Raw genomic sequence first — 60,948 nt, 5'->3', positions numbered from 1 at the left:
AGTATTGAGATAAACTTTTGTTATTGACCAAATACTTATTTTCCACCATAATTTGCAACTAAATTCATTAAATATCCTACAATGTGATTTTCTGAATTTTTTTCCCTCATTTTGTCGGTCATAGTTGAAGTGCACCTATGATGAAAATTACAGGCCTCTCTCATCTTTTTAAGTGGGAGAACTTGCACAATTGGTAGCTGACTAAATACTTTTTTGCCCCACTGTATATCTCTCTGGTCACCCCCAAAACCAATTCTTCCTTTGGCCGCCTCTCCTTCCAGTTCTCTGCTGCCAATGACTGAGCGAACTACAAAAATCTCTGAAACTGGAAACTTATCTCCCTCACTAGCTTTAAGCACCAGCTGTCAGAGCAGCTCACAGATTACTGCACCTGTACATAGCCCATCTATAATTTAGCCCAAACAACTACCTCTTCCCTATTTATTTATTTGTTTTGCTCCTTTGCACTCCATTATTTGTATTTCTACTTTGCACATTCTTCCACTGCAAATCAACCATTCCAGTGTTTTACTTGCTATATTGTATTTACTTCGCCACCATGTCATTTTTTTGCCTTTACCTCCCTTATCTCACCTCACTTGCTCACATTGTATATAGACTTTTTTTCTACTGTATTATTGACTGTATGTTTGTTTTACTCCATGTGGAACTCTGTGTTGTTGTATATGTCGAACTGCTTTGCTTTATCTTGGCCAGGTCGCAATTGTAAATGAGAACTTGTTCTCAACTTGCCTACCTGGTTAAATAAAGGTGAAATAAATAAATAAACATGGTTCTTTTGTCCAACACGTCATTGTGTTTTCATCTAAACATGGCAGTTAACAATTATCGCTCATAAGGAAGACTTTCACTCAGTCACTTAATGGAGTTTCTTTATTGTCATTACAAAGTAGATTTGATGTTAGCCCATTTAAAGTTAAACTATCTGTAAATTAAAACAAAAATTCAAACTGCTTTAACATGGTTCTCTATAAAACACGTCTCCAGACTACCTGTTGACTATCTGGACCGGTCTATTGGAAGGACCTTGATCTCAGTCCTGATCTCCAGGCCCTAAACCAATGCATTAGTAGTTGTAGGCTGGAAGGTGTAAGATGAGTTAAGCAGTATGGATGTCCTTGGTTCATTCTATGGAACCCTTGAACCCCGTAAAGCCCATCCATAGTGAACCAGTCGACCTATGGCCTTACCTTAACAGCACAACTTAGACCTTCAAACCGGCTACTGCATTTGACTATACGGCTTTAACTGAAATAAGACAGAATTAAAGCCAACATAATTATATAGTATTAGAATAACAACATGGAAGAATTGATAAACACTAGTTTTTATACTGTAGTAGTGGGGCCATTTTCTGACAGTGGCTAAATCAATGGGGTAGAGATTTGGATGGGGCGAATAGGAAAAGGGTAGCCCAACTCATTTGGGAGGTGTGGGGGGGTGACCGTTACCCTTCCAGCAGCAGTAGGGGTGGAGGAGGGCTCTGTCCTATCTAAGAGGGCTCTGTCTGGGGCCCACATGCTGTGAGAGGCTACACCAAAGACTCCAATTATCCAAAAACGACCTACTTAACCCAATTAAGTACATATGGTTAAGCACATATCCTATCAGACTTAGTGTTAAGGACCCAAACTGAAAAACCTATCAACTGTACCCGTGTGAAAAACACACAATAACTTAAAAGGTCATATCTGGGATTCTCGCTCTACAATATTGTGATGGTGACAGAAGAGAGTTCTGTCCAGCCGTTGCTAGGGAGACTTTGGGGGCATCTTTAATCCAGGAATATACCACATTATAAATACATCATTGTAAATACATCATTATAAACATGCCATTAACAAATCAATGTTTACACCGTGAAAACAAACAGAAACTCAAATGGAAACCCTTACTGTGTGGGGAGAATGTTATTTCTGTTTCTTATGACAGAGTGAGTCAGGTCCCTAGACTTTCATACAGCACAAACACAAAGGGGAATTGAGTTCTGCCTGTAAACAGAACAGGGGAGAGGTGCTGTTCTAATCATCATATTACAAGTGGTCATTGTGTAAGCTTACTCAGTGTTCCCCACTGGAACACGGGGTTTTCCTTACAAACTAAGCAGCTACAACATGAGGAGCCAAAACTAAAACACTGCCAACGTGTTGACTTGTCTGTAGTGATAACACTATTGTTTAGCAGCTGCAAACAATCATGTGCATATTGAGTCCTTTATGACTGATGGTCAGAAACAGCAGCCTGACACACTGAACAGGAATAACTGAGTAATATTGACTTTAATATTTATAGTGGTTTTATGTGTGAGTCATAAGGACATTTGAAAAAGAAACCTGTTCTGGGTACATGAGTTACACTTTTGCTCAGCAAACTAGATTTGAGCGCTCACTCATATCCTTGTGTAATAATGTCCATTCCAAATGCTCTCTTCTATAACATAACATAAAAACTAAACATTACATGAACAATTTTATTCCATTGTACGATCCTATTATTTTGTACATGCACATTACATACAAGTGAGAAACAAACATCCTGTGACATTTTATTAAAAAAATAGTATAAATATGACATGTATTGTACATTTAAAAAGTAAAAGTCCTTCACAGTTTAGGGGTATTGTAGTAGTAGTGCATTGCTGATCAGGTACCTTGGCGACCGTGCAGCTCCATCACCAGGCTCCGGATCTCCTCCCTCTTCCTCCACACCTGTTGCCGTGGAAACCAGCGCTCCAAACGCAGGGGGAGGTCAAAGTGCACCACTGGGTTCTGGAGAAAGTCAGTGAGCCAACCAGAGGTTCAGAATAAGGTGTGATGTCATACATGGGACAGGCAGTTATCATTTCAGATCAAGTGTTTTAGACAGTGTAGTGGAGACAGAAAAGTGCCCATGAAATGGACGGTTGATGTCAGCTTGTTGTTAAGCGTGGGAGGTTACAGGGGGAGGCCCGTACCTGCAGAAAGCTCTCCACGTACTGCAGGAGGTAGAGGCCACAGTCGCTGCTGTTGTTCTGTAGAGGGACTGTACAGTGGGAAGCCTTCATACTGTCTACAGTGAAGTCTCTGCGTGTTCCTCTACGCACCTCCCACTCTACATGTAGGTAACTGGAGAGGACAGACGGGAGAGATTGAAACTAGTGTACACACACATATATGAATCACACACACACACAAAACAATGCAAGCGCGACAGACACACACACAGAGAGTACTCACTCCCGCAAGAGCTTATAGATGCTCTCATGGTAAGAGATCTTCAGGGAGTCCATGATGAGAATGCAGGGTCTACAGAGAGAAGACAACCCCGTGATATTACACACACTGTTATAGATGGAGGAAGTACAGCCAATTCATTCACAGTTAATGCACTCACTTCTTAATGATGGTCTCCCTCTGACAACCATCTTGGGTACACGCCTTCAAAATTGGGATAATGTCATTTAGAATGTTGCACACATGCTCAAAACATCTGATATTTTTAGACATTTTTTATTGATTTACAAAAAAGAGGGTGATATTTACTGGTGGGTTGTGGGGCTTCAATGTAGGTTTCCCACTGGCTCCCCCTGAAGTACGTACACGCACACACACCCTTTTTAAATCAGCAGCAAATGTTTAGTTCCTTTGATTTTGTTCTGTGGTGTTATGGCCAAATGTGCATGCTCTGTTTCTCAGTGTTTCTTGGCTGGGTATGGAGGACACGCTAGACCTGAACTACAGCCACCAGGCCAACCAAATAATTCCATCTGCAGTTGGGATTCAATTACACACACGCATGAACATGCACACATAACACACATCACATCCAGGTATAAGTAGAACACCCCCTAACCGTCAGTTTTTTTTAGAGAGACCTCATTTTCAGAGGTCTTCAGTTGTTTTCAACATAAGCCCTAACATAGGGTTTTAAAGGGTAGTTAGGGACTGACATCGCAGCCTAAAAAGCCCCCTAGCTACCTTCCAACAATATTAAGGAAAAATAAAAACGATCTAACCCAACGTTAATTTGATCATTAAAGTTAAACAAAGCGTGTGAACACAACCTGGGTTGATTAGAAACACTATTACAGGACCCTGGTGAGAGAAGTGAGATTCTGCCAAGGTAAATATCACAAACACACAATGCATCGGCGCTGTCCAACGCACCTGCTCCGTTCTGCAGTTTGGGGTTGCTGGCTTCTGGAGAAGGCCCAGTTGAAGCCTGGGGCTGGCATTTCCTCTTCCCCCCGCTAGCCTCCACTCCAGCTAGGCCAGACCACTCTTCATGCTGGGCCTGCTCCAGGCCAGGGAAACAGATCACCACAAGGTACCAGTGGGCTCTGGGGAATCAGAAAAGAGAATCAGACACAATCAGACATGTGCAATGTATCATGTATGTGGCTATATGAGAAGTGTTCAATGTGTATGATAAGGGTGTTGCTGTTGTCCTGTAGAGGGACTGTACAGTGGGAAGCATTATGTACAGTAGCCCGTACAGTGTCTATTTTGTATACAGCAGTACTGTGTGTCTAAGACAATCTGGGACATTACAGTTCATGGTATCCTATCTGTGGGAGAAAGCATGGGGATACAGAGATCTGTGTTACCGCATCTACATTCTCATCTACACATATAGATTTGATCATGGAAATACAGAGCAACGGGCAGCATGTGTTGTTTCAATGTGTAACGAGAGAAACCAGTCAGTCTAGTGGAGTAAATGGCATTCACAAGACAGTATATATAGGGAACTGTTGTGTCCCCTGTCCTAGCCTGGCTGTGTCCCCTGTCCTAGCCTGGCTGTGGCCCCTGTCCTAGCCTGGCTGTGGCCCCTGTCCTAGCCTGGCTGTGGCCCCTGTCCTAGCCTGGCTGTGGCCCCTGTCCTAGCCTGGCTGTGGCCCCTGTCCTAGCCTGGCTGTGGCCCCTGTCCTAGCCTGGCTGTGTCCCCTGTCCTAGCCCGTCTGTGTCCCCTGTCCTAGCCTGGCTGTGGCCCCTGTCCTAGCCTGGCTGTGGCCCCTGTCCTAGCCTGGCTGTGGCCCCTGTCCTAGCCTGGCTGTGGCCCCTTTTTTTATGTTTTACCTTTATCTAGGCAAGTCAGTTAAGAACAAATTCTTATTTTCAATGACGGCCTAGGATTTGATTTGTACCTTGTCAGCTCGGGGGTTTGAAAATAAGTAGTCCAACGCTCTAACCACTAGGCTACCCTGCCGCCCCTGTCCTAGCCTGGCTGTGGCCCCTGTCCTAGCCTGGCTGTGATTCTCCTATATTCTCTTGTATAGGAACATACTGGAACATACCGTGTCAGAATATAAATCTGTATCTGGAGCGTAGCCCATTTTCCAGCTACACGTCAGTCACGTTGTCACTGATGCTTTTTTATTGAAAACCCATTAAGATATGTAAAATAGGTCTGCAGTTGTATATAATAATATATGCCATTTAGCAGACACTGATATCCAAAGTGACTTAGTGTCATGCCTGCAGACATTGTCCCTATGGGTGGAATTGAACCTACAGCACTTGGCATTGCAAGAGTCACGCTCCACGGACTGAGCCAGGGTTCTAAATCATTGTGCCGGGAACAGAAGACCGTGTTGACAAAGGTACAGTATGTAGACTAAAACCCTTCTACTGTGGTCCTAAAGTGAAGTGGGGAGTCGAGGGAACAGGGCAGTGCAGCACTCCATCCAGACCGTCATCATCCCACAGCCATATGAATGAAGGTACGCACATCCGGCCCCGTCTCTGTCAGGCGTGACAGAGGCTGTTTCAACACCAGCGCAGCCTTGAGACTAGTACACACCCACAGACAGACAGACAGAGACTACAGCTCAGGCCACATCCATTCATCTCCACTATGCTGGAGCCCTGCCCTGCCTGGACACTGCCTCCGCTCCAGTTTAATGTCCCTGTTTTCATGTCTCCTTGTAAGAGCCATGACAGCTACAGGGAAGGATGAAGAAAAGAGCACTGTCTTCCCCAATCAATGGAGTGTGGTGTCATGTCGTGACATGTAGTGTACAGCAGAGTAGTATAGTGTAGTATAGAGTAGTGTACAGTAGAGCAGTGTAGAGTAGTGTAGAGTAATGTAGTGTACAGCATAGTGTTGAGTAGTGTAAAGTAGCATAGTATAGGGCAGTGTAGTATAGTGTAGGGTAAAGCAGTGTAGGGCAGTGCAGTGTAGGGCAGGGTAAGGCAGTGTAGTGCAGGGTAAGACAGTGTAGTATAGTGTAGGGTAAAGCAGTGTAGGGCAGTGCAGTGTAGGGCAGGGTAGTGCAGGGTAAGGCAGTGTAGTATAGTGTAGGGTAAAGCAGTGTAGGGCAGTGCAGTGTAGGGCAGGGTAAGGCAGTGTAGTGCAGGGTAAGGCAGTGTAGTATAGTGTAGGGTAGAGTATTCTGTAGAATAGAAGTATTCTGTCGTTCTTAGTCCAAGTCTTGGCTCTACCCTCTCTGTGTGTGTGTGTGTGTGTGTGTGTGTGTGTGTGTGTGTGTGTGTGTGTGTGTGTGTGTGTGTGTGTGTGAGAGAGAGAGTGTGTGTGAGTGCATGCGTGTCTATGATTCTCACTCACTTGTGATTGACCGGCACAAACAGGTAGTCCTTGTTGAAGATGTCAACATGGCGGGTCCACGTCCTCACCCTCTGGTGTCTCCTGTCCCTGGCCCTGAGAGGAAGGAGAGGGGACACACTTCACAGCAATGCATACTACTCCTTCCATCACAATCCAGGAAGAATATCTCTTAACAATACTCTTAACAAGAGGAAAATGCTCCTTAACTTCTGTCAATACCATCATTAACATTGTTAGCATGTGACTAAGCCACCAGCCTACGTAGAGCACGCCGCCAGGAGCCTAAAGCCAAACATGAGCCCCCCGCGGGGCGCCATGTGACGCGCGGCTGAGCCGCCCACTAAGCCGTTAAAAGACGCTGAGTGCTGATCTCCTTACGGGATGGCAGCCTCCTCCTCCAGGGACGTGTCCCGGCGGGTCAGCTGCTTGTAGAAGAAGCTGCTGAAGACATGACATCTCTCTGCCAGGGGCCCCGGGGCCCGCTCCAGGAGAAGATACCTGAGGGGACAGGAAGATGCTGAGGATTTGCTGGACTGTCACATGCTGTGTGGCTGAGCTAAACTAAGGGGACATGGCTGATTTCCATATATGTTAAATGAAGCTAATGTTAGGGTTTGGTTATGATAATGGTCAGTTTTAGGTTTTGGCTGGTCAGCCTGTCAAAGGGCTGCTGGTCAGAAAAGTCCCCTTAGTCCTGCTTCATTGTACTTAGTTGTGGTTTGAACCAATCAGCATTCAGGATTAGATCCACCCGTTGTATGATCACAGGTTACACGTCTGCCAGGTGGCTAAGATGTTCACATGACAGGAGAAAAACATTGGTCCACAGGCAGATCACTAGAACTCACTTAAGGTAGAAGTCGATGATGACATCATTGAGGAACTGGCCGCTGTCCAGACAGTCTAGGTCCTCTGTTGTCACGGTGATTCCTCCTTTGGAAGGGAGTGGTGGGTACTGGATCAACCTGATGATGAAGAGATCCAATAGTTAATGTGTAAACAACAACAACTAATACTAACAGGTAGTATATTCTACATTGAAAATCATCCATAACAATAAACTGGTGAGCAGCAAGATATACTGCCCTCACCTGGTGGGCAGCAAGATATACTGCCCTCACCTGGTGAGCAGCAAGATATACTGCCCTCGTCTGGTGGGCAGCAAGATATACTGCCCTCACCTGGTGGGCAGCAAGATATACTGCCCTCACCTGGTGGGCAGCAAGATATACTGCCCTCACCTGGTGGGCAGCAAGATATACTGCCCTCGTCTGGTGGGCAGCAAGATATACTGCCCTCGTCTGGTGGGCAGCAAGATATACTGCCCTCACCTGGTGAGCAGCAAGATATACTGCCCTCACCTGGTGGGCAGCAAGATATACTGCCCTCGTCTGGTGGGCAGCAAGATATACTGCCCTCGTCTGGTGGGCAGCAAGATATACTGCCCTCACCTGGTGGGCAGCAAGATATACTGCCCTCACCTGGTGGGCAGCAGGCCCTTGAGTCTGGAGTAAGGCTCTCTGCTTCTGTGGTTCCCTCTGGTCCGACTGGGGCTCCCCTGATCGGAACAAGAACAGAACAGAAAAACATTACAGAATCACCCGCCAGAAGTCATCACCCCAGTCAAACACCTCAGACTCTACAGATTCATCTGACTGCATGGGGGATTGTCCTCCAATGTATTTTGGACAAGGGGAACAGGTGATCAAATTCAACGTTTTGGTGAGTGATGAGAATGAGGGGGATCGAGATGATAAAGTCAAGGTCTGCTCTGATGATGAACAGCAGAGAGGAAGAGGATGACGCCACTCACTGTGTGTGTGTTGGCCAGACATGCTGCAGACCTGCCAACCCTGTCCAACTTGTTAGAGTACCAATCGTGCACGGCAAATTGGAGATTCAACTCGCAGAATTTGGGTTTTCTTTCACCCCCATGCACGCTGTGTGTGAGTCTGATCGCAATTATAGAATTGTACCAAATCAAGTCTATAAAAGGTTGGAATACTTTCTTTCTTCACAGCATTACATTTACACATATGGTAAAAGTCATCTAATTAGAAAGAACACACAAAGGGCCTTTATTCTTGGAGTGTTTTAATTTTATTAAACGTAAAAGTAATAGCAAGTTATTTGTTTAGGTACAAAATGTATAAATGTCCTATCAACGATAAAACATTTGTATCTATAACGTTTTTCTTAGCACATGCGCCCAAGTTTAGTCGCTATAGTATAGGAACGCTTGTCACCTCTCAAACTGGGCCAATCACTAGGGCCAGCTCACAAGTAGTGGCTTTTTAGACACGGTTCCTAATCAACACTAAAAACAAAATCATTTTGAAAACATAAAAACAAAAACAAATGATCGCATCGACACAGACCGCAAACGGGCTACACAAAGCTTAAGTAGGCTACCGCCAAGAGAATCTGAACGCTGTTCTCTAGAAGAGGCCGCTTGCCTATTCTATTTATTTGCAGCGCATTCATCATTTCAGATTTTCGAAATGTATAACATCTCAAATCTAGTGCAAAGGCATTTTAGAAGCATTGCCTCTATAGCTAATACCGGACACTCATTCATTCTTCATCGCGCAGTCTTCTAAACTCCCGACTCCATTTAATGACAAGACGTTAATATTGATTTTTTATTATACTTTTGTAATGTTTTTTGTGACGTGGATCATAATTACATTTACATTCTATCAGGTTGCGTGATCCTCGCAATGTTACGTGGAAAATACAACTAATGGGACGCAGTATTAAATGTATATCACAATCGCACAAATGCGACCAGTTATTTTTCGTATTTGCATTTAATTTATTTCACTAGTAAATGTGTGTGAACTGCTGGCACTTTAGAGCCCACTGAATGTCCATCTTATGTTCAGCTAACGTTAGCTTGAAACAATTCGTGTTTACCTTTCCACGACACACGGAGTTGAAAAGGGATTTGTCCAAGTGTTTACCTACAGCTGACAGTCGGCAAACTCAGCATCACAACAAATAGGAGGGGCAGACACGGGGTAGCTGCGTCGAATCATCTCCATGTCCGTTGACACAAACTCTGTACATGTCTGTGTGTTGCAGTTCGAGAATCGGGATGTTAGATTTAGTCATTGGACCATTTTTATAAAAATGTTTTTTGATTTTGTAATAAAAAAAAAAAAATCAGGCCCTATTCATTTATTCGTACTTTTAACTCAGATCTTGTACCTGCATACACGGACAGAGAATTGATAGTTGGTGGCAAAATGCGTGCATGTTGCTGCTTCCACAGATGAGTTCAAGGGAAAGAGCTCATAAAGACCCCAAAGAGGTGGCCTACTTTGGTCTATGCCAGCTGGCCCCAAAAACTCTGACGTTCCTGGGCCCTCCCTGGACACACACACACCACCCATGCCGTACTCATCATCCCCACCACACACACACCTTCGCCCACCCAGATCCCTTCTTACTGCCTGTGTAATTCCTCCATCCTTCTAGGACCTGTGAGGGAGTAGAGACCAAGCTCACTTCTGCTGCTGTTTGGGTGTGATCCCAACCCCACCTAACTCCAACAAGCCATCTCCACCCCTCAGTCTCCCAATCTCTACAGCTCCATCCCTCAATCTCCCAATCCCTCCAATTTCCCCATCTCTCCCCTCACTGGACACTGCCACTTCATCAAAACTGAGTCAGGGGCCACTCACAAGGTGTGTGTGTGTGTGTGTGCGTGCGTGCGTGTGTGTGTGTGTGCGTGCTGACAGGGCCACTTCTTCTAGCTGGCGCTGCTAACTGGCCTTCATAGAACCTGCTGTTATATTGAGCACCCAGACCTCACAGTGGATTGAATAACACAGACATTATTATAACAGGTTTATCAATTTATACCTCTGAGGCTGAGCCTGCATCTTAAGGCAGAGGGATGGAGAGTTGGGGGGGGACAGGGGACGAAAGAGCACAGAGGTATATACACACTGTCAAGCATATAGACACACAGACAGACACAGTTCTGAGCTCCTGAGTGACTATACTGACCTTTGCTGTCCCCAGGCCGGGGTCTGCCAGCAGGCTCTGCCCCAGCAGGGTGAGGAGGTGGGCGTCCTGGGGACAGCTGTGTATCAGTGCCAGGCCGTCTGCCCAGGAAAGGGGGCTCTTCAGGTCGTAGGAGCGGCCCTGACGGAAGGCCTCTACATCCAGCATGGAGGCTAGCAGAGCAGCCTGCAGATCACCCAGCTGTTCTCTTAGGACCAGGAGGAGGAATGGACAGGCCTGACCTATATATCCACAATAGGAAAGAACACACACATTAACACACGGACAGATGCACACACAGAGACACACACTGTTCCACACGTTGGCAGGTGATGACTTTTTCCTCTAGAAAGTGTGGTTGAGTCATGGCGGTGTGCTGCGTTGTAATACTCAGTAACTGGCCCACATTAAGGACAACGTACCACTTCTACACTTCCTTGTCTTTCTTTAGGTTTTGGAGGCAGAATCTTGAGAAGTTTGTTTTCCTGTTGACCGTCGCAGCTTGATTGAACCTTTAACTCAATTAATCCACCTCTGGATCGGATGGAACACCAGTCCCAATTTATCCATCTCTGGATCAGACGGAACACCAGTCCCAATTTATCCACCTCTGGATCGGACGGAACACCAGTCCCAATTTATCCACCTCTGGATCGGACGGAACACCAGTCCCAATTTATCCACCTCTGGATCAGACGGAACACCAGTCCCAATTTATCCACCTCTGGATCGGACGGAACACCAGTCCCAATTTATCCACCTCTGGATCGGACGGAACACCAGTCCCAATTTATCCACCTCTGGATCGGACGGAACACCAGTCCCAATTTATCCACCTCTGGATCGGACGGAACACCAGTCCCAATTTATCCACCTCTGGATCGGACGGAACACCAGTCCCAATTTATCCACCTCTGGATCGGACGGAACACCAGTCCCAATTTATCCACCTCTGGATCGGACGGAACACCAGTCCCAATTTATCCACCTCTGGATCGGACGGAACACCAGTCCCAATTAATCCACCTCTGGATCGGACGGAACACCAGTCCCAATTAATCCACCTCTGGATCGGACGGAACACCAGTCCCAATTTATCCACCTCTGGATCGGACGGAACACCAGTCCCAATTAATCCACCTCTGGATCGGACGGAACACCAGTCCCAATTAATCCACCTCTGGATCGGACGGAACACCAGTCCCAATTAATCCACCTCTGGATCGGACGGAACACCAGTCCCAATTAATCCACCTCTGGATCGGACGGAACACCAGTCCCAATTTATCCCGCCTCTGGATCGGATGGAACACCAGTCCCAATTAATCCACCTCTGGATCGGACAGAACACCAGTCCCAATTTATCCCGCCTCATGCATCAAATTCTCTGCATCTGGTGAAAATATGTTGACCCACTATTCATATTACTATAGATGTATTTATCCTCCATTTAACCAGGGAAGTCACATTGAGATTGACATCTCTTTTTCAAGGCTGCTCTTTTAAAGATAACATGGACTCTCGAGTCTCAACTAACATTGTAATTAATTTCTCTGTCTTAATTCTCCCAGTTGATAGAGTAGTCTTACCAGGCAGTGTAACGGGGTGGAGGGCTGAGAGCTCTGTCTGTACCAGGTTGGCCTGGGCCTCAGACACCCAGAGGAAGAGCAGGGAGGGGGCCGCTCGGCCGGGACAACCCTGGAAGAGACTCCCGTCTTGGGCTAGACCCCCGTCCCACACCGCGTACCCTCTGAGCTGGGATGCCACCAGGCTCACTGACACCCCCCCCTCCTCCTCGGATGACACCCTGGAATCTGTTGGAGAAAAGGGGGGGGGGGGGGGTGTAATAATTCTGTTTTGATCATACTGGATATCTGATGACAGGGAAGTCTTTTTTGTTGGATTATTTCTATCATTTATTTAAAGGTCTTCTACAGTATTTTGGAGAAGGCAGAAAGACTGTCTAATACACTGACTATCGGGGGTTAAGAATCCAAGACCCTGGAGTTACTAGCACCATGCTCTCACTAACTGACCACCTCCTGCTCAACATAAGCGTCTTAGGACACTAGTAAGATCCACAGATGCACCCAGAGTCAAGTGGGGTGAAAAAGTGTGCAGACCAGTATGGCCTACCGTCGCCAAACGTAAATAGAACCCTAAGCTGAGCTTCTTAACCCTAACCCAGTCCAGAGAAAAACATGTACGTGTGTAGAGGTGTGTGTGTGTTCAGGTGCAAGTGTGTGTATGGGGGCACGTGTGTGTGACCCTCACAGGGTCACAGACAGTTGACCAGGGTCGTTACATGCTCACCTACAGTAAACAACAGGGTAAGCCATGGGACAATAACAAGAGTAACCGTAATGAGATTTATATAAAGGATTAAAGATGGGTTATCTAAGAGAAAGTCAGGCTGGAATTAAATCATTACACATAATTAATATTACAAACTGGGTGGGTCGAGACCTGAATGCTGATTGGCTGACAGTCGTGGCATATTTCACCATATACCACGGGTATAACAAAACATTTATTTTTACAGCTCTAATTACATTGGAACCAGTATATAATAGCAATAAGGCACCTCAGGGGTTTGTGGTATATGGCCAATATACCACGGCTAAGGGCTGTATACAGGCACTCCGCGTTGTGTCGTGTTTAAGAACAGCACTTAGCCGGGGTATACAGTTGTTTTGGCCATATACCACACCCCCTCGGGCCTTATTGCTTAAATATAGAATAGGCTGATCTGATCCTTCTACATGTATATAATACCTGTAAATCGTTAACTACAGTTGTTTTGCATCGTACTGGCCACCTACCTTTCCTTCCTGGACAATGGATTTCAGCACTACACAAGTGTGTTTGCCAGTCTGACTTCACTAGCCTGGTTCCAGATCTGATAGTGCTCTTGCCAACTCATTTGCTTATTGTCAAGCCAAACATGTTTAGCATGACAATGAGGGCCAAGGAGTTGGCACGATGGCACAAACAGACTGCCACTCATCTGCCCGCTGCCCTCCTCATCTGAATACCTTGACCTAAGTCTCATGAGGCCGCAGTCTATGACGGCAGCAGGAAGAGGGTGGCTCAGGGAGGCTATGGAGCCCATCTGATCCCCCTGGGGAGGGGAAGGACCCTGCATGTGTTGCAGTAAAGACTAAAACACACAGTGACTTCACCCTCTGAGGCTTTTTGAGAGCTTTTTATCATCTTTCCCCATCTGATCATTAGACTAGGTCATACTCCACCACACATACACACAGCTGCAATGTCAAGCTGTCAGTGATTACCTTTCAGCGGTAGAGTGATGCCATCATCTGTTACCTACAAAAAGACGAGGGAGATGAAATATATTAGCAGGAGGAAAATACTGACATGTTGTCATTACGGTATGTAATAAGAGGGAGGATGAATAAAATAGCTGATTAGAGAAGAGGTAAAGGAGGAGAAGAGATTGAAGACAGGTGGAGGGATATTATAAAGCATCCTGTTGGGTTTATATACTAAGGAGGGTAGACTGACCCCTGACCCTGATGCTCAGTCTTGACCAACCTTTAGAACCTTATTCCCCTAGACCCGTATTCCCCTAGCCCAGACCAGATGCACTTGTGTAGATCTGAAAGGATTGAATAGGTAGTCACATTGGACATGTTTAGCATGGTTGCTATGGAAACAATACCAATCATAACAGAATAATACTTTTCTGTTTAAAATGGTTGTCAATAAAAAAGACCTCGTTCAACCACAGAAGGAACGTTTCCAGACATGACAAAAGCAGCTAAATCAATAAATTAGGCAATGGGGACTTCCCTGTTGTTTTGCTGACCTCACAGTGGAAAACAACAACAGTTTGACACAGTAATCTATTGACCACAAGGCAACTGCTCCGGACTCACTACCACGGTTTAATTCACCGCGGGACTCTGTCATTAGCACCACGCTATTTCTTAATTGCTTGTTCAAGGATTTTATGGCCCTTGAATAGACTTGATGGGAGTTTGGAGAACACCTGGTGAGTTATGGTCTTGAGTTGCTTATCATGTTATTGTCCCAGTAAGAGACTGGCATGTGGGTTTTTGAGACTGCCAGTGAAGGTTGTGTTCCAAGTGTTCAAAGTAGCGACACATATTTGATCTTCTATTTTATTACAGCTCTCTCCATCCGTCCCATCAGTGTAATATGTAAGCCCTATTTTGTGAGGACTGGCCCATTAAGACGTTGGACAACACATGTCCTTTATTAAAATATAAACCAGGAACAAAAACTAGTGATGGGCCAATCACATTAAGGGGAATGCTATCTGGAAGAGAGCATGGGAAGAAAGAAAGAAGCTGGGCAAATATTGATGTGAAATCAGGACAGTGGGGAAAGAACCTGGTTGTTTCTGTCTTACATTCATAAAGGCTTCAACTGAGACACAAATTTGGAACGCACAGGTATTATGCTCAGCTAATTTTGAATGTGGAGCACAAGCACGCGCCTATGTGTACACAAAGATAGAGTGACCTACACACACACACCACTAGCCAAAGTGTCTTACCACCAGGTTTCCATTGGCCTGCGCTCGGACCACCCCAGCGTGCAGTGTAGAGAAGGACAGTTCCATGATAGGAGGCAGTGGCTGTGTGCTGCCAGGTTGGTGCTCCGATATGCTCTGTGACCCCGTGATCTTCTCTCCAGCCTGTCAATCACAACACAGAGGCACCGGCACACATTGAAATAATTCACAGCATTGCAGAAAACACCTCATATCCACCTCAACTGCTTAAATTGATTTCTTCCCAGGCATGAAACAAAGGCCCTCTTGGAAACAAATGCTTTAAATCGACCAAGATTTCCTAGAATGTTTTCAATTGGTGATGTCTTGTCTTTTAGGTGCAACAAGTTACAGTGGATGGAGTTTAAGGTGGAGGCCCTTCAGCTAGGTCCCTCCAGCTACAGTAAAAGAAGAGACACTGCACTGAGCAACACAGAAATCCTAGAACAGAGATGGGAAGCTCTATTCGAGATGCTCAACAACAGGGGTTACATCTATTCCTCTACAGCGTCCGAAACACAATAACAAACATGTTGGATCTTAACCAGAGTTACCAGCTTCTTCTAAAACATCCAATGGGGAGCCTTTCTACTACTAATTATCTCACAGCACCAGACTGGTTTCTTTTATTACTTACACATTCCCAATCCCCACTGTCTGCTAGCTAGCTAAACCTCTACATGTGTTACAGACAGGCAGTTAGCTGACAAGAGCTGGCAAACCTCACCTCAGTCGTGATACAGGCTACAATGTTGTCTTCTCCAAGTCTGACCTCTCAATCCAAGTCTGACATAGCTGGCTTCTCTGAGCACTGTCCTCTCTGAGTACTGCATATAAACATGTCCATCTTGATTTGTTTGCTTGATTTGATGCTCTCTGACTGTCAAATGCTCTAATATTATTCAAAACCAGACAATATGTTATTTGTCCAGGCAACCATGGAATTAGAACCATATCATTAGAATTCTACTCACTTAAAGTGAATAGGCCTATGCCATGTGATGACGTACCATGATCATTAGAGACACATGCCCCCCCCCCCCATCCCTCCTACCTGTTTGGGTACATGTTCCTCTGGGGTGGGTTGGCCTTGCCTGGGGCTCTGTTGTGGGGTCTTCAGCCTGGGGCACTCTTCTTCATCATCTATGTCCTCCTCATCCTCACTGGAAAGCACAACTGACACACAGAGACACTCGACTTAGTATGGTGATTATACACTGTCGTTAAACAAACAAGGGGAACTGATAATATTACAGGCCAGTGGTCTGTTGGAGCAGCTGGGTGTAAAAACATTGGGCTTAAATGATAAGCGGAAGATAGTTACACCCAGAAAATACTAGCCTTCCTTTCAAAATGAGGGAAGAGAGAGGAGAGAGAGACACACCAGTCTGTAGGTGAGGGGATTGTACTGTATATAGTAAGGTGCCTACACACACTGAGGCCGGTCCATGCCAAGGCTGGGGTTGGTGGGCCCAGGGTAATAGGCTTGCCAGGGAGTCATCTGGAGTGTGACGCTCAGCGCTGAGCTAGCCAGAACTGGAGCAACTTGTCCTGCTGTACCACCCATAACTGTTGTATATCTATGGTGCCACCTACTGGGACTGGCACCTTGAAGTGACACTGACACCGTTAGTTAGTGTGTCAATGGGGTGGCTTCACAAAGGAGCTGCTGGCACACTGACTGTGCCTGGAGTTGAGAGCAGGAGCTCCTTTCCATGCTCTACCACCGACTGAGACTGTCACTTTCAAGTCAGTGTGTTAATGAGTGTGTCAGTTGCTGGCACACTAACAGTCAGTGAAGGACTTAAGAGGATTGGAGTGGTATCTATTTGTATTCAAAATGACTACTTTGATGAATGATTAGCTAATACACTGTAGGGAGGATGAGCGATTTTTAAAGCCCCCAAGCAGTCTTGGTAATTGTATTTTTAAATCACTGTATGTCTTATAAATCACTGTCTGTTTATTTAATGAAATTAACTCCAACATATATATTTTTTAATAATTTACACTGAGTATACCAAACATCAGGAACTGAGTGCATTTCCCTGAGCCTCCTTTCACCCTTCAAACACTCAGTCTGATCGTGTGGGAGTTAAAAAGCAAATGTGGAGATATTTACATAGAAAGCCCTGATTGGCTGATAGGATGGTCTAGAGTCCATCCCCTTACCCAGATGAACAGTCATTGGTCTATTATAATCAGATCACATTGTGATGTCATGCTGTGGGCCAAAAGTTCCATCCCATCAGAACAAGCTGAAATTCAAGGCATTGTTTTCTAACATCTCTTACACAAAAAGGGCATTATCATAATTATCATAATTTCAGTGATATTAAGACAGTGTGAAAATAGCATAATCTTTTTTTAAGAATAATCACGTTTTTAAATGCACCTCCCCTTTTAATATATCACATTGATTATGATGAAGTACGCAATATTAGCCTACATCCTGTTGTTCACCAATACCTTTGGCATAAATACAGATTAGCCTACATTGTACAGGTCCTGACATAGGATCACTGACCTAGCTGGAGATGGTTGTTAGCTGCTCACACAAAGTCAATGGGTTCATTTAAAGGGGGACTAGAAGCTCCTAGTAGCAGCGGAAGGACCCAGAGTTAGAGGGGGAAGTGGAGGGGGGAAGGGGATTGGGACAGTGTGGGTCAAGTGCCAGTAGACAGACACAGGACTAATGGGCTTTATAGGGAGCTTTGGCTAGCCACAGTAATCTGGGTGACTACTTGTCTCCCCCCCCCCCCTCCTCCACATAACCCTGGTGTTGCAGCGCCTGCCTGCCTGCCTGCCTGCCTGCCTGCCTGCCTGCCTCTTCTCTCTCTCCCTGCCTGCCTCCTCTCTCTCTCTCTCTCTCTCTCCCTGCCTGCCTCCTCTCTCTCTCTCTCTCTGCCTGCCTCCTCTCTCTCTCTCTCTCTCTCTCTGCCTGCCTCCTCTCTCTCTCTCTGCCTGCCTCCTCTCTCTCTGCCTGCCTCTCTCTGCCTGCCTCCTCTCTCTCTCTCTCTCTCCCTGCCTGCCTCCTCCTCCTCTCTCTCCCTGCCTGCCTCCTCTCTCTCTCTCTCTCTCTCCCTGCCTGCCGCCTCTCTCTCTCCCTGCCTGCCTCCTCTCTCTCTCCCTGCCTGCCTCCTCTCTCTCTCCCTGCCTGCCTCCTCTCTCTCTCCCTGCCTGCCTCCTCTCTCTCTCCCTGCCTGCCTCCTCTCTCTCCTCCACCATGCAAGGTACATTAACATGGAGGGACAAAGGGGACTGAGAATAACCAAGTCTTCTCTCGTTATCACTATGGTATTTTCCTTGTCAGCACTTTGAGTGCATGTGAAGACAAACACACACACACACACACCTCAAAAAAAGTGAGCCACCCCTCTGCGGTGGAGCCAGGCATTAATCTCTCAGCACCGCTGACAGCTGATGGTTTCCCAGGCCCGCCTCTGGCTACACATCTCTGACCACAAAGAGCTTGTAAAGCTGTAACTAGGACCCATTAGGAGAAGAGAGAACAAATGCAGACCAGATGAGGATCCTCATCGGATGTTGTGTCCTCATCATTCCCCTGGTGATGCCCCAGCCCCATGTTGTCAAAAATATATTTTAATGGCAAATATTGCCTGTACCGAAAATTACAAACCCAAGCTTGAGTTTCCTCTCTCTTCCAACCGCTTCTTGGCTCCCCAGCTCCCCATGTCGTCATCATTATGAAGGCTCCTGTACTCGTTACTACCTAATCACTGTGGATTTGAAGGGCCAAGACTCCGCTAGAAAGAGGAAGCCCATAGGTCTCTGCTAGAACAGGTCCTCGCTAAGGATGCAGCTCACCACAGATCCAATCAGTGGCTATGGGCGTGGCTTAGTTGCATAGAAGTTAAGGTTAGTGTTGGTTATAGGGGTGGAACTTAGGTCCTTCCAGAGGATCCATTCTAATGCCACGGTGGTGGTGCACCATGCCAACAGAGGGAGTTTCCCTGTAAATTGCTTACAGTGTGTCAGAATGTGCTCTGGGTCGTTCGTAAATTCAGAGTGTTTCACTCTCGGGAGCGTTCAGAGTGTTTCACTCTCGGGAGCGTTCAGAGTGTTTCACTCTCGGGAGCGTTCAGAGTGTACACTGGACGCTCTGTCTGAGGAGAAAGGTTGATCCGAGCGTTCTGTAGCTGGCTAGCTACTTCCAGAGATAAATGAGAGAACACCTCACTCTGACCATTTTACTCGCTCCAGCAGAGCTGGTTAGGCTGTTTTCATGTTATCTAGAGCGTTGGTGACTAACTGTGATTCTGGCAACAATTTAGTTGTGTTTTTTTGCCAACGTTTAATGACACCGGTAATATTCAACAGGTGTTGCACATTTGTAAATTCATCCGTTTTTAATCTGCTCTAGCCAGAGTGAATTTACGAACGCACCCTTAGTCTCCCTCGCCTCCAGTCTGGTTTGCATAGCCACAAAGTCAGATTCCACAGCCACATTCTGCCTTGCAAATGACCTCATTACTTTCTTAAAGAGACACTTTGATAAAAGATATTGCTTCTTCTTCTGCAAATGTTGATCAGTACAATAAAATAATATGTTCTAACAGTTGTCAATAAAATAATATGTTCTAACAGTTGTCAATAAAATAATATTTTCTAACAGTTGCTAATAAAATAAGTCCTAAATGGAAAGGATTGCTTATCATCTGTAGCCCCATAATATCAGCTACAACAAGCTCAATGCACACAATCCTGTTGAATATTATGCATTCACCTGTATTGTGAATAGACCTAGGCTACATCTTGATTCACCCGGTTTATCAATGCAGATTTACCATTCAAATAAATTACCATTATGTTGTGTGGTACTTAGATTAGTAAAAACTAAGTCCAACTGATTGCAAAACTGTAGCTGAGTTTATCTGTCTGGATCAAGTGCCATTCTGGGAATTTGTCTAATACGCCTTCTTTCTGTTGTTGTCGTGATACTAGCCAGTCTGTTATGTAATGGCCCTGAACCCCACTAAGACATACAGCTGAAACCACTTCCTCACCTGTTCATCCATTGGTGTCGGATGATATTCTATACTGACGCCACTGGGTGAGGAGGGCCTTTTGCTTCGTTTATAATGTTGCTTCAGCGTAACAACACTCATATTACAGAGTAGTATGTGACGTCATACCGCCAGTCTATGCGTGATGTGGTATGTTCTGATCAATATGCTATGAAGGGTTCAACAGTGGGTCAACTTACTAGGTTCTGTGGAAGTGGGCTTGGGCCTCCTCAGCCTGAGATGGAGGGAGAGACACTTGGTTGGAGGCCTCCTCTCTCCGTCTGTGAGGTTAGCCCGGAGGGGAGGCCTGCTCTCTCTGTCTGTGAGGTTAGCCCGTAGGGGAGGCCTGGTCTCTCTGTCTGTGAGGTTAGCCCGGAGGGGAGGCCTGCTCTCTCTGTCTGTGAGGTTAGCCCGTAGGGGAGGCCTGCTAAAGGAAAACCGTTTCTCCTGTGTGGCCTGGGTCACTGAAGCCACAGCGGAGAGGGGGTGTCTCGGGGACCCTGTGGATGCACCTCTGGCCCATGACATCAAGGGGCGGTCGGGAGGGTCGTCACTATCTGGGCTCTGGCTTCGGTGGCCTGCGGGGACAAGGACACTTCCCCTGGGGCCCGTCCCTGGTGAACCACTAGTCTTCTTGATCTGGTTCTGCAGTGATCCTGAACTTCCCTTCCCCTCCTTCTGAAAGCATACCAGGTAGGACTATTAGTCACAGGGGTTAACCTAACAGAAAATCCCCTAGAAATTATTACAATCAACTAGAAAAATTAAAATAAATCCTAAACGAAAACGTATGAGCCTGCAAATGCACCTACACTAACCAGTTAGTTATCATATAGTTCGCTACAGTTTGTTTTCAACGGCCACACTTTACAAGACTCTATACTATAGACTCTATACTATTCTATAGACCAAGCCACCCTGGGGTGTTATCCTGTTGCAAGATATGGAGCTACCAGCTCAGCTGAATCAGGACTATCTGTATAGGGTGGAAGTTAAGCAACTTGGCTGTTCACTGTTGTCATTTCACTGTGAGGAATAGACCTAGCAACACTGCGTTAGCCAACACTAACATTGCCTGAAAAAGCTAGCCAACGCTCATCCTAGCTAGCGAACAAGTATGGTTACGACCAATAACTATGTACCAGACTAGTAAGTATAAGCAATTGTTTTCCACTAGACATATATTTATGTGAATCCTGAGGCCAGTCAACTGTATGTGTCCCAAACGGCATCCTATTAACTATAGTGCACTATCTAGGGAAGAGGGTCCCACTTGAGACACAGCTATAGTCCTACCTCTGTGTTTTGTGGAGGAGATCCATTCATCCCAGAGTCACGTCTCCTCCATGTTGAGTCTCCCGGGGAGACAGAGAGCCTGTCGTCCGTCTTTGAGGAACTGTCCACCTCTCTTTCTGGAGATGGTTCTGATGCAGAATCCTGCTCCGACTCCACTGGGCTGCATCTCTCTCCTGAGGGAATAATAAAATATATGCCGTTTAGCAGACACTTTTATCCAAAGTGACTTGAGAAACGTTTTCGTATGGGTGGCCTCAGCGGGAACCGAAACAACGAAACACAACAGTTCCATTTTGACCCTTGTTGAAGAGACAGTAGCCTGCTTGCCTACATGTATGACATGACAGCGATAGCCACAGGAGTTGGCTAAAGCACACAGCTAAATGTTGTGTCTCCTGAACGAGAAAGAGTTAAAAGAAAAGCAGTCTAAAGGCAAGAGATTGTTTACTGCAGGCATTTTTAACAAGGCCATAAAGTTAAGCATTTGTTTATCCAACCAGGAAAATGGTCAGGCTTGCCAACGCAATATAGAAGAAAAGGGAAACGCAGGGGGAGGTTTGGTTAGACACAGCAACACCTGCTAAATGTTAACCCCACTGCTCATGCTTCAAGAGGGCCACCATTGTTCCTGTTCCCAAGAAAGCTAAGGTAACTGAGCTAAACGACTATCGCCCTGTAGCAGTCACTTCCGTCATCATGAAGTGCTTTGAGAGACTAGTGAAGGATCAGATCACCTCCACCCTACCTGACACCCTAGACCCACTCCAATTTGCTTACAGCCCCAACAGGTCCACAGACGACGCAATCGCAATCACACTGCCCTAACCCATCTGGACAAGAGGGATACCTATGTAAGAATGCTGTTCATTGACTACAGCTCAGCATTTAACACCATAGTACCCTCCAAACTCGTCATTGAGCTTGAGACCCTGGGTCTCGACCCGGCCCTGTGCAAATGGGTCCTGGACTTTCTGACGGGCCGCCCCCAGGTGGTGAGGGTAGGAAACAACATCTCCACTCCGCTGATCCTCAACACTGGGGCCACACAAGGGTGCGTTCTTAGCCCTCTCCTGTACTCCCTGTTCACCCATCACTGCGTGGCCATGCACGCCTCCAACTCAATCATCAAGTTTGCAGACGACACACCAGTGGCAGGCTTGATTACCAACAACGACGAGACGGCCTACAGGGAGCAGGTGAGGGCCCTCGGAGTGTGGTGTCAGGAAAATAACCTCACACTCAACAAAACAAAGGAGATGATCGTGGACTTTAGGAAACAGCAGAGAGAGCACCCCCCTATCCACATCAACAGGACAGTAGTGGAGAAGGTGGAAAGTTTTTAAGTTCCTCGGCGTACACATCACGGACAAACTGAAATGGTCCACCCACTCAGACAGTGTGCCTCTTCAACCGCAGGAGGCTGAAGAAATTTGGCTTGTCACCAAAAACACTCAAACTTTTACAGATGCATAATCGAGAGCATCCTGTCAGGCTGTATCACCGCCTGGTACGGCAACTGCTCCGCCCACAACCGTAAGGCTCTCCAGAGGGTAGTGAGGTCTGCACAATGAATCACCGGGGGCAAACTACCTGCCCTCCAGGACAACAACCACCCGAGCCACTGCCTGTTCACCCCGCTATCATCCAGAAAGCGAGGTCAGTACATGTGCATCAAAGCTGGGACCGAGAGACTGAAAAACAGCTTCTATCTCAAGGCTATCAGACATTGAGTGACATTTGAGTGGCTGCTGCCAACATACTGACTCAAATCTCTAGCCACTTTAATAATAAAAAATTGGATGTAATAAATGTATCACTAGTCACTTTAAACACTGCCACTTTATATAATGTTTACATACTCTACATTACTCATCTCATATGTATATACTGTACTCTATACCATCTACTGCATCTTGCCATCTTTATGTAATACATGTATCACTAGTCACTTTAAACAATGCCATTTTATATAATGTTTACATAACCTACATTACTCATCTCATATGTATATACTGTACTCTATGCCATCTACTGCATCTTGCATATGCCGTTCGGCCATCGCTCATCCATATATTTATATGTACATATTCTTATTAATTCCTTTACACTTGTGTGTATAAGGTAGTTGTTGTGAAATTGTTAGATTACTTGTTAGATATTACTGCACTGTCGGAACTAGAAGCACAATCATTTCGCTACACTCACATTAACATCTGCTAACCATGTGTATGTGACCAATAACATTTTATTTGAAACTCCAACAAAACACTTAACGAGGAAAAACCTTGATTACACAAGTATGTTTGACCCTTAATTGGTTAAGACAATGTAGATATAAGCGGCCTCCAACTGCTGTGGATCTACAGCCTAGACTGAGCACCGAGATTTAAGACAAATGTTTTTAGACAAATAATACATTTTTTACAAAAATAGCATAGCATCCACAAGTGTAGATTTTCTTCATCAGGCCTCCCTAAGCTGAGCACATTGTCTCGGGATTGTTTTGGACTGTGTGAGAAAGATTGAACGGTAAGCTAGGATTCCACCCCAATGAACTCTCTGTGTATGTGTGTGTGTGTGTGTGTGTGTGTGTGTAAGACACTGACCACTGAACTCTGCGCGGCGCGTCTTGAGCAGTGGCGACACACACCCAGTCTCTTGATTCTTGTCCCGGCACAGTGTGTCTGATGCCCTTTTAGGGCGCCATCTAGTGGAGGACAACGGTACAATCAGTTCAAATGATTCCAAGTATAGATTTCTATGGTTGGTGTCACTTCTAGTTCTGACAGACTGACAGATACCAGAACAAGTGTGAACCGAACAAGCAGAATCAGACGTCAATTCACATTTAAAAAATCAAATACGTTCTAATTCCTAGACGTAAAGTTATCCGTTTTTCAGTTATCAATCTATTACATTGTAATTTTATTTTACATTTATCCATATCGACTTACAGGAGCAATTAGGGTTAAGTGCCTTGCTCAAGGGCACATTGGCAGATTTTTCACGTAGTCAGCTTTGGGATTCAAAACAGCAACCTTTCAGTTACTGGTCCAACGATCTTAACCTCTAGGCTACATGCCGCCCTGATGACATACCCATTTTTGAAGCAGGGAGGAGAGGCTGCTGGGAGTCTTTGTTCAGCTTTGTGTGTTGATGATGTCACAGGGCTTGATTGGATGTGAGGTGGCTTCTTATGAGTCAGAGACTCCGTCTGCTTCTTAGTTGTTCCGTTGACTGCTAGCTGACAGCGAGCGGGTGATCGCCGCAGTGTGCTGGGCATGTGGGTCTCTCTCCATTTGCTGTGCTCTGGGGAATTCCCTCTCTGGCTGGCAACTGGATGGTGTTCTGGGGTCTGAGCTGGTCTCTGGAAGCCTGTTGACTGGCTGGAGGTCCATTTGTCTGATTGGCCAGGTCCAAGACGCGCTTCACAGACATCCCTCAGAACTAGCCTGTTAGGAGTGCTGCAAACAAGCAAACAATGATCAAAGTCTCAGCAAAGTCTATCTAACATCTCAAGAACTACATCAATACCATATACAGTTGAAGTCAGAAGTTTACATACACTTAGGTTGGACTCATTAAAACTCATTTTTCAACCACTCCACAAATACCTCTAGATTTGGCAAGTCGGTAAGAACATCTACTTTGTCCATGACACAAGTAGTTTTTCCAACAATTGTTTACAGACAGATTGTTTAACTTATAAGTCACTGAATCATAAATCCAGTGGGTCAGAACTTGACATACATTTAGTTGACTGTGCCTTTAAACAGCTTGGAAAATTCCAGAAAATGATGTCATGGCTTTAGAAGCTTCTAATAGGCTAATTGACATAATTTGAGTCAATTGGGGGTGTACCTGTGGATGTATTTCAAGGCCTACCTTCAAACTCAGTGCCTCTTTGCTTGACATCGTGGGAAAATCAAAAGAAATCAGCCAAGACCTCAGAAATTTTTTAAAAAAAAGTGTAGACCTCCACAAGTCTGGTTCATCCTTGGGAGCAGTTACCAAACACCTGAAGGTACCACGTTCATCTGTACAAACAATAGTACGCAAGTATAAACACCACGGGACCACGCAGCTGTGACACTGCTCAGGAAGGAAGCGCGTTCTGTCTCCAAGAGATTAACGTAATTTTGTGCGAAATGTGCAAATCAATCCCAGAACAGCAGCAAAGGACCTTGTGAAGATGCTGGAGGAAACCGGTACAAAAGTATCTATATCCACAGTAAAACGAGTCCTATATCGACATAACCTGAAAGGCCGCTTAGCAAGGAAAAAACCACTGCTCCAAAACCGCCATAAAAAAAAGCCAGACTACGGTTTGCAACTGCACATGGGGACAAAGATCATACTTTTTGGAGAAATGTCCTCTGGTCTGATGAAACAAAAATAGAACTGTTTGGCCATAATGACCATCGTTATGTTAGGGGGAAAAAGGGGGAGGCTTGCAAGCTGAAGAACACCATCCCAAACGTGAAGCACGTGGGTGGCAGCATCATGTTTGGGTGTGCTTTGCTGCATGAGGGACTGGTGCACTTCACAAAATAGGTGGCATCACAAGGCAGGAAATGTATGTGGCTATATTGAAGCAACATCTCAAGTCATCAGTCAGGAAGTTAAAGCTTGGTCGCAAATGGGTCTTCCAAATAGACAATGACCCCAAGCATACTTTCAAAGTTGTGGCAAAATGGCTTAAGGACAACAAAGTCAAGGTATTGGAGTGGCCATCACAAAGCCCTGACCTCAATCCAATAGAAAAGTTGTGAGAAGAACTGAAAAAGCGTGTGCGAGCATGGAGGCCTAAAAACCGGACTCAGTTACACCAGCTCTGTCAGGAGGAATGGGACAAAATTCACCCAACTTATTGTGGGAAGCTTGTGGAAGACTACCCAAAACGTTTGACCCAAGTTAAACAATTTAAAGCAATGCTACCAAATACTTATTGAGTGTATGTAAACTTCTGACCCACTGGGAATGTAATGAAAGAAATAAAAGCTGAAGTAAATCATTATCTCTGCTATTATTCTGATATATCACATTCTTAAAATAAAGTTTTGATCCTAACTGACTTTAGACAGGGCATTTTTACTAGGATTAAATGTAAGGAATTGTAAAAACTGAGTTTAAATGTATTTGGCTATGGTGTATGTAAACTTCCCACTTCAACATTAACGGTAATATCATCTGTATAATATAACCTGCACTTTTTTTGTCATCATGATTTCCAGCTATACACACTGTACTAGACATTTTGACCAGGTACATTTAACTGGTTGATGAGCACCATCTACTGAAAACAGTAAGCACTGCAGATATCCATGACCACTGCATCCTGGCAACAAAATAACTAACAAAAACCAGGCACTGCAGATATCCATGACCACTGCATCCTGGCAACAAAATAACTAACAAAAACCAGGCACTGCAGATATCCATGACCACTGCATCCTGGCAACAAAATAACCAACAAAAACCAGGCACGAGGCGAAAGCGCAGAAAAGTGGTGGAGAGAGTGTCATGGTTGACACGTTACACTCCCAACGGGGTCAAGAGGTGAGTCAAGTAAGTCATCTAGGAGAGATAATTGACATTCTTAATCCAGCAGCACTGTCCAAATAAGCTCTGGCCCGGTGTGTCACGTCACTTGTTGATGCTGTTCATTAATCTCAGCAGCATGAACGCTATGGACCAGAGCCATGTACACAGATCATGTCTATACATACCTCTGTTTCCCTGCTCTGGGGATGTGTCCATTCAGAGAGCCAACCTGTTCAGGCCTTTTTCCATTTGAAGAGCCATTGCACCAGCTTGTCTGAAATGACACACAGTGTTGTTTCAGCATAACTATTAACCCATAGGATACATAGTACATTGGTCTACAGCTTTTAAAGTGTCTTGAGAGTGATCGGTTTAAATTAGAGAAGAGCCTTGGGTTGGGTCGCAAATGGCACCCTATTCCAGAGGAGGCAGGTAGGAGGCACTATGGGAGGATGGGCTCCTTGCAATGGCTGGAATGGAATTAATAGAACGGAGTCAAATGTGGTTTTCATATGTTTGATACCGTTCCATTAATTCCATTCCAGCCATTAAAATGAGCCCATCCTCCTATAGCTCCTCCCACCAGCCTCCTCTGCCATTGTCCCAGTTGTGCACTAGCCACCCTGTGGGTTTTGGTCAAAAGTAGTGCATTGATTATATAGGAAATAGGGTGCCATTTCAAAATCAAATAAAATGTTATTAGTCACATGCGCCGAATACAACAGGTGTAGGTAAACCTTACAGTTAGTCAAGGTAATATGTACATGTAGGTAGAGTTATTTGGGCAGGAAACTTTGGAAGGTTTCAATAGCATGACTTAAACAGTATTTTATTAGGAACAACCTAATATTGAGTTGCACCTTCTTTTGCCCTCAGAACAGCCTCAATTTGTTGAGGCATGGACTCTACAAGGTGTCAAAAGTGTTCCAGAGGGATGCTGGCTAGAGGTCAACCGATTAATCGGAATGGCTGATTAATTAGGGCCGATTTCAAGTTTTCATAACAATCGGAAATCGGTATTTTTGGACACCAATTTTGCCAATTTTTTATATTTTTTTTACACCTTTATTTATTTAAGTCAGTTAAGAACACATTCTTATTTTCAATCCCGGCCTAGGAACGGTGGGTTAACTGCCTCGTTCAGGGGCAGAACGACAGATTTTCACCTTGTTAGCTCGGAGGACGGAAGCTATACTGTTACTGGCAATACTAAAGTATTAGGCACTCCAATAGTCAAAGGTTAATGAAATACAAAAGGTATAGAGGGAAATAGTCCTATAATTCCTATAATAACTACAACCTAAAACTTCTTACCTGGGAATATGTAAGACTCATGTTAAAAGGAACCACCAGCTTTCATATGTTCTCATGTTCAGAGCAAGGAACTTAAACTTTAGTTTTCTTACATTGCACATATTGCACTTTTACTTTCTTCTCCAACACTTTGTTTTTGCATTATTATTAATTAATTTTACCCCTTTTTTCTCCCCAAATGCCTGGTATCCAAATGTTTAGTAGTTACTATCTTGTCTCATCGCTACAACTCCCGTACGGGCTCGGGAGAGACGAAGGTTGAAAGTCATGCGTCCTCCGATACACAACCCAACCAAACCGCACTGCTTCTTAACACAACGCGCATCCAACCCGGAAGCCAGCCGCACCAATGTGTTGGAGGAAACACCACGCACCTGGCAACCTTGGTTAGCGTGCACTGCGCCCGGCCCACCACAGGAGTCGCTGGTGCGCGATGAGACAAGGATATCCCTACCGGCCAAACCCTCCCTAACCCGGACGACGCTAGGCCAATTGTGCGTTGCCCCCCGGTCGCGGCCGGTTACGACAGAGCCTGGGTGTGAACCCAGAGTCTCTGGTGGCACAGCTGGCGCTGCAGTACAGCGCCCTTAACCACTGTGCCACCCGGGAGGCTGTTTTTGCATTATTTAAACCAAATTGAACATGTTTCATTATTTATTTGAGGCTAAATTGATTAAATTGATGTATTATATTAAGTTAAAATAAGTGTTCATTCAGTATTGTTGTAATTGTCATTTTTACAAATAAAAAATCTAATAACAATCGACCGATTAATCGGTATCTGCTTTTTTGGTCCTCCAATAATCGGTATCGGCATTGAAAAATCATAAATCGGTCGACCTCTAATGCTGGCCCATGTTGACTCCAATACTTTCCACAGCTGGGTCAAGTTGGCTGGATGTCCTTTGGGTGGTGGACCATTCTTGATACACACGGGAAGCGTGAAAAACCCAGCAGCGGTGCAGTTCGACACTCAAACCAGTGCGCCTGGCATCTACCACAATACCCCATTCAAAGGCACTTAAATCTTCTGTCTTGCCCATTCACCCTCCGAATGGCACACACACAATCCATGTCATAATTGTCTCAAGGCTTAAAAATCCTTCTTATCGCTTTCATCTACACTGAAGTGGATTTAACAAGTGATATTAATAAGGGATTATAGCTTTCAACTGGATTCACACGGTCAGTCTGTCATGGAAAGAGCAAGTGTTCCTAAAGTTTTGTGCACCCAGTGTATACCTTATAGCTATGCCGATCTCACTTATCACCATGAGAAAATACAAGCAAAACATTTATTCACAAATAACGAGTCACCGTGTGAAAATGCAGTTCATTGGGGCTATGTCCACTTCAAATGGAAATTATATGGGATACCTCGAATGGGCTGGAGGTATCCCGGAGACGTGAGAGAGGGGACTGCATGTGCATGTTGTCAGCTTCTGATGGCTGTTTTCTCTTGGGGATTTTGTAGGGGACTGCCATCTGAAATGAAGAATTACTGTATTATGGAGGTGCCACTTACGCTGACCTGCTTGTAGCTAACTATGTTGTAGCTCTGGTCCAGGCCATTAGTGTGCATCCGTCCACTGACGTTACTAGACCAGAGCTAGCTATTTTCCAACACCTCCTAATCAAGTTAACAACAATGCACAGGTTATGTTCAGAAAGATGTGACACAGTTAGCCAGTTATCCAGTAATATGAAAAGCCTTTGGTTAGCCAACATAGCTAGCTAAGTTAACTAACAAGCCAACTTACTTAACTGTCAAGGGTTCTGAATCAGACGGAAAGATGGCTAACGAACGAAAACAAGAAGCATTGTAAAGACGCCATTACGTTGTCATTTGCAACCAATTAAAAGTTATCATATTGGCTAGCAAGCAATGGATGACTGCTTCTACTAAAATGCTACATCAATCTAGCAGCAAGAAGCCATCAACAACAGAGGCGCCTCTAGCGTTAACAGGAAATTGTTGAAAGCCTGTTTGCACTCTTAAAGCGCAGAACAAGTCTGGTCGGTTTATTACTAGACCTGGAATTGGTGTGTCATGTGTAGGCAAAGGCAATTAAGCCACAAAATCATTATTTATGGATCCGCTCTGGTGTTTATGAAGTTTATGAATTGCAAATGTGTACAATGCACAATCAAATACAGTAGTAGTGGGACGGCGTAATGCTACGGTTGCGCAGTGCAAGACTTCCGTATCTAGCTATCTACTGTAAATAACGTTACAACAAATATCTTTCTATCACATTTAGTAACTACTACACAATTTAGCACCTAGAATGTGTTGTATACGAAAGGCTAAGAAGAAATTGATAACATTTGGATTTATTTGTGCGATCGACCGTTGGTGTTGAACTAACCACGTACCATTAGCTACCAGTTAAACAGACGCTGTTGCTAGCAGCTAGCTAGCTTTGTGTTAGATCTAGGCTAGCTAGCTAATTATCAAAAACATTAGGGCTGATTTTGTTTTAATCTGATATGGACTTGAGAAACTAGCTAACTTCATCAAATTAATATTTTTTTGCTTTCAAATAACTTCATATATTCTTCTGAGAGGTATTCAAAATATATTAAAATATTGTTTGGTTTTCTGAGACCTGTATTTGAATATCAAAGAAAATCTTCTTTTTTTTAAACTCTAACCTCAAGTGAAAAGTTGGTATTTTCAAATGAATTACAAATTCAACTATTTCCTGCCCAGGTCTGGACAGAATGCGAGCTTCCCCTTATCCCACTTTATCCCTCTTCCTACTTATGTAAATAATACCTATGGTAAAAACGTTTTTCAACATTTTCTTTATAGATAGTTTTTTAATCATGGTTTACAGCCTGCTGTATCCTGTGCATATGACAAATTATATTTGATTTGATTGGATTTGACACTCCAACCTGTGACATGTCCCTGAAAAATAAAACAAAAGGAGCACTCTGTGTCTGCATAGATGTTTAGAAGAAGTGCAATATCATTCCTTGAGCAATACATATGTAGCAGACATGAGTCTGGCTCAAGTTCTGGTGATGTGAGAGCCCTCCTCTTGGTCTGATGGTCAAGACGTTGGAGACCAGGGTTCAGATCCCTCCTGCGACACATACACTGTATCATAGGAATCAAGTAAACTACAGTACATGCATGTAAAAATGGCATTGTTCCATTGTTAACGCATTTGTTGGTGCCACACTTTTTGAACTCCCACCTTTGTTCTTTATTGTTTCATATAAGTATTTTAAAGTATTTAGCACTAGAGCTCTGGCATTGCATTCCTTCATTCTCCATGCACCCCCAGGTCACACCAGTGTCAATCAGACACACACATTACACATCCATAATCAGTGGTTAGATCATGTGGTTAGCACTTGCACAGTGTGTTCATTCAGACGTCTGCCTTAGGAGGAAGTCAGTTCTGTCTCAAAGATCACAGCTCTGAGGAAATTGCATATTGTTGCCAGTGTGTTCTGTAAGATCATAACTTTTTATATGAATTGACTTGTTCATTTAACGTATTAAATGAAGTGTTTCATGGATTCTTCTGTTCTTAGGTGTCTTAAAACTGTTGGAGCTGAGGCTTTGACAGACACACTGGTGGAACTTGGACACATTGTGACTATAAATTTAACTTTTCCACCCAGTAGTGCAGAAAATACATACTGGTACATACAGCTTCAACCACAGCCTCCACTGGCCATATTCTGTGTGAGTTCTCATGGTACTTATTTCCATGATACATTCTGTTAAAACCGACATAATTTATAGTGGTCATACAGAATGTAACAGAAGACAATTGTGGAGAGTTCTACTGTGCAATGAAAGAAAATGAACAGTTCCTGTTCAGCAATGGCAACAGACTCATCACCATTAGTAAGCACACATAGTATTCAATGATAATATTTTGTCTGTAAAATATTTTTAATAGGCCCTTTTTCATGTTTATAATGCACACAAACCAGCAAGGACTGCAGTCAGAGTTCCGTGTAACTGCAGTATGCTGCAAATACTGCATGAAAAATAACACTGTTTTTTTACTGCAGTAGTTTTGCAGTGTAACTGCAGTTAGAGGGCATTATATTCTGCAATGTCTGGGTCTGAAATACCACGGTGGACGGCAGTTATTGCAGTTTCAAAAGTGCAATCTTTTTTTGTAAGGGTTGATGATGCAGCGACATAAATGTTATAACACATTGAAATTGTAGTGACAAGAAATGGTATAGATTTAGAAAAACGTGTACATTATAGTAGGGACAGGTGGTTTTCACCCATTTCCATACTGTTTTTCAGTATAGCGTGACACAGCTGGTACCCCCACCAAGAGGACCAAGGCCTGACTGCATAGCCTCAACTATTTACTCCGGAGTCCAGTTTTCGAATCCTGAACTCACAACTACTGCTTAATAAGGTGCCACATCTGTATCTACCCTTCCTCTTCAAATCATACCTGGGCTAATGCTAGTCTGGGTCCCAGTCTCTTTAGCTATCATTCTACTCCTTGCCTGGGTCCATTAGTATAACGATCTTCTAGTAAAATGTCATGATTACAGTTCAACTGCTTAATTTCCTTTTTGGTATAAAGCTGTGACTTTTGTGGAAATGTTCAAGGAAATTGCAGTGAAGATCACAGGAACAAAAGAAACGTATGACTCATGACCCACTCAGTTGAAGGTAAAGTAGAACAGCAGTTGTCAGAAAGATATTACACAGTGGAAAGTAACACACCACACCACCACACAAACAGCTCATGTAAATGGTCACAGGCTGTGGTTTTATAACAGTTTGTTCCAGTGATGTTTGTGAAAGAATGAGTCTGGCAAGAGGTTGTCTGTTGCAATACACTTTTATAATGAATTCCTTCACAGGACTTGTTACCCTGCCTTAATAAAGTTGTCTTTAAAAAAAATAGAGATATATTTTATAGCCTACACATGTCCAATAAATAATGTATAATGATTTTGCCATAGCTTCTGGACCAATGATGCAATAATCACAAAACTCTTCAGAGTGTCTGTCCTTGATGACACTTAATTTACCCAGTTGTGGCAGGGCAAGGTGTGTGTGTTATGACAGGGTACGGGTGTTAGTTGTGGCAGGGCAAGGTGTGTGTGTTATGACAGGGTACGGGTGTTAGTTGTGGCAGGGCAAGGTGTGTGTGTTATGACAGGGTACGGGTGTTAGTTGTGGCAGGGCAAGGTGTGTGTGTTATGACAGGGTACGGGTGTTAGTTGAGGCAGGTTGCAGGGCCTGGTGCTATGGGTTCTACATATCAGGGAAATGACTCTGCCTACAGAGACTACTGGGCTTCCAAATACCCCCTGTGACAACATCCTCTCAGGCTGGTTAGGTGTGCTGCAAACAAACAAACTGTAGTCAGGGATTTGAGGTGAGGCAGTGTACACAAACATCTCAGCAAAGTCTCTATGACATCTCAAGGTTCACATCAATATAATATCATGGTAATATCATCTGTATACTATAACCTGCACTTTCTATGGACACATTATACTCACAAGGGAGTGTAGAGGTAAATGATCTAGGATAGATAATTGACGTTCTTAATCCAGCAGCACATTGTCTTTGAACACTGTCCAAATAAGCTCTGGTCCAGTACATCGCGCCACTTGCTGAATCTGTTTGTTAAATTCAGCAGCATGAACGCTATGGACCAGAGCCATGTACAGATCATGTCTATACATACCTCTGTTTCCCTGCTCTGGGGATGTGTCCATTCAGAGAGCCAACCTGTTCAGGCCTTTTTCCATTTGAAGAGCCATTGCACCAGCTTGTCTGAAATGACACACAGTGTTGTTTCAGCAAAACTATTAACCCATAAGATACAGCTTTTAAAGTGTCTTGAGAGTGATAGGTTTAAATTAGAGAAGAGTCTGGAAATGAGTCCCAAATGGCACCCAATTCCCCTTAGTGCCCTGCTTTTGACAGCACCACTTTAGATTCGAATGAAACCTTGTCTTCATCACTGAAAAGATACATGGTTGAGATAGAAATCATTTAAAAGCTTAGAAACAGAGTTGTCAAACTCTTCTATAATAAAACGTTTTTTTAAATAAAAATGTAATATGTTAACCTTTAATGTAAATGAACTCTGATTCTTTTCATGTTCGTATTCACATATGTTGTAGCTTACACCGCATTTGACATCATCTAAAGTTTTGGTGTTGTGCCTGCCATCGGCTCTTGGATACAGGGTGGCGTGTCATGTTTTGGCTGATAAATCTACTAAAATATAAATAAAAAGATGGTTGGAGGTCCACACATCAAAGAACGGTGACTTGAATGGGAATATCTGTTGTTTTAAATTATACTGTCAAGCCTCCATAGGAAACCTATTGAAATCATAGAAATATAGATAGAATATACATTAGCATTTAAGTTGATATTGAATAGTGGATGGACCGGCGGTCATCTTTGTGATAGTAATTAGAAGTTTCAATTCAATTTACATTTCAAAACATTGATGTTTTACTCTCAATACACTGGATAGGTGAAGTGAAATTTGTTGATTTACAGGTTCAGCCATAGTAGAAGAGTGCTCCTTGGAGCAAGTTAGGGTTAAGTACCTTGCTCAAGAACACATCTACAGATTTTTCAAGTTGTTGGTTCAGGTATTCAAACCAGCGCCCTTTCCGTTGCAGGCCCAATGCTTTATGCACTAGGCTACCTAACAACCAAATGAAATAGCACCCACCCTGTATTCAAGAGCATGTTGTGTCTGAACCGATGGCAGGCACAACACAACAAACTCAGATGATGTGGAATAGGGTGTAAGGTACAACATCTGCAAATATGTATATATTTTTGAACATGTTTTTAGATAATTGACGTTAAAGTTTAAGAGTGGTAGAGGAAGAATCCTAAGAGGATTCATGTGAGTAGGTAGAGACATCATCAGAGAGTGATGGGAAGAATATGTGCTTCAGTAAAGTGGGATCTTTAGCATTTATAACCATGGTTACTAATTGTACTGTAGAAATGGATTGAAAGTCAAAGAACATTGAGTTTGTGGTGGCAGCTGCAGGGGGTGTTGAGTGGTAGTTATATGTCCTCTAAGGCCGTTGGTCTGGAGTAGGACTAGATAGGGTTAAATAGTGCAATGGGTGGTGGATTTTTAGGACTAATGGGTGATAGGGCAATTTACTTTTCCCCAATGTTGTATTATTGTATCAAAGAATATAATGTAGGTAGGCCGTGAAAGGCCTCACACACCAGTACAGTAGGTGACGGTGTATGCACCTAAAAGTTGGATGCGATCCGCCAACGAAATCCCAAAGAAGAAGAAGAAGAAAACATGACCCACTCCAGTGGTAACGGGAAATTGGTGAACGCTTGTTCACGCCCAATCTGTTTGCGCTCTTGGTGTGAAAAAAAAGGTCTGGTATATTTATAGGCCTACAAGTGGCGTGTAGTGTAGGCAAAGCCATTTAACCACAAAACAGCTCTGGTGTTTGGTAATATATAAGTGGATAATGAATTGCAAGCGTGTACACTGGACAACCAAAGAGAATACGTTCAATAGAATGACGTACGTTATGCGATTGCGCTGTGCAAGACTTCCGTTTCTGACCATAGCCTAATTAAATAGCTATCACAATTAGTAACTGCTAGCTAGCTAGTTTAGCACCTATAGCGTGTTGTATACATAAGGTTAAGAAGACATGGATAGAAGGTAGATGTATTTGTACGATTGGTGTTGTGAACTAACGTAGGTAGCTAGCTAACGTCACCTACCAGTTAAGCGGATGCTGTTGCTAGATAACGTTATAACGCGTTGGCTACAAGACAAATAGTTAGCTTTGCAGATGTGTTCGATCTAGGCTAACTAACAACTTATCAAAATCATTAGTCCTGCTTTTATTTGAAATATATGTAAATTAGCTACTTGAGCAAATAACAGTAAGTTAGCATTGGCTAACTATGTTAACTGGCCAGCTGATCTTATCTATAAGAACATAACTATGTCGAATTATATTGCCAGGAGCTAGCTAGCTGAAGTAGCCTAAACGTGGCCAATTATCTAGCTAGCTACTAGTTCATATGGCTGTGAGAAGTCTGACCTTGGCCTGTTAAGGCAGAGATGGATCATAGCTAACCAAACATTAATCATTAGCTAGCTTGCCAACCCAACAAAGGCACATGCGTTGTGTTGTCCCTCCCACGACGTTAGTCCACTCAACAAATGTAGCCTAATGTTCAACATGTAGCAAGTAGACCTATCTAGGTAGTGAGGAAAGTCCCTGTTATCTCAAATAAGGTGGATAGACCTGTACTACAGAGACCTCTTACTGTTCGTTACCTGTACTCACAAGTTAGTCTATAAAACACACTTCACTGCGTCTTTTGTTTTGGCTAGTTAGTACATAGACTACATTGTTGATTTACACATACCTTTACATATGGATACAGTCTAGTCTGAAGGCATTTCAAGTACAGTAAAGTAACAGTTCCTTATGCAGATTAAGAACTAGGCCTAAGGAAAATACTCAATGGGGAGGAGCATCACATCTGTTGCAACATGTCCATTAGGTTGACTACCCACATGTCAGTGCCAATATGGGCCTTTCACATCAGTATTATGATTGGTTGCTCAGCTTTTCTTTCATATTCAGCCAGGCCACTGTGTTTATAACCCTGCTAGTCTCGTTCCCAACCATAACATGCTCTATCACTACTCCACAGGTCCTGGTTGCCGGTTTGTGTGATCCTGTTGATGGCACTCCAAGGTATTAATATCAGTCATGCTTTATATTGTTTGTTCTTATTCTACATGTGCAAAATTCCATATTGGTTTCAGATGGATTCATTGGAGGCTAATTTTGTCTGTTTTGTAGACTCTTCGCAGGAGAGAGTTGAAGGTTTTACAAGAGGGAAGGTTATTTTACCATGTAGGTACAATGCAATGCCTGCTGAAGAGGTCACCATATTTTGGCGATACAAGGATGACCGTAATGTCTACAATATTGTCAGTGGAAAAGCAGACTTGACAGACCAAGACCGTCAGTTCAGAGACAGAACCAGGATTTTCCCTGAGGAATGGGCAAATGGCAACTTCTCTCTCCTACTGACTGATCTCAAGGACTCTGATAGTGGGAGTTATTCATGTTTCATACCAAGAGTGAACATTCTGCATCAAGTGGAACTTTCTGTTCAAGGTTTGCATTACAACCAAGTGTAACAGCCTCTTATCTATACAGTATTGTAATTTACATTAACAGTTTTAAGAAGTTGATGATACAGTATGATAACACTATAAAAATGTCCCTCTGTATTTTACAGAGAAACCAACTCCTGAAGTTGGTCCAAAGAGCAGCAGCATGAGCATCAAAGGACAGAACCTCATCCTCTTCCTGTTTCTCCTCCTCAGTCCAGATCTCAATTTCCTTTGATGTACATCACATAAATTGGTCATTGTACTGCTTATGAGACTGTTTACAAGTTCTGAGTGGTTAAACTGCTGAAATACTTATTTTTTTTCTTTAATGTATGTAATAAGTGACTGCAAATATATATCTTGCTTGAACCACCTTCCTAGAGGTGAGTAAAATAGTTATTCCAAATTGCATGAAGCCAAAGTGTACTGATAGGACCACTGCAACACCTAATGGGGATCCTAGTAAAATACCAAACATTTTAGCTTTGCTTTTGTGAACTAAATGTAATGAACTTTTAATACAATATTTGTTCTGATTTAAAGGCATAATGTTTTTAAAAACCAGGGCCATCTGTTAAATCAAATTGGAAATAGAATTGAGTCAATGTGTCCCTTCTGTCAACAAGATGCAGCTTTACTTACTAAGATATTGAAGTATTTCCAGATCAGTTATTAATATTGTACTACCAAATGACATACGTTTTGTTGATATCTTGAGTTTGAACATGTGCTCCACAGTAAAAAGCTTATTAGTTCAGTCAACCTTTCAATTAGAAAGTATTTTACTTTGACACCACAGTATTTTTAAAGGAAACATATTCACTTCCTCAATGCTCTATATTAAAGAGTGTTTCTTTTAGCTTTTTGTAAACTATGGTTTGATCATTTTTTTGCATTGTGTGTTCAGACAGATGTCTGTTAGAAGGAGGAAGTCAGTTCAGTCTCAAATATTTATCCCAGCTCTGAAGATGTCGAGGATTGTTGCCTGTCTGCTCTGTAAGACTATTTATTATTCTTATGTTATTTATTTTACATTCATTTTACAATAAATGAAGTGTCTCATGGATTCTTCTGTTCTTAGGTGTCTTAAAACTGTGTTGGAACTGAGGCTTTGACAGAGACACTGGTAGAACTTGGACACAATGCAACACTGAACTGTTCAGTTCTGATAAATGGTATAGGATAAATGGCTTATTATATTTTTTTTCTTACTAAAACTTTTCTTTCGACTGGATACCAGGCTAACCTTTCCTGCCTTTACAAGCAATGTTAGGACTATCTGTTACTGTACTTTTGACTGCATGGAGACCCAATACACACTGTAAGATGTTACTCAGTGAAGTGTGATCACAATAGTCTATACTAATTCCATCTGTATGGGTCATCTTAGCCATTTCAGTGCTGTGGAAGAGAGCTGCTTGCCAGAAGAACCATGACTCTCCTCCAACCCCTGAACCACCTGAAAGGACAGACAGTCTAGAGGTCAGTATCTGTAGTGGGAATATGGATATATATTTACAGTATATGAATATTACATAATATGTATCTTTATGAGGGATGTTTTCACTCATATCCACATTGTGATACAGCTGGTACTCACACCAAGAGGACCAAGGCCCGACCACGTTGCCTCAACTATTTACTCCAGAGTTCAGTTTCCAGTATTTCTGAGGAGTATTTCTGTCTGTAATAAAGCCCTTTTGTGTGAAGAACTCATTCTGATTGACTGGGCCTGGCTCCCCTGTGGGTGGACCTGGCTTCCAAGTGGGTGGGCCTAAGACCTCCCAGGCCTACCCATGGCTGTGAAATCCATAGGTTAGGGCCTAGTTAATGTATTTAAATTGACTGATTTCCTTCAATGAACTGTAACTTGTTACGTTTATATTTTTGTTCAGTATATAAACGTTTTAAAAATGTATGTAGCAACTAAGGATTCTAGCTTTAATACCAGGGATATTTTGAAAAGCACTTTTTCAATAGAATTTCCTGCCCTGTATATATTATTTTAACGTTTGACCTGCATAATGAGAAATGGTCACTAAGCAAGAAATGAATTGACACTCACCACTTCCTCTTTGCACAGACTGCGCTTCATGTGGAAACTTTAAGCAAGTTAACAATGACCTTACACATCATTATGTTGTTTTTTTTTCATCACTTTTTGAAGTTTTAACTTCATTACTTCAGTTAGGGTTTCCACTAGTAATGTAAGCTGAAAGCTTTGCTATGAGACTCAAAATTGAACTCAGGTCCATCCTGTTTCCATTGATCATCCTTGAGACATTTCTACAACTTGATTGGAGTCCACCTGTGGTAAATTCCATTGATTGGACATGATTTGGAAAGGCACACAACTGTCTATATAAGGTCCCACAGCTGACAGTGCATGTCAGAGCAAAAAACAAGCCAAACAAGGTCAATGTAAGAAAAAAAACAGACAAACCCCCCCAATTTAATACATTTTAGAATAAGGCTGTAACGTAATAAAATGTGGAAAAATGTCAAGGGGTCTGAATACTTTCCGAATGCACTGTACAAAATGGGCTGTGCAGTAAATCTGTTTTGTTTACCCCAGAGGTTTATACTGACTAAATCAGACCTGCAACTGCAGGTCATCATGGGAGAACTGTCTTCTGTTAATTTACAGTGTTCTGAATGTTATTCTGATGGTTATGATCCTGGGTGAGTGAATGGAAATACTAGATATCAAAATGTAAACATTTTAAATAGTTTAACATTTTAATGTTGTATGCTGAGAATGTTGCTTGTGTAATATTGATATTTCAGTACATATCGTGACTTTGGCATGTCAGAACAGAAGCTGCTTTTAAAAACTAAGACCACCTCAAGATGCAGACCAGAGGTAAGATACGTTTTGTTTGGTGCCTGAACAGTTGCAGCATTCTCACACACCAATTGATTAAACTTAAACAGTATCAAATACTGAAACTCATACAACATATTAACTTAACTAATAACTTTTGACTGTAGATACAGTCTTTGTAAAATATGAATTGCATTGTTTGTTTTTTCAAAGTCATGTGACAATGTTACAGTGAACATATTACTAAAATACTGTTGTGAATATGCCTGTATCCTATCACCCCTTTCTACCGCTAGTCAGTAATGAATAAATACATGTGTTTCTTCATTTCCCCCTACTTTGACATTTATTTGTACTTTACTAAAATGCATGTATGATGTAGTCCTAGTGAGTTATTGGATACATGAATGGTCAATCCATTAGTGTAACTATCTTCTAGTAAAATGTAATGATTACAGTAATCAGCTGCTTAACTTCCTTTTTGTTCTAAATCTGTGACTTCTGTGCAAATGGCCAATGAAATTGCAGTAAGGATCACAGGAACAAAATACTTGTATGACTCATGACCCAATCAGTTGAAGTAGAGCCTTTTAGTTACGAGAAAGCTCTTGCACAGTGGAAAATACCACACACCACAACACGCAAAAATATCACCATGTAAATGGTGATTGTTTACAGTATTCTAACAGTAGTTGTTTATGTGATGCTTGTGCAATAGTTTGTCTGGCAGAAGGTGGTCTGTTGCAATACACATCATAATGAATGGTTTCACGGGAACTATTACCCTGTCCTAACAAAGTTGTCTTTAACCAGAACACAATAAGATGTGTTTCCTGTGTAGAGTAAGTCGTGCACAATGATTTAGCCATAGTTTTTGGACAATTGATGCAAAAAAAAACGACAAAAAAATAGATGGCGCAGACAGAGATGGTCACCTCGCTTCAGGTCCTTAGGAAACTGCAGTAATTTATTTTTTTATGTATTATTTCTTACATTGTTAGCTCTGAAAATCTCAAGTGTTATTAGATACATCCGGGAAGAACCATTGGATATAAAAGCGACGTCAACTTATCATCATTACGACCAGGAATACGACTTTCCCGAAGCGGATCCTTTGTTCGGACCTCCACCCTGGACATGGGATCTTATCCCAGAGGACGATCCAAAACAACGCGGTCGCCGCAGGAGAGGCAGACGGAGCGGCCTACTGGTCAGACTTAGAAGGCGAGCACACCATCCACCGCTTCTGAGCATATTACTCGCTAATGTCCAAGCTCTAGATAACAAGGTGGACGAAATTAGGGCATGAGTTGCCTTCCAGAGAGTCATCAGAGATTGTAACATTCTCTGTTTCACGGAAACATGGCTCACTTGGGATATATTGTCAGAGTCGGTACAGCCACCCGGTTTCTTCATGCATCACGCCGACAGAAACAAACAACTACCTGGCAAGAAGAAGGGCAGGGGTGTATGCCTTATGATTAACCACTCATGGTGTGATCATAACAACATACGAGAACTCAAGTCCTTTTGTTCACCTGACCTAGAATTCCTAGAGTAAATACCTCGACGGCCCTGAAAGAACTTCACTGGACTCTATGTAAACTGGAAACCATATATCCTGAGGCAGCATTTATTGTAGCTGGGGATTTTAACAAAGCTAATCAGAGAACAAGGCTTCGTAAATTCTATCAGCATATTGAAAGCGCGACACGGGCTGGTAGCATTCTGGACCATTGCTACTCTAACTTCCGCAATGCATACAAAGCACTCCCCTGCCCTCCCTTCGGAAATCTGACCATGACTTCATTTTGTTGCTCCCAGCATATAGACAGAAAATAAAACAGGAAACGCCCATGCTCAGGTCTATCCAACGCTGGTCTGACCAATCGGATTCCAAGCTTCAAGAGTGCTTCGATCACGTGAACTGGGATATATTCCGGGTAACCTCAGGCAATAACATTGACATATACGCTGACTCTGTGAGCAAGTTAATTAGCAACTGCATCTGTGATGTTGTACCCATTGTGACTATTAAAATCTTCCCTAACCAGAAACCATGAATTGATGGCAGCATTCGAGCAAAACTGAAAGCGTGAACCATTGCTTTTAATCATGGCTAGACGACTGGAAATATGGCCGAATACAAACAGTGTAGCTATTCCCTACGCAAGGCAATCAAGCAAGTAAAGCGCCAGCATAGAGACAAAGTAGAGTCGCAATTCAACAGCTCAAACAAGAGACGCATATGGCAGTGTCTACAGTCAATCACGGATTACAAAAAGAAAACCATCCCCATCGCGGACATCGACGTCTTGCTCCCAGACAAATTAAACAACTTCTTTGCTCACTTTGAGGAAAATACAGTGCCACTGACACGGCCCGCTACCAAAACCTGCGGGCTCTCCTTCACCGCGGCCAATGTGAGTAAAACATTTAAAAGTGTTAACCCTCGCAAGGCTGCCGGCCAAGATGGCATCCCTAGCCGCGTCCTCAGAGCATGTGCAGACCAGCTGGCTGGTGTGTTTACGGACATATTCAATCAATCCCTATCCCAGTCTGCTGTGCCCACATGCTTCAAGATGACCACCATTGTTCCTGTTCCCAAGAAAGCTAAGGTAACTGAACTAAATGACTACCGCCCTATAGCACTCACTTCTGTCATCATGAAGTGCTTTGAGAGACTAGTGAAGGATCATATCACCTCCAACCTACCTGATACCCTAGACCCACTCCAATTTGCTTACCGCCCCAATAGGTCCACAGACGACGCAATCACCATCACACTGCACACTGCCCTATCCCATCTGGACAAGAGGAATACCTATGTAAGAATGCTGTTCATTGACTACAGCTCAGCATTTAACACCATAGTACCCTCCAAACTCGTCATTGAGCTTGAGACCCTGGGTCTCGACCTGTCCCTGTGCAAATGGGTCCTGGACTTTCTGATGGGCCGCCCCCAGGTGGTGAGGATAGGAAACAACATCTCCACTCCGCTGATCCTCAACACTGGGGCCCCACAAGGGTGCGTTCTCAGCCCTCTCCTGTACTCCCTGTTCACCCATGACTGCGTGGCCATGCACGCCTCTAACTCAATTATCAAGTTTGCAGATGACACTAGTTTGGTAGGCTTGATTACCAACAAGGACAACCACCCGAGCCACTGCCTGTTCACCCCGTTATCATCCAGAAGTTGAGGTCAGTACAGGTTCATCAAAACTGGGACCGAGAGACTGAAAAACACCTTCTATCTCAAGGCCATCAGAATGTTAAACAGCCACCACTAACATAGAGAGGCTGCTGCCAACATACAGACTCAAATCTCTTGCAACTTTAATAAATGGACTTAAAAGGTTTCATAGGTTACATTACTCATCTCATATGTACAGTTGAAGTCGGAAGTTTACATACACCGTAGCCAAATACATTTAAACTCAGTTTTTCACAATTCCTGAAATTTAATCCTAGTAAGAATTTCCTGTCTTACGCCAGTTAGGATCACCACTTTATTTGAAAAATGTGAAATGTCAGAATAATAGCAGAGAGAATGATTTATTTCAGCTTTTATTTCTTTAATCACATTCCCAGTGGGTCAGAAGTTTACATACGCTCAATTAGTATTTGGTAGCATTGCCTTTAAATTGTTTAACTTTGGTCAAACATTTTGGGTAGCCTTCCACAAGATTCCCACAATAAGTTGGGTGAATTTTGGCCCATTCCTCCTGACAGTGCTAGTGTAACTGAGTCCGGTTTGTAGGCCTCCTTGCTCACACGCTTTTTCAGTTCTGCCCACAAATTTTCTATAGGATTGAGGTTAAGACTTGACGCTGTTGTCCTTAAGCCATTTTGCCACAACTTTGGAAGTATGCTTGGGGTCATTATCCATTTGGAAGACCTATTTGAGACCAAGCTTTAACCTCCTGACTGATGTCTTGAGATGTTGCTTCAATATATCCTCATAATTTTCCTTCCTCATGATACCACCTATTTTGTGAAGTGCACCAGTCCCTCCTGCAGCAAAGCGCCCCCACAACAGGATGCTGCCACCCCCGTGCTTCACGGTTGGGATGGTGTTCTTCGGCTTACAAGCCTCCCCCTTTTTCCTCCAAACATAACGATGGTCATTATGGCCAAACAGTTCTATTTTTTTTCATCAAACCAGAGGACATTTCTCCAAAACATACTATCTTTGTCCCAATGTGCAGTTGCAAACTGTAGTCTGGATTTTTTTATGGCGGTTTTGGAGCAGTGGCTTCTTCCTTGCTGAGCGGCCTTTCAGGTTATGTTGATATAGGACTCGTTTTACTATGGATATAGATAATTTTGTACCGGTTTCCTCCAGCATCTTCACAGGGTCCTTTGCTGTTGTTCTGGGATTTATTAGCACTTTTCGCACCAAAGTATGTTAATCTCTTGGAGACAGAACGCATCTCCTTCCTGAGTGGTATGATGGCTGCGTGGTCCCATGGTGTTTATACTACCGTACTATTGTTTGTACAGATGAACGTGGTACCTTCAAGCCAAACTTGTAGAGGTCTACAATTTTTTTTCTGAGATTTTCCCATGGTGTCAAGCATTGAGGCACTGATTTTGAAGGTAGGCCTTGAAATATATCCACAGGTACACCTCCAATTGACTCAAAGATGTCAATTAGCCTATCAGAAGCTTCTAAAGCCATGACATAATTTTCTGGAATTTTCCAAGCCACAGTCAACTTAGTGTATGTAAACGTCTGACCCACTGGAATTGTGATACAGTGAATTATAAGTGAAATAATCTGTCTGTAAACAATTGTTGGAAAAATTAAGTGTCATGCACAAAGTAGATGTCCTAACAGACTTGCCAAAACGATAGTTTGTTAAAAATACATTTGTGGAGTAGTTGAAAATGTTGTTTTAATGACTCCAACCTAAGTGTATGTAAACCTCTGACTTCAACTGTATATACTGTACTCTATACCATCTACTACATCTTGCCTATGCAGCACAGCCATCACTCATCAACATATTTACATGTAAAATATTCTTATTCATCCCTTTACATTTGTGTGTATAAGGTAGTTGTTGTGAATTTGTCAGATTACTTGTTAAATATTACTGCACTGTCATTTCACTACACTCGCATTAACATCTGCTAACCATCTGTATGTGACCATGATTTGGTATTAACTAAACTCCTCAAATGGTCTGTCCTTGATGACACTTCAGTTACCCAGTGTTATGGCAGGGTAAGGTGTGACACTGCCTGGTGTTATGGGTCTACATAGTCTTGAAAACTGACCCTATGCAACACAGTGACTAAGGTCTGGTTTCAACAATAGACTCTTTTGGCAGAGGAACTACCTCACTGCCATAACTATCTTCACTGTAAGGTTGTTGTATTTGGTGCATGTGACAAATACAATTTCATTTGACTAGGGTCTACATATCAGGGAAATGGCTCCATCTACAGGGACTCTACTGGGCTTCTAAATACCCCATGTGACATCCTCCTCTCAGGCCCTTATACACAGTCTTAGAGTAGGAGTGCTGACCTAGGATCAGGTCCCCCCTGTCCATGTGATCTTGTCCATTATGATCTAAAGCTTACAACTGATCCTAGATCAGCACCCCTACTGAGATGCTTTATGAATATGGGCCCAGCTAGGGCCCTTGTACCAGTCGAGAGACTGACTCTGTTACTCCACAACAAATACATTTATAGGCTTACATTACTATGTAACAAAATGTTATTTATAGAGAACATTTCTTACAAAAATGCAGTTCAAAGTGCTTAAAAACAAAGCTTTAAAAATGGAGTGCTTTGCTGTTTAGTGAATATAATCATGCAATGTAAACTCAGAGAAAAAGAAATGTCCCTATTTCAGGACCCTGTCTTTCAAAGATAATTCGTAAAAATCCAAATAACTTCACAGATCTTCACTGTAAAGGGGTTAAACACTGTTTCCCATGCTTGTTCAAGGACCTGTTGGATCGGAGGGTGAGGGCTAGGGTCATTCCCCACAGAAATGTCCGGGAACTTGCAGGTGCCTTAGTGGAAGATTGGGGTAACATCTCACAGCAAGAATGGGCAAATCTGGTGCAGTCCATGAGGAGGAGATCAAATCAAATCAAATCAAATGTATTTATATAGCCCTTCGTACATCAGCTGATATCTCAAAGTGCTGTACAGAAACCCAGCCTAAAACCCCAAACAGCAAGCAATGCAGGTGTAGAAGCACGGTGGCTAGGAAAAACTCTCTAGAAAGGCCAAAACCTAGGAAGAAACCTAGAGAGGAACCAGGCTATGTGGGGTGGCCAGTCCTCTTCTGGCTGTGCCGGGTGGAGATTATAACAGAACATGGCCAAGATGTTCAAATGTTCATAAATTACCAGCATGGTCGAATAATAATAGGGCAGAACAGTTGAAACTGGAGCAGCAGCACGGTCAGGTGGACTGGGGACAGCAAGGAGTCATCATGTCAGGTAGTCCTGGGGCATGGTCCTAGGGCTCAGGTCAGTTGAAACTGGAGCAGCAGCACGGCCAGGTGGACTGGGGACAGCAAGGAGTCATCATGTCAGGTAGTCCTGGGGCATGGTCCTAGGGCTCAGGTCCTCCGAGAGAGAGAAAGAAAGAGAGAAGGAGAGAATTAGAGAACGCACACTTAGATTCACACAGGACACCGAATAGGACAGGAGAAGTACTCCAGATATAACAAACTGACCCCAGCCCCCCGACACATAAACTACTGCAGCATAAATACTGGAGGCTGAGACAGGAGGAGAGGAGGAGTTTGCGTCTCTGACATGGGTAGGCAGACCGTTCCATAAAAATGGAGCTCTATAGGAGAAAGCCCTGCCTCCAGCTGTTTGCTTAGAAATTCTAGGGACAATTAGGAGGCCTGCGTCTTGTGACCGTAGCGTACGTGTAGGTATGTACGGCAAGACCAAATCAGAGAGATAGGTAGGAGCAAGCCCATGTAATGCTTTGTAGGTTAGCAGTAAAACCTTGAAATCAGCCCTTGCTTTGACAGGAAGCCAGTGTAGAAAGGCTAGCACTGGAGTAATATGATCATTTTTTTTGGTTCTAGTCAGGATTCTAGCAGCCGTATTTAGCACTAACTGAAGTTTATTTAGTGCTTTATCCGGGTAGCCGGAAAGTAGAGCATTGCAGTAGTCTTACCTAGAAGTGACAAAAGCATGGATTAATTTTTCTGCATCATTTTTGGACAGAAAGTTTCTGATTTTTGCAATGTTACGTAGATGGAAAAAAGCTGTCCTTGAAATGGTCTTGATATGTTCTTCAAAAGAGAGATCAGGGTCCAGAGTAACGCCGAGGTCCTTCACAGTTTTATTTGAGACGACTGTACAACCATTAAGATTAATTGTCAGATTCAACAGAAGATCTCTTTGTTTCTTGGGACCTAGAACAAGCATCTCTGTTTTGTCCGAGTTTAAAAGTAGAAAGTTTGCAGCCATCCACTTACTTATGGCTGAAACACATGCTTCTAGCAAGGGCAATTTTGGGGCTTCACCATGTTTCATTGAAATGTACAGCTGTGTGTCATCCATGCACTGCAGTACTTAATGCAGTTGGTGCAGTACTTAATGCAGTTGGTGGCCACACCAGATACTGACTGTTACTTTTGATTTTGACCCCCCCTTTGTTCAGGGACACATTATTCAATTTCTGTTAGTCACATGTCTGTGGAACTTGTTCAGTTTATGTCTCACTTGTTGAATCTTATGTTCATACAAATATTTACACATGTTAAGTTTACTGAAAATAAAAGCAGTTGACAGTGAGAAGACATTTTTTTCTATATCATACATATACAGGTAATTGTAGTTAAACAATATTCCTTTAATATAAGTGATAAGGGTACAATATGACACAATATACTATTCAAAATAATATTTTGGTTATCCAGCAAGAGAGTTCTCTCTTGGTTTATTAACATTCTTGAAAGGCTGTCACTCTTACAGAACCCAGACATTCTGTTTCTTCTAGAACGTCTTCTAGAACCACCTGGTTCTGTTCTAGGTCCTCAAACTGAGCCAGGAGTTCCTTGTGGACGATGGGGATGGTTTTGTAGCTGAACAACGGTGCAGGATCAACATCCACTAGTTGTAGTTGATCTTCAGGATGTCTTTAACGGGGGAGTTCTTCTTCTGATGCTTGGTAGTGTTTGAATTTGGTCATTAGGACCTGTTGTGACCGGTAGCTGTCGTGGTCGATAAGGAAAGCAAAGGTCCTGTTGCATGATCCTTGACAGGACCTCAGTTTGATGTCAATGTCCACCTAGGGTACAGAGACACACAGAGTAAACAGAGGCACCCTATTCCCTACATAGTACACTAGTTTTGACGAGGGCCACCTATGCATATCATTTTGGACGCAGCCATAATTTATTGTCTGAAACACAGAGATGCAGAAAATACATCCAGAATGCCACCCTATTCACTAAATAGTGCACTACTTTTGACCAGGGACCTAAAAACCAGTAGGTTGCTAAACTGAGCAACAGCACTGTAAAAAACAGTGACTAACCCAGGGGATGTGTCTGAAATGTTGATCTGGCCATAGCCTACTGTATTTGTAATAATTTCTGTAATTGACAGATGATAGACGGATCGCATGATAGCGCACTCGTAATTGGAAAAATGTATGTTTTAAAATGCTTAAATAGAGGTTGGCAATACCTAGGTTAATAATCTCCCTGCACGTTAATACAAACCAAGGAAGCAGCAGATCAGGATCAGTGTGTGTGTTTTCAATATGCAGAGGGACAAATTATTTTTTCCTACCCTCTCTCCGATTGTTAAGTATTAGGCACATTGATAGCCTGCTATCAAACATCCATGGCAGCTGATTTATAATACTGTAGTAGCAGCAGACAGTACAGATGTAGGATATTAATTTGATCATGCTTTTGTTGCTAAAGTTTGTAATTTCCCCTTTAAAATGTTAGACTTGATTTGCCCTGAAGAAAAATGCATCAAGCCCTACAAAAATGTCCATTAGCTATAATCCACATAATAATTCACATTTCCTGTTGCATCAAGATTTTTTTCCTGCTGTAGCAAACTGAATCAAATTAAGATCCTACATCTGTATCTAAATCAGGAATGTTCAATGTCTTTCCTGGAGGGAAGAACCACTACTAATTCAGACCTGGGACACTAGGTGAGTGCAATTAACAGCTCTCCTCTAAATGGTTGGACTATTGGAGCAAAACATGGGCGGAGAAGAGACCGGTGAGAATCAAGCAAACAGAGTGTAATAGCTACCCAAGTGGGCGTCGTCCAAAACCCGGGACATGTTTTCACTGAGCCGTAAGCAAGCATGACTAGGTCTTCAGGTGGTATTACATGTTTCATACCCCTTACCGATTTCAGATATCAAGAAAAGACGGAATAAAGAAGATGGTGGGGTAAATAACACAGGGTTTATTTGTATATTAAATTAAATGGCTCTTTATTCCCTGTATAGTGCACTTTTGTTGTAGTGCGTCCCTATTGGCTCTGGTCAGAAGTAGTGCACCATCTAGGGAATAAGGTGCAATTTTGGACAGGGACAGACATCAATGTCCACCTGAATTACAGAGAGACAGGAGAGTAAACAGATAGTATTTGACCAAAGCTTACAGTTTAACTCTGAAGTAAACACTAAAGGGCCTTGACTGGTGGGATGAGGTTGGGCAAGATCATGCTTAGTCAAAGTTTGGTGTTGCAAAGTTTTACTCCCCAGTTTTTTAATTTTTTTAAAGAAATGTTTTGTTACATTTTATTTAACTTTTTATGGCTGCAGGGAAAGTATTGAGTAGCTTGGATGAAAGGTGTCCAGAGGTGCCCAGAGTAAACGGCCTGCTCCTCAGTCCCAGTTACTAATATATGCATATTATTATTAGTATTGGATAGAGAACACTCTGAACTTTCTAAAACTGTTTGAATGATGTCTGTGAGTATAACATAACTCATATGGCAGGCAAAAACCTGAGAAGAAATCCAAACAGGAAGTGGGAAATCTGAGGTTGGTCGATTTTCAATCCAGCCCCCATTGAAAACACGGTGGGATATTGGTTATGTTGCACTTCCTAAGGCTTCCACTAGATGTCAACCGTCTTTAGAAACTTGAATGAGGCTTCTACTGTGATATGGGGCCGGATGGGAGCTGTTTGAGTCAGTGGTCTGGCAGAGAGCCAGGTCCTGGTCACGCGCATTTCACATGATAGCGACCTGCGTTCTATGGCTTTTCTACAGACAATGGAATTCTCCGGTTGGAACGTTATTGAAGATGTATCATAAAAACATCCTAAAGATTGATTCTATACTTAGTTTGACAAGTTTCTTCGACCTGTAATATCACCTTTTGAACTTTTCGTCCGACGTTCGGCTGGACCTGCATGAGCCTTTGGATTTATGTACTAAACACGCTAACAAAAGTAGCTACTTGGACATTATCGAACAATACAAACGTTTATTGTGGAACTAAGATTCCTGGGAGTGCATTCTGATGAAGCTCATCAAAGGTAAGGGAATATTTATAATGTTATTTCTGATTTCTGTTGACTCCAACGTGGCGGATATTTTTTTTTCTTCTGAGCGCCGTCTCAGATTGTTGCATGGTTTGCTTTTTCCGTAAAGTTGTTTTGAAATCTGACACCGTGGTTGCATTAAGGAGAGGTATATCTATATTTTCATGTCTAACAATTGTATTTATCGACATTTATAATGAGTAATTCTGTAAAATGATGTGGCTCTCTGCAATATCACCGGATGTTTTTGGAACTAGTGAACGTAACGCGCCAATGTATACTGAGATTTTTTTATATAAATATGAACTTTATCAAACAAAACATACATGTATTGTGTAAGATGATGTCCTATGAGTGTCATCTGATGAAGATCATCAAAGGTTAGTGATTCATTTTATCTCTATTTGTGCTTTTTGTGTCTCCTCTCTTTGGCTGGAAAAATGGCTGAATTTTTCTGTGAGTTGGTGGTGACCTAACATAATTGTTTGTGGTGCTTTCGCTGTAAAGCTTATTTGAAATCGGACACTGTGGTGGGATTAAAAACAAGATTACCTTTAAAACGGTATAAAATACATGTATGTTGGATGAAAGGTGAAAGGTTTTTTTTCTCCAAGATGGCATAGCAGTCAGACATCCTTTGTCCTCATCTTGTCCCGCATATATATATATATATATATATATATATACTTACATCTTTCTTTGCATATCTTTTATATATTTTCTTTTCCAAAAATTCAACTTCAAAACACTCTCCTGCACCCTTCCTCACCAATTTAAAAAAAGTATTATTTACCTCAAATCTGAAATCCACAATAGAAGCTAGCCAGAAGCTACCCAGAAGCTAACCAGAAGCTAGCCAGATGCTAACCAGAAGCTAGCCAGTTTACTGGCTAACGTTAGTATTTAGCTAACCATGGTTGATGGTCATCAGCTATCCTTTAGCTCGAAAAGCTATCGGCAGTTTTGTACAATGCGACTCAGACTAGAACATACCGAACCTATTTTTCTCTCCATATCCCCGGATTTCAACCGAAAGCTCTGGATTAGTGGGTGTAGCAGCTAGCTAGCTGCTATCCGTGTGACTATTGGCTTACGTCGATCCCGGAGCAAACATAAATTATTCCGGAGCTAGCTAAAGAGTTCCATCAGCCACTCCTGGGCTACAATCACCTATCCGGACACGTTTTACTGCCGAAGCGGAGCCCCATCGGGCCTTCACGACTGGACTACCGACGTTATCTGCCCGAGGGTGTTATCCAACTGGTCCCTCCGTCGCGACGTTACCCGAATGCCCATCTGCAGCCCGCTAATCGTTAGCTGTCTTATCGGCTGCTATCTGAATAGATCTATCGGACAATTTTTCTTGGGTCACTATAACTATATCTATTTTGCCAATTGGAATGATCCCCTCTACCACACCAAACCCCACTAATCTACTGACGGAAACGCAAGAGGTGGCTAAAAACAGACCTCCATCCTATTCTAGCTTGTTACTGATGGCCCGGCTAGCTGTCTGAATCGCCGTGACCCCAACCAACCTCACTACTCACTGGACTCTTATGATCACTCGACTAAGCATGCCTCTCCTTAATGTAAATATGCCTTGTCCATTACTGTTCTGGTTAGTGTTTATTAGCTTATTTCACTGTAGGGCCTTCAGCCCTGCTCATTATACCTTATCCAACCTTTCAGTTCCACCACCCACACATGAGATGACATCACCTGGTTTCAATGAGGTTTCTAGAGACAATATCACTCTCATCATCACTCAATACCTAGGTTTACCTCCACTGTATTCACATCCTACCATACCTTTGTCTGTACATTATACCTTGAAGCTATTTTATCGCCCTCAGAAACCTCCTTTTACCCTCTGTTCCGGACGTTCTAGAGGACCAATTCTCATAGCTTTTAGCCGTACCCTTATCCTACTCCTCCTCTGTTCCTCTGGTTATGTAGAGGTGAATCCAGGCCCTGCAGTGCCTAGCTCTACTCCTATTCCCCAGGCACTCTCTTTTGATGACTTCTGTAACCATAATAGCCTTGGTTTCATGCATGTTAACATTAGAAGCCTCCTCCCTAAGTTTGTTTTATCCACTACTTTAGCACACTCTGCCAACCTGGATGTTCTAGCCGTGTATGAATCCTGGCTTAGGAAGACCACCAAAAATTCTGAAATCTTCATCCCTAACTACAAAATTTTCAGACAAGATAGAACGGCCAAAGGGGGCGGTGTTGCAATCTACTGCAGAGATAGCCTGCAGAGTTCTGTCCCACTATCCAGGTCTGTACCCAAACAATTTGAACTTCTACTTTTAAAAATCCACCTCTAAAAACAAGTCTCTCACTGTTGCCTCCTGTTATAGACCACCCTCTGTCCCCAGCTGTGCTCTGGACACCATATGTGAACTGATTTCCCCCTATCTATCTTCAGAGCTCGTGCTGCTAGGCGACCTAAACTGGAACATACTTAACACCCCAGCCATCCTACAATCTAAGCTTGATGCCTCAATCTCACACAAATTATCAATGAACCTACCAGGTACCACCCCAAAGCCGTAAACACGGACACCCTCATAGATATCATCCTAACCAACTTGCCCTCTAAATACACCTCTGCTGTTTTCAACCAAGATCTCAGCGATCACTGCCTCATTGCCTGCATCCGTAATGGGTCAGCGGTCAAACGACCTCCACTCATCACTATCAAACGCTTCCTGAAACACTTCAGCGAGCAGGCCTTTCTAATCAACCTGGCCAGGGTATCCTGGAAGGATATTGACCTCATCCCGTCAGTAGAGGATGCCTGTTTTTTTTTAAAATGCCTTTCTCACCATCTTAAATAAGCATGCCCCATTCAAGAAATTTAGAACCAGGAACAGATATAGCCCTTGGTTCTCTCCAGACCTGACTGCCCTTAACCAACACAAAAACATCCTATGGTGTTCTGCATTAGCATCGAACAGCCTCCGTGATATACAACTTTTCAGGGAAGCTAGAAACCAACATACACAGGCAGTTAGAAAAGCCAAGGCTAGCTTTTTCAAGCAGAAATTTGCTTCCTGCAACACAAACTCAAAAAAGTTCTGGAACACTGTAAAGTCCATGGAGAATAAGAACACCTCCTCCCAGCTGCCCACTGCACTGAGGATAGGAAACACTGGCACCACCAGTATAATTGAGAATTTCAATAAGCATTTTTCTACGGCTGGCCATGCTTTCCACCTGGCTACCCCTACCTCGGTCAACAGCACCACAGCAACTCGCCCAAGCCTTCCTCATTTCTCCTTCTCCCAAATCCAGTCAGCTGATGTTCTGAAAGAGTTGCAAAATCTGGACCCCTACAAATCAGCCGGGCTAGACAATCTGGACCCTTTCTTTCTAAAATGATCTGCCGAAATTGTTGCAACCCCTATTACTAGCCTGTTCAACCTCTCTTTCGTGTCGTCTGAGATTCCCAAAGATTGGAAAGCAGCTGCGGTCATCCTCCTCTTCAAAGGGGGGGACACTCTTGACCCAAACTGCTACAGACCTATATCTATCCTACCCTGCCTCTAGACCCAAACTGTTACAGACCTATATCTATCCTACCCTGCCTCTAGACCCAAACTGTTACAGACCTATATCTATCCTACCCTGCCTCTTGACCCAAACTGTTACAGATCTATATCTATCCTACCCTGCCTCTTGACCCAAACTGCTACAGACCTATATTTATCCTACCCTGCCGTTCTAAGGTCTTCGAAAGCCAAGTCAACAAACAGATTACCGACCATTTCGAATCTCACCATACCTTCTCCGCTATGCAATCTGGTATCAGAGCTGGTAATGGGTGCACCTCAGCCCCGCTCAAGGTCCTAAATGATATCTTAACCGCCATCGATAAGAAACAATACTGTGCAGCCGTATTCTGGCCAAGGCTTTCGACTCTGTCAATCACCACATCCTCATCTGCAGACTCGATAGCCTTGGTTTCTCAAATTATTGCCTCACCTGGTTCACCAACTACTTCTCTGATAGAGTTCAGTGGGTCAAATTGGAGGGCCTGTTGTCCGGGCATCTGGCAGTCTCTATGGGGGTGCCTCAGGGTTCAATTCTTGGACCGACTCTCTTCTCTGTATACATCAATGATGTCGCTCTTGCTGCTGGTGAGTCTCTGATCCAACTCTACGCAGACGACACCATTATGTATACTTCTGGCCCTTCTTTGGACACTGTGTTAACAACCCTCCAGACGAGCTTCAATGCCATACAACTCTCCTTCCGTGGCCTCCAATTGCTCTTAAATACAAGTAAAACTAAATGCATGCTCTTCAACCAATCGCTGCCTGCACCTGCCCACCCGTCCAACATCACTACTCTGGACGGTTCTGACTTAGAATACGTGGACAACTACAAATACCTAGGTGTCTGGTTAGACTAAACTCTCCTTCCAGACTCACATCAAACATCTCCAATCCAAAGGTAAATCCAGAATTGGCTTCCTATTTCGCAACAAAGCATCCTTCACTCATGCTGCTAAACATACCCTTGTAAAACTGACCATTCTACCAATCCTCGACTTCGGCAATGTCATTTACAAAATAGCCTCCAATAACCTACTCAATAAATTGGATGCAGTCAATCACAGTGCCATCCGTTTTGTCTAGAGGTCGACCGATTAATCGGAATGGCTGATTAATTAGGGCCGATTTCAAGTTTTCATAACAATCGGAAATCAGTATTTCTGGACACCGATTTTGACGATGTTTTTTTTTTTACACCTTTATTTCATCTTTATTTAACTAGGCAAGTCATTTAAGAACACATTCTTATTTTCAATCACGGCCTAGGAACGGTGGGTTAACTGCCTCGTTCAGGGGCAGAATGACAGATTTTCACCTTGATACTATACTTAGATGCTTGTATGCTCAGTCAGATTATACGCAAAGCAGGAAACACTAGATAATATCTAGTAATATCATCAACCATGTGTAGTTAACTAGTGATTATGATTGATTGATTGTTTTTTATAAGATAAGTTTAATGCTAGCTAGCAACTTACCTTGGCTTACTGCATTGGCGTAACAGGCAGTAAGTCTCCTTGTGGAATGCAACGGTCGTTTTTGCGTTGGACTAGTTAACTGTAGGGTTGCAAGATTGGATCCTCCAAGCTGACAATGTGAAAATCGGTCGTTCTGCCCCTGAACGAGGCAGTTAACCCACCGTTTCTAGGCTGTGATTGAAAATAAGAATGTGTTCTTAACTGACTTGCCTCGTTAAATAAAGGTGTAAAAATTTTTTTTTTTTTAAACAACAGCAAAATACCGATTTCCGATTGTTAGGAAAACTTGAAATCGGCCCTAATTAAATCGGCCATTCCGATTAATCAGTCGACCTCTACAAAACATGGTACAAACATTATTGGGCACAGACAACATCACAAAGGGCCCGAAGGTAGAGACAATAATACATCACGCGAAGCAGCCACAACTGTCAGTAAGTGTCCATAACTGAGTCTTTGAATGAAGAGATGGAGATAAAACGAACCAGTTTGAGTGTTTTTTGCAGCACGTTCCAGTCCCTAGCTGCAGCGAATTGAAAAGAGGAGCGACCCAGGGATGTGTGTGATTTGGGGACCTTGACCAGAATGTGACTGGCAGAACAGGTGTTGTATGTGTTCGATGAGGGCTGCAATAGGTATCATAGACAGGGTGGAGTGAGGGTGGAGTGAGGCCTAAGAGGGTTTTATAAATAAGCATCAACCAGTGGGTCTTGCGACGGGTATACAGAGATGACCAATTTACAGAGTAGTATAGAGTGCAGTGATGTGTCCTATAAGGAGCATTGGTGGCAAATCTGATGGCCGAATGGTAAAGAACGTCTAGCCGCTCGAGAGCACCCTTACCTGCCGATCTATAAATTATGTCTCTGTAATCTAGCATGGGTAGGATGGTCACCTGAATCAGGGTTTGTTTGGATCAAGCCTTGAGGTACTCCCTTGGTTACAGGCAGTGGCTGAGACAGCAGATGCTCTGACTTCATACACTGCAGTCTTTGAGGTAGTTAGCAAACCAGGCCAAAGACCCCTCAGATACACCAATACTCCTTAGCCGGCCCACAAGAGTGGAATGGCCTACCGTATCAAAAGCTTTGGCCAAGTCAATAAAAATAGCAGCACAACATTTCTTAGAATCAAGTGCAATGGTGACATAATTTTGTACCTTTAAGGTTGCAGTGACACATCCATAACCTGATCGAATACCAGATTGCATACCTGAGAGAATATTATAGATCAAGAAAGCCAGTCAGTTGATTATTGACAAGTTTAACACTTTTGATAACCAGGGCAAAATAGAAGAAAAAAATGTTGGCCTATAACAGTTAGGATCAGCTTGATCTCCCCTTTAAATAAAGACGCACCGTGGCTGCCTTCCAAGCTATGGGAACCTCCCCAGAGAGGAGAGACAGGTTACAAAGGTCAGAGCAGTGGGAACCTCCCCAGAGAGGATACACAGGTTAAAAAGGTCAGAGCAGGGGGGCGACAAAATGGCGCCGTAGAGAGAACACGGTGTTTCAGCGAGCTCTCGTGGCATTCGTAAATGTATATTTTTACATTAATCTCCTAGCTTGAAAAAGTGGTAGAATTGGCTAAATAAGTTACAATATAATAGGTCTTCACGGCTATTTCGCAAAAATCTCCGACAACATGCCCAACAGAACTACTAAGAAGTCGACCAAAACCACCACCCCTGTGGATGTGCATGAGGAGCTAGCTAACGTTAGCGAGGCTAACACCATTGGACCGGGTGATTCAAAAGATGACTGATAACATTACTAAAGTGATCGATGCTAAGATAAGAACGGTCTTGGAAGCAATAGCAGGCCATTCAGCTGAACTACAGAGGGTTGTGAAACGTGTTGTTGAGGCGGAAGGAAGAATTGATGCAGTGGAAACTTCAACTACATCTATGGACGCTAAGATAAAAGCACTTGAGAAACAGGTGCGCGAAATGGCGGAGCACATTGACGACTTGGATAATCGAGGACGCAGATGCAATATTCGTGTTGTGTGACTCCCGGAAAATTCTGAAGGGACACGTTCAGTAAAATTCTTTGAGGAATGGATCCCTGGCTACCTACAAATGGACACTAAGGCTGGTCGTGTGAAGCTGGACAGAGCCCATCGCTCTCAAGCACCGATACCCGGTCCCAATCAGCGCCCACGGCCGGTGGTTATAAAGTTCCACAACTTCACCGACAAGCAGCGCACCTGTTTCTCAAGTGCTTTTATCTTAGCGTCCATAGATGTAGTTGAAGTTTCCACATGGACGCGGCTAGAAACATCGGCTCTGATGGTAGTCAACGTAAAAGTCCTAAGGTCTCATTCTTCAATGATTATTCCACTGCGGTTGTACGAAGACGCAAAGCGTTTGATGAGGCGAAGGCTCGACTCAGGAGAATGAAGATGGACTACGCACTGTTATACCCGGCCACATTGAAGATTATGGTCAACGGATCACCTAAAAAGCTCTACACACCTGAAGGGCTGCTGCGTTTATTGACTCTCTCGGGTAAATAACTTTTAAGCTGCACCTCAGCAGCATTGGATAACTTTGTTTATTTTTGGTTGAATCTGATCATGAAACAGTGGTGTGAGTTCTCACGTGCCCCTGTTCAGTAATATTCATATCTTTATTATTTTTATTGCTAAAGTAATAGCCGCTATAGCTCAGGCTGAGATATGTGTGAATCCATATTGGTAACCAGGCTTGGTTTTAGGTGGAAGAACCTCAATCTTCTCCTATTGATTTTCTTTTCCATACATATAAAGGATGAGGCTATTGAGCGGCAATGCGGACTTAAGAGTCTACATTGGAGAGTTGAAATCCCCTGCATGTTAGCTAGTGGGAAAACCCCCTTTTGGATCTTTACATGTTTAATTTTTGGGTTTAGTATGGTTCGAGTTCAGGGTTCATATTGTTTGTTTATGCTCGGTGAGATAGAGGAGAGTTCAACACATGGAAAAAGGTACCACCCCACTTTTACAGTGGGATCCAGCCTGGATATTGAATGGTCAAGATACAATGGCAGGTAACAGACTGCGTGTATGTACATGGAACATTAGAGGGAGCCATAACCCCATTAAGAGGAAGAAGGTACTGTCTTTTTTGAAAAAAGAAAATATTGATATTGCCCTGTTGCAAGAAACTCATTTGGATGATAAGGAGCACCTGAAATTACAACAAGGGTGGTTTGGTCAAGTGTTTTTCTCATCATTTACATCCAGAAGTAGAGGGGTAGCAATTCTGGTGAAAAAGAACTTACCACTTAAGGTCTTGAATTGTGTGAAAGATAAATTTGGTCACTTTGTTATAATTAATGGTACTTTACAAGGGCAGAACATTTCTATAATGAATATTTACTTCCCCCCTGCTCACCCCCCTGATTTCCTCACTAAGGTATTTCTAGACTTTTCAGAATTAAACTCGGACACTGCAGTGGTTGGAGGAGATTTTAACTGCTTGTTGAACCCCCTTATTGATAGGTTTCCCAGCGGTATAGCTTCACTCTCTCCTCAAGCTAAGTCACTTAAAGCTATTTGTGATGATCTAGGGTATGCAGATGTCTGGAGAGCTTTTCATCCCTCCAACAGAGAGTTCACTTTTTTCTCTGCACCTCATGGATGTCAGACTAGAATAGATTATTTTTTTGTGCCCAGGACGTCTCTGCAGTCTGTTTTATCCGCTAGGATAGGAAGCATAGTCATATCTGATCATGCTGAGGTGATCCTGGACATAAAACTCAACGGGGCATTCAATCGGTCAAGACATTGGAGGTTGAACACAACCATTCTTAAAGACCATACATTCACATCATATTTTATTACAGAGTTTAAAGCATTTTTCTCTATTAACTCTCAATCAACAGATAACCCCTCGCTCCTTTGGGAGACCTGTAAAGCGTATGCCAGGGGTCTGATTATGTCATACACAGCTACTAAGAGACGGAAAAAGCGTGAAAAGCAAAAAATGTTAGAGGGTGAATTAGGAACTAAAGAGAAGGACTACATTAAAACGCCCACTCCTGCCCTATTAAAGGAAATATCAGTCATTAGATCAACGTTAGACTCTCTCCTAACACAGGACGCTGAAAAAAAAAAGAGATTTGTCAGGCAAAAGCTATATGAACATGGCGATAAGCCAGGAAAGTACTTGGCATACTTAGCTAAAAAGAGAGCAGACTCTCAGTCAATTGCTACTATTACTGATTCTGATGGTAATCATTTATATGAAAATAAATTGAAAAGTGACTCATTTAAGAAATTTTATACAAACCTTTATGCCTCAGAACTGCCAAATGATGCACCCAAATTAATGGAGAACTTCTTTTGTAAGATTGAGCTCCCTACTATCTCCGAAGAGCAGAGGTCCCTCCTTAATGCCCCTATTACCAAGGAAGAGATAATGTTCGCAATTAAGAATCTGCAAAATGGTAAGGCCCCAGGACCAGACGGGCTTTGTAGTGAGTTCTATAAATAGTTCCATGGCCTGATCCTTGAGCCATTGCGTGATATGTTTAATCACTCATTTTCAAATGACCAACTCCCTCAAACGCTGAGAGAAGCCAACATTTCACTTATTCTCAAAAAGGGAAAATGTCCAGAGTCTTGTTCCTCATACAGACCAATTTCCCTTCTGAATGTGGATAGAAAATTGCTTTCTAAAATTCTAGCCACAAGATTAGAGGACTCACTGCCACTAATTGTGAAAGGAGACCAAACTGGCTTCATTAAGGGCCGTAAGTCATGCAACAATGTCAGGCAGCTTCTTAATGTAATTCAAGCCTACCAACAAAGTGCTGTGGATGGTCTTGTGCTCTCCCTAGATGCTGAGAAAGCATTTGATCGTGTAGAGTGGTCTTGCCTATTATTTGCTCTAAATAAATTTGGTCTGGGTGACAACTTTATAAAATGGGTGAAAGTTTTATATGATGATCCTCAGGCTGCTGTCCTTACTAATGGGCTAAGGTCAAATAGCTTCTCTATACACAGAGGTACCAGACAGGGCTGTCCTTTATCCCCCCTCCTCTTTGCACTCGTTATGGAACCACTGGCTGAGGCCATCGGGGTAACGCCTGCTATACAGGGGCTGCTCATTGGT

General features: G+C 43.2%; 2 protein-coding genes and 1 long non-coding RNA gene across 3 annotated transcripts in view; 2 read left to right on the top strand and 1 right to left on the bottom strand.

Annotated features, from left to right (window-relative positions):
- Positions 1-879: 879 nt before the first annotated feature.
- On the bottom strand, positions 880-30,265 carry LOC139412859 (sentrin-specific protease 7-like). The gene is made up of 22 exons (XM_071159607.1): positions 30,060-30,265; positions 29,677-29,784; positions 27,171-27,259; positions 24,540-24,905; positions 24,048-24,148; positions 21,442-21,614; positions 20,346-20,823; positions 16,173-16,294; positions 15,122-15,262; positions 13,872-13,905; positions 12,168-12,392; positions 10,582-10,820; positions 8,049-8,125; positions 7,416-7,532; positions 6,946-7,065; positions 6,568-6,660; positions 4,167-4,339; positions 3,543-3,586; positions 3,394-3,437; positions 3,237-3,305; positions 2,975-3,125; positions 880-2,789 (listed from the first exon to the last, which is right to left on the bottom strand). Exons 2-22 carry the CDS (start codon positions 29,782-29,784, stop codon positions 2,664-2,666), a joined length of 3,090 nt encoding a protein of 1,029 aa, XP_071015708.1. The 5' UTR covers positions 30,060-30,265; the 3' UTR covers positions 880-2,663.
- Positions 30,266-35,731: 5,466 nt separating this feature from the next.
- Positions 35,732-40,618, top strand: LOC139412858 (uncharacterized). The gene is made up of 5 exons (XR_011634738.1): positions 35,732-35,981; positions 36,992-37,035; positions 37,144-37,464; positions 37,589-38,945; positions 39,053-40,618. It is a non-coding gene; the product is annotated as an uncharacterized lncRNA (long non-coding RNA).
- A 17,506-nt stretch (positions 40,619-58,124) lies between these two features.
- Positions 58,125-60,948, top strand: part of LOC139412857 (BCL6 corepressor) — a 127,303-nt gene continuing 124,479 nt past the window's right edge. Inside the window, exon 1 of the mRNA XM_071159605.1 lies at positions 58,125-58,359. The gene's annotated coding sequence lies outside the window, so the exon portion shown is untranslated. The remainder of the gene's footprint in view (positions 58,360-60,948) is intronic.

The sequence above is a fragment of the Oncorhynchus clarkii genome, chromosome 7 (assembly GCF_045791955.1).
Source record: "Oncorhynchus clarkii lewisi isolate Uvic-CL-2024 chromosome 7, UVic_Ocla_1.0, whole genome shotgun sequence".
NCBI classification, from domain to species: domain Eukaryota; kingdom Metazoa; phylum Chordata; class Actinopteri; order Salmoniformes; family Salmonidae; genus Oncorhynchus; species Oncorhynchus clarkii.
Note: the sequence above shows the minus strand (reverse complement) of the source record. Positions and strands in the feature narration are given on the sequence as shown.

Coding starts and splice junctions, on each gene's coding strand:
- LOC139412859 (XM_071159607.1), bottom strand. CDS start 29,784: ATGGCAGTCCCCTACAAAATCCCCAAGAGAAAACAGCCATCAGAAGCT. Junction 16,295..20,345: donor GCCCACTTCCACAGAACCTA/GTAAGTTGACCC, acceptor TCTGTGTGTCAG/TTGTGCTTTCCAGTGAGGAT. Junction 15,263..16,172: donor AGGAACATGTACCCAAACAG/GTAGGAGGGATG, acceptor TGTGATTGACAG/GCTGGAGAGAAGATCACGGG.